Genomic DNA, 72,089 nt, shown 5'->3' with positions numbered 1-72,089 from the left:
CAATGCTACCGTGCTGCCCCTTCTGACTGTGAGTCAGTGGTCACTATCAGTTAGTAATCTGTTGGAGATCTATCCAGTATTTTGAAGAGATCACATTCCAGTCTCCATTTGCCGGGGCTGCCTGGCTTGGAGGGCGAACCTTTCACCTTCCGCCCTGGAAGAAAGAACGTCTCTAAAAGTCTCACTTCAGATCCCTGGTGGGAGATTAGAAATTGATTACATCTGACATTTGAGTGCAGTCAAAAGTGTAATAAGACCGGCAGAAAATGAAAGGGCGAAATGCACGGCAGGGGACAATCTTCTGACCTTGGGGTTCAGGCATGCTGGGATGGACCCAGAGAGAGCTGGGTAAACATGGAGATACTTACCAGTGACTGGGGTGGGGGATGGGGGATGGGGGGGGGGGGGGGGGGTCAGTAACCAGGGGATCACAGATTGAAGGGGAGGGGAGGGCAGGGAAGAGGAGGTTCTTTCTCTAGATAATTCGGGGCATAAATAGATCCCCCGAACCTGCCCCGCTATTCAATATAATCATTGATTATGTCTGCAACAACCCTCCAAAATAGCACCCTACCTAGAATGGCCTATCCCCATAACCCCATGACCCCACCCATAACCTCATGACCCCACCCATAACCCCATGACCCCACTCAACATCTTTAAACACAGTGGGGCAATTTAGACTGGTCAATCTACCTCACAAGCACGTCTTTCGGGACTTGTGGGAGGAAACCGGAGCACCCGGAGGAAACCCACGCAGACACGGGGAGAACGTGCAAACTCCACACAGTCACCAGAGGCCGGAATTGAACCTGGGTCCCTGGCGCTGTGAGGCAGCCGTGCTAACCACTGTGCCGTCCTAATTCCCTTCGAGTTTAAAGCAAGGTGTGGGCTTTGGGGTGGTTGAAGCTGATTCAGTAGTTACCTTTTCAAAAAGGAATTGCATAAATGCTTGAGATGGAATAGATAATTCAGGGCTATGAGGAAAGAGCAGAGGAGTCGGATTAACTGGATTGCACTTTCAAGGAGATAGCACAGGGCTGATGGACTGAATGGGCTGATTGCTGCAGGATTTGACGATTGTGTATTGTGACCAATCGTAGATTGTTTGATGGCTGAAGTAAAGACAGAGGAGAAATGATCCAACCATTGTCACCAGTTAGATTGGAATGCTTCTAACTATTTTTGTTGGGTTTTTTTCCGATTAAGGGGCAATTTAGCGTGGCCAATCTACCCAGCCTGCACATCTTTGAGTTGTGGGGGATGAGACCCACGCAGACACGGGGAGAATGTGCAAACTCCACATGGGCAGTGACCCGGGGGCGGGATCGAACCCGGGTCCTCGGCGCCGTGAGGTAACAGTGCTAACCCACTGTGCTGCCCTGGGATGCATCAAACTATCGATACCTTTGGTGGTGGTTCGGGTCTGGCGTACACTGCCTGAGAGTATGGGGTGGGCATTCGAAGAGGAAGGAAGTGCAGGGTTACTGGGAGAAGGCAGGGGAATGGTGTGAGGTAAACGCTCATCGGGAGAGCTGACAGAGACTCGACGGGCTGAATGGCCTCTTTCAGTTGCAGTTCTGCGATTCTGTAATCTCTTGCATGTGGTATCCTCGCTAAAAACGGAGGGATATGGAATTTGAATTTACAGCACAGAAAGAGGCCATTCTGCCCTACCAGTTCGTGCCAGTCTTCATGTTGCCCAAGAATGCCCACCTGTTCTCTACTTCTTCGAACCCCATCAGTGTGCACTCCCCGACTGGGGATACCTTCTGGGCCTATCAGCTTCTAGTATCCAAACAAGATGACTAAGCGTTCAAAAAATTATGTAAATGAGGGGATATTCGCCCTCTGTGTAATCAACATCGTTCGGAAGCTCCCAAACTCAGGGAAAAAGAAAATCGCAATGTGCTCTTGTCTGCATTTTCTGAATATCATTATCTTCCAATTGTAATTAATCTCTGCCTTGGCTCTTCAAGACTAATTATTACTCCTGCACTCTTCACGTTAATGAGTCCAGTTTGGCTTCGAATGCTTTGGAGAGCTGCACTGATTGAGGCTGAGTACACGTTCCAGTTAACCTGGAGGCTCCTTGTCAAACCTTCGATGAGAGATGTGACCAGGCAGTGATGTAAATCACACAGAGAGAGAGAGAGAGAGAGAGATTAATAGCTACCTGGGACCAAGTCAAAGGATCTGCCACCTCATTAAGGGTCTCAGAAAGTTGGGGAACATCGGCGGGTGGGGGGGGAGGGGAGGGGGGGTGGGGGTGGGGGTGGCGGGGAAAGTGGGGGGGGGGGGTGGGCCTACAATCCCTCAAGCCTGTTCTGTCATTCAGGGAAATCATGGATGATCAGCGAGCTAGCTCCACAAAAATCCATCAATCTCAATTTATAGATTACCAGTAGATCAAGCATTGGTTGCTGTTTGCGGAAGAGAATCCCAAATGCCAGCCACCTTCTCGCCTGAGGGATTTCATTTTTGTAAGATCTGGCTCAAATGTTCAGGCTATGGCCCCAGGCCAAGACGCCCCAACCAGTGCAAATAATTTCTACCCACCCCATTTTTCTTGTCTTCTACATTCCAGTCAGTACAACACATGTTTATTTGATCTTTTATTGCCCGACATTTATTGTCCATCCCTAATTGCCCTTGAGCTGAGTGTCTCGCTCGGCCATTTCAGAGAGGGGCAGTTAAGAGTCAACCACATCGTTGTGGGTCAGGAGTCACATGTAGGCCAGACCCGGGTAAGGGCGGCAGATTTCCTTCCCTAAAAGGACATTGGTGAACCCGATAGGGTTTTTACAACAATTGACAACAGCTTCATGGTCACCATTACTGAGACGAGCTCTTAATTCCAGGTTTTATTAATTGAATCTAAATTTCATCAGCTAGCATCGTGGGATTTGAACCCGCGTCCCGCAGAGCATTAACCTGGCCCTCTGGATTACCAGTCCAGCGACAATGCCACTACGCCACCATCTCCCTCCCATCATTCCTGGTACCGTGTACTCACTCCAATGCTAGCACATCCTGCCCACGGTGCGGTGCCTAGAACCCCCCACAGCACTCTGATTGCGGTCTAACTAAGGCTTTGCATGGCTGAAGCATGTCTTCCAACTTGTTAGTATTCTAGTCTGCCAGATATAAAGGCCAGCATTCCATACGGACATATGAAATAGGAGCAGGAGTGGGCCATTTGGCCCTTCGAGCCTGCTCCGCCATTCAATTTTGTGTTTCGAATTTGTTATGGGCTAGGGTTTAGAGAACCCCAAAGTGTACCATGGAGTTCACCTGACCCACAACTTTTAATAGATTGTGGTATGGGAGCACACGGCCCACTCTACAGGTGCGGTACAGCAGAAATGGAAAAGTAATTTTTAAAGCAAAACAATGTTTATTCTATGAACTCAAGTTAAACTTTTTGAAACATACAGTGGACATCTTAGCAACCATCAATTCAAATACAACCCCCAAAAATACAACACTAAGCAATCGTTAATAACTCCCCAAACAACATCCAGAAGACAGAAGAAACACCTTTTAACGGAAGCACATCAGGTTTACATTCACTACTGAAAACATTTATAATTCTGAATTCAACAAATGATCAAGAGATAGTCTTTAATGGCCAGAGAGATCAACATTACACCCGCTCTGTCTGGCTTCAGCTCCAACACTGAAAACGAAACTAAAATACACTAAAATGCAGCAAACAGCCTAAAATGAAAGTAAAAAGCTGACAAACAGCCCAACTGCACTCCCTCTCTGACATCACTGATAAACACCCATTTCTTAAAGGTACATTTCTTAGACACCCATTTCTTAAAGGTACTCTCATGACAAATTCCACATTCTCCACTATCCTCGATAACCCCCGATTCCCTTGCCTGAAATCTATCTACGTCCACCTTAAAAGTATTCAATGACCCCTGCCTCCACAGCCTTTCATTTGCCTCTCTGACTATTTTCTGCAGCTGTTCATGGCATCTTCTCGTGATCTGCGTGGCACGACCATCAAATCCCTTTGAACCTTTCTTGTTTTCAGCTTTTCCCCATTCAGAAACTACCTTGTTCTATCTCTTTCAGGTCACTTTTTAGTTCTTTTGTATTGCAGAATAGCAGAATCTGTGATATAAACAAGATCTTTGGATAGTTTATATGTAGAACTACAGCCACCTGACAGGGAGAAGCTTTGAGTTAATTGAAATAAAAAAAAAAATTAGAGCACCCAATTACTTTTTTTTTCTAATTAAGGGGCAATTTAGCGTGGCCAATCCACCTACCATGCACATCTTTTGGGTTGTGGGGGTGAAACCCACGCAAACATGGGGAGATTGTGCGAACTCCACACGGGCATTGACCTCGGGCTGGGATTCGAACCCGGGTCCTCAGTGCCGTAGGCAGCAATGCTAACCACTGTGCCACCGTGCTGCCCTAGCTAGTTGAAAATTTGATGTTAATTGATGACAAGTGAGTTACAGGATGTTCCCTATTCGAGAGACTTGGGCCAGGGGTTTATGGGATGTATAGCAATCACGTATGCTGGAAGCTACATGCATTGATACACAATATCCTGCTCTTTTCAGGCAGAAAGGACATGTACACACATTGCGCCTGTTTCAGCTGAACATAATAGGCAACGGCCATTCTCTAGTTCCGGCAAAGCCTTGGCCAATCACAGTCAACCTGCCTGGTTTGAATTTCAACAAGGCTTGGCAGTTTACTGTCAGTCATCAGTTAACTGGTGCATCCTCCATGGCCATGCCTCTGCTAACCAGAGTCCATTTGCCAACCAATCAGCACTCTCTTCTTTTGAAGTATAAATTGTTGTGTCCTTTACATGCTTCTGAATGTCCTGATGAGTGCTAGACAAGAAGCTTTGTCATGCCTGCTCTTTCAGCGATACTCGGATGTCAGATACCTGGGAGGAGTTAGTTACATGTTGAAATCTAATCAAGGCGTTCGAGTAGATTATGTAAAGAAGATATCCAGAGTTACAGGCTGAGATCTATTGGAATTATCTGGGACCGCACATTATCAAGGTGCTCGGGTGGTCGTGTGTACAACAAATACCTCGGATGAGTTACAGTCTGGAGTCTTGCGCTGTAATGTTCTGTAGTGTAGATGGGCTTTAGAGGGGTTTCACAGGTCGGCGCAACATCAAGGGCCGAAGGGCCTGTACTGTGCTGTAATGTTCCATGACTGTTGGGAATATGTAACAAAATCTGGGAATGCTCATTTAGCGCAAGGCAAGTTAACAAATTGGCACAAGCCGTTTTGAATGTAGAATAACAGATCGCCAGGAGTGAGTTACAGGCTGGAGCCTAATTGAAGGGTTTGGCAGTTTATATATAGAATAACAGATACCTGGGGATGTGTTACTGGCTGGAACCTAATTGAGAGACTCAGTTTGCTTATAAATAGATTAATGGATACCTGGGTGTGAATCACAGGCTTGAATCTAATCAAGGAGCTGATTTATATCCGGAATGATATAGCTGAGAGTGAGAATGCTGCAGAAATCTGAATGAAAGGCATAAGTAGAATGCTAGATACTAGGGGATCGCATTGTCATTGTGGTAGGACCACGGGTGAGAAATAATGAGGTCAGAGTTGACGTGGATAAATTAGTTAGCCTCAGGACAAAAACAGTGAGTGGTGGCAAATGGGTAGTTTCAGACTGGACGATGTTAGGCGGTGATGTTTCCCAAGGATTTGCTCTCAAATCTTTTTCTATAGAATCATAGAATTTACAGTGCAAAAGGAGCCCATTCGGCCCATCGAGTCTGCACCGGCTCTTGGAAAGAGCACCTCACTTAAGCCCACACCTCCACCCTATCCCCGTCAACCAGTAACCCCACCTAACCTAAGGGCAATTTATCATGGCCAATCCACCCAACCTGCACATCTTTGGACTGTGGGAGGAAACCGGAGCACCCGGAGGAAACCCATGCAGACACGGGGAGAACGTGCAGACTCCGCACAAACAGTGACCCAAGCCGGGAATTGAACCTGGATCCCTGGAGCTGTGAAACTGTGCTAACCACTGTGCTATGGTGCTGATATTTTTCTCATCCCCATTCTCCTACCATCTCCCCATAACCCCTGATCCCCTTATCAATCCAGAACCTATCTATCTCTGTCTTAAAGACACTCAGTGATTTGGACTTCACAGCCAAATGGCTCTTTTTGATATATATATATATTGTTGCAATCTCCTGGGCTAGTGTGTGGTCAATTTTAGCCCCATTTGATCTGGAGTCACAACACAATTGAAATGAATAAATAATTCTTTAGAAAAAACACCGGAGGTCTTTGCCCCTTGGCTGCCCAATAATTACACTCGAAAGGGAAAGTGCTGGAAACTCTCAGCAAGTCTGGCAGCATCTGTAGGGAGAGAAAAGAGCTAACGTTTCGAGTCCTGACGACTCTTTGTCACGCACACTTTACTGAGTAACAGATACTAAACTAATAATACTGAATCTGTAGTACAGTCCTCAATATTCTCTCTAACTATTAAACTACACTGTAACTTGACCGCATGCTATATCTCTACAATGAATTCTCGCTCTGCTCTTATCAGCTTCGCATCATTTTCTCCCAGAATTCCTAGAGATGCTGCCTTATATACAATAACTTAGTAACGCCATCTAGTGTTTGATTTACACATCGTTTCTGAGGTTAACCCTTTTCTACTCTTGTACTCTACATATCATTACAACGCCTTAACAAATGCCGTTTGCCTTTTGAAAAGAATTTAGCGTACCCAATTCATTTTTTCCAATTAAGGGGCAATTTAACGTGGCCAATCCACCTACCCTGCACATCTTTGGGTTGTGGGGGCGAAATCCACACAGACACGGGGAGAATGTGCAAACTCCACACGGACAGTGACCCAGAGCCGGGGTCGAACCTGGGACCTCAGTGCCGTGAGGCAGCAGGGCTAACCCACTGCGCCACCGTGCTGTCCCCGTTTGCCTTTTTAACGCTACATCTACTTGTTCTCCTCCGGGAAGGTGGTGAAGATGAACACTGAGTTCAAAAAGAAATCGGGTGGTCACTTGAGGGAAATAAACCTACAGGGGGCTACGGCGATAGATATGGGTTGGGTGGGGTGCAGGAGGGGCTGATTGAGTTGCTCAACAGAGAGCTAGCATGGATTCAAGGGGCCAAAGAGCCTTCTTCTATCCCATCATGCCCTTTATGAGAATATTGGGATGGTGCTCTGTGCTGCATTCATTCAATTTGTTTATAGTGTGGCCATTTGCTTGTGTCAATCTGTTGACCGGTCCTCCATTCTCATGAACATTCCCAGGTTTTGTTACAGTTTTCCAACAGTCGGAAGGCTGTGTGATGTGTTGCATCTCCAAGGTCACGTAGAGGAATGGATGCTGCAGACAATCGCGTTTGATGTTGGTGGGGGTGCAGGTGGCAGATTCCATCCTGTGACGCCGGCCGGCCAGGAAGTTTCCTCACCCTCGGCCGATCGCTGCGAGATGGGCGTCTGGAGTGAATTAGCAAAAGCCCAGGCCGGTGATGGGACACGTGAGCGGTGCTTCTGCCAAGTAGCGTCGGGCGTTGCCAGCCCCAGGGTATATATTAGCGCCAAGTCTGTGGGTCTTATTTTTGGTGACCGAGAAGTGGTCCTTCACGGCTAAGAGTCTGCGACCCGTTATACATTCAACAAACCAGCTTGCGGAAAGGATTCAAAGCTGCCTATTACACAATGGAAGGGAATGACAGAGTGTTGTTCGAATCCTCAGCCGTTCCCCTTGCCAACCTGCATTCAAATCCAGTCCACGTTTTGTTTAATGATTACATATGACACCTAGATACATAGAAGATACATAGAACTAACAGTGCAGAAGGAGGCCATTCGGCCCATCGAGTCTGCACCGGCTCTTGGAAAGAGCACCCTACCCAAGGTCAACACCTCCACCCTATCCCCATAACCCAATAACCCCACCCAACACTAAGGGCAATTTTGGACACTAAGGGCAATTTATCACGGCCAATCCACCTAACCTGCACATCTTTGGACTGTGGGAGGAAACCGGAGCACCCGGAGGAAACCCACGCACACACGGGGAGGATGTGCAGACTCCGCACAGACAGTGACCCAAGCCGGGATCAAACCTGGGACCCGGGGCTGTGATGCGATTGTGCTATCCACAATGCTACCCCCTGGTTAGCTCTTAGATGAAACAGATTGACAGGATCCAGGATCTCTCCCCCTCTCCCTTCCTCCCACCCGCTCCGCTGTTCTGAAGGTTGCTGAGGAGGATATTTTGTACTTTCTCTGATCTGTTCAGGTAGATTGTAGTTTCTGATCTTACACCTGGCTGCTCCATCGCTTCCTCTAACTTTATTCTGCCTCTTAAATGTCAACCCCCCGAGGCAGCAACGGTGCTTTTCAAACCTAGTTTCTTGGTGGAGACGAGCCTTTATCCCACTGGTAGCCACCCAGCCACTATTATCAGAAAGCACAGGGTTCAACCCTTCGATTTCCTTCAAATTCGTTTTCAAATCCCTGCCCTGGTATCCATTGTTCCCTGCCTCCTGCGATCTCCTCTACCCCACAACCCTTTGCGATCTCTGCCTTCCCCCCGATTCTGGCCTCCTGAGCATCTTTGGGTTTCATTGTTTAACCATTGCCAGTGGCGCCTTCAGCTGCCTAAGTGCTAAGTCAGAGGTGAGTGCGCCCCCATGAGACATTTTATTGACCGTTGCCCACGCGCCGGGCCGCCACATTCTGCTCATTTCCCGCCCGCGAGGTTTTTTTTCCTGCCGGTATGACCGAAGTGATTCGCACGTCAAGCGAGGGCGAGTGAGGTGAGGAGCGAGCTGATCGCTCACAGCATTGACTGCGAGAGCCGTGGGCTCTCTCTGCGTCACAGACTCGTAGAGTCAAAGAGTCTTACAGCGCAGAAAGAGGCCCTTCGCCCATCGTGTATGTGCTGGCCATCGTGTCTGGGCAGCAGGGTGGCACAGTGGTTAGCACTGCTGCCTCACAGTGCCAAGGACCCGGGTTTAATTCCAGCCTCGGGGGCGGGGGGGGGGGGGGGGGGTGGGACACACGACGACGACTGTGTGGCATCTGCTTGTTCTCCCCGTGTCTGCGTGGGTTTCTTCCGGGCGGCCCCGGGTTGGGCGCTCCTTCAGGGGTCGGCGCAGACTCGATAGGCTGAATAGCCTTCTGCACTGTCGGGATTCTATGACCGAGCACCTATCTATTCTAATCCCATTTTCCAGCAGTTGGTCCGTAGCCTTGTGCGCTACGGCACTGCAAATGCTCATCCAAATGCTTCTGAAGTGTTGTGAAGGTTCCCGCCTCCACGACCCTTTCAGGCCGCGAGTTCCAGACTCCCACCACCTTCTGGATGAAAACGTTTTTCCTCGAATCCCCCCTAAACCTTACGTTAAATCTATGCCCCCTGGTTATTGACCCCTCAAATAATGGGAAAAGATTCTTCCCAACTACCCCATCTATGTCCTTCATAATTCTATACACCTCGATCAGATTCCCCCTCAGCCTTCTCTGCCCTAAGATAAACAACTCCAGCCTAACCTGCCTCTTTGTTCTTTCTTGGGAAATAGGCAACATGTTTAGATAAAGGATCTGGATCGGCTCGGGCTGGGAGGGCCGAAGGGCCTGTTACTGTTCTGTAATTTTCTTTGTTCTTTGTTCTTTGTTTTTTTGTTTTTTGTTCTTTGTTTTTTTTTAGCTTTGTTTTTGTTCTTTGTTCTTTTAGCTTTGTTCTTTGTTCTTGTTCTTGTTCTTTCTTTTCACAGCTGAACCGCTCCAGCCCAGGCAACATCCTGGTGAATCTCCTCTGCACCCTCTCTCGTGCAAGCACTTCCTTTCCTATAATGTGGCGATCAGAACTGCACACAGTACTCTAGCTGTGGTCTAGCGAGGGTTTTATACAGCTCCATCATAACCTCCCTGTCCTTAGATTCTATGCCCCGGCCAATAAAGGCAAGTATCCCCTATGCATTTTTAACCACCTTATCTACTGTTCTGTTGAACTTAGGGATCTATGGACATTCATCCCAAGGTCCCTCTGGTCCTCTGTACTCCCTCGTGTCCAACCATTCCCGTACCAGCCTCCCCGGACAGGCGGCGGAATGTGGCGACTAGGGGCTTTTCACAGTAACTTCATTGAAGCCTACTCGTGACAATAAGCGATTTTCATTTCATTTTTTCATTTCATTGTGCATTCACTTGTCTTGTTCGTCCTCCCAAACTTCACACTCTTCAGGATTAAATCCCATTTGCCACTGTTCTACCCATCTGACCAGCCCATCTATATCGCCCTGTAATCTAAGGCTTCCCTCCTTACTGTTTACTACACCACCAATTTTCGTGTCATCTGTGAACTTGCCGATCATACTGCCCACATTCACATCTAGATCATTAATGTGCACGACAAACATGAGGGGGCCCAGCACCCATCCCTGCGGAACCCCACTGGACACATGCTTCCGGTCACCGAAACAACCTTCGACCATCGCCTTCTGCTTCCTGTCACCCGTCCTGAAGCCAATTTTAAGTTCAGTTTGCCAAATTGCTCTGGGTCCCATGGGCTCGTACCATCTTGACCAGTCTCCCACGCGGGACCTTCTCAGAAGCCTTACTGAAGTCCACGTAGACTGCATCAACTCCACTGCCCTCATCTACACACCTAGTCACCTCGAAACATTCAATTAAATTTGTTAGACATGATCTCCCCTTAACAAAGCCATGCTGACTATCCTTAATTAATCATTGCCTCTCCAAATGGAGGTTAATTCTGTCCCTCAGATTTTTTTCCAATAATTCGCCTACCACTGATGTTAGACTCACTGGTTTATAATTACTTGATTTGCCTCCACTTCCCTTCTTGAATAATGGCGCCACAGGGAGACAGTGGCGTAGTGGTATTGTCGCTGGGCTAGTAGTCCCGAGTCATGCTCTGGGGACCTGGGTTCGAATCCCGCCACTGCAGATGGTGAAATTTGAATCTAATAAAAATCTGGAATTAAAAATCTAAAAGAAATCATTGTCGATTGTTGTAAAAACCCATCTGGTTCGCTAATGTCCTTTAGGGAAGGAAATCTGCCGTCCTTACCCGGTCTGGCCTACACGTGACTCCAGAACCACAGGAAATGTGGCGGACTCTTAAGTGCCCCCTCGGATGGGCAATAAATGCTGGCTCAGCCAGCGATGCCCACTTTCCAAGAACAAATAAATAAGAAATTAGCTGTCCTCCAGTCCTCTGGCGCCTCTCCTCCAAGAGAATTTGAAAATTAGCATCAGAGCCCCCTCACAGCAGCTCAGAGTACATCTCATCTGGGCCTGGGGACTTATCCACTATTAAGTGGATTAAGCCCACTAAAACAGCTAACGTCCCTCCCTCTCAATGCTGTTCAATCATATCACAGTTCCCCTGCCTGCCTCTCTATATCTCCATCATCCTTCTCCACAGTGAACACCGACGCAAAATACTCATTTAATTCCACAATTATGTCTTCTGGCTCCACGCACAGGCCCCGAATGGACCCTACTCTTTCCCTGGTTATCCTCCTGCTCTTAACATACTTACAAAACACCTTGGGATTTTCCTTTATTTTTCCCACCTGTGTTTTTCCATGTCACCTCGTCGCTCTCCTCATTTCTATTTTAAGGACTCCCCCCCCTCCCCCGTGCTTTCTACACTCCCCTCGGGCATCCTACAGTCGGTCTGCGGCGGAGAGTTTTAATCTCATTCCGAAAGGCGGCTCATCCTTTTGCTCAGCCGACGAAGGCGTTGCCGTGGGCTCTCCCCTCTGTTGCTAAGCTGATGCTGCGGGTGCCGTGGTGAGGCCATCCCCGTTGCCGTGCTCACGTGAGCCACAGGCCATTCCTGTTGCCATGCCGATGATCATGCCAATCCTTGTTGCTAAGCAGATGTTGTCGCCGTAGATCATTCCCTGCTGCTGAACAGGTGTTGCCATTGGCCGTCTCACGTTGACAGGAGCTGTTGCGCGATGTTGAGCTGATGGGGCCGCGACAGGTTCTGGAGTGTTTGGCACCACAGGATCTCAAATTATTGTTTGGCCTTGAGTTGAATTTTCTCCCTGCGTTCATCCTGAATCTGTCTTCCCCCAGCCGCAGAATATTACTTTTTTTAATGACGAGGCGGGCGGTAGATAGATTTTTTTTTTTTTTTTTTTTAGAACAGTACAGCACAGAACAGGCCCTTCGGCCCTCGATGTTGTGCCGAACAATGATCACCCTATTTAAACCCACGTAACCCGTATCCCAACAATCCCCCCATTAACCTTACACTACGGGCAATTTAGCATGGCCAATCCACCTAACCCGCACATCTTTGAACTGTGGGAGGAAACCGGAGCACCCGGAGGAAACCCACGCACACACGGGGAGGACATGCAGACTCCACACAGACAGTGACCCAGCCAGGAATCGAACCTGGGACCCTGGAGCTGTGAAGCATTGATGCTAACCACCATGCTACCGTGAGGCCCCCTGCAGGGTCTGCGTAACGCAGCATCTCGCTCCCAGCACAATCCTAGCAGCGAGGGCTGACCACGCCAGGCCCTGCTCTTAAGATATAGGAGCAGAATTAGGCCATTTGGCCCATCGAGTCTGCACCGCCATTCGATCATGGACTCATCCTGGACTTAACTCTCCCGTCCTGCCCGTTCTCCATAACCCTTCAACCCATTACCCATTAAAAATCTGTCTAACTCCTCCTTAAATTTACTCAATGTCCCAGCATCCATTGCACTCCGGAGTAGCGAATTCCACAGATTCACGACCCTTTGAGAAAAATAGTTTCTCCTCATCTCTGTTTTAAATTTGCCGCCTCTGATCCGAAGACTAAGACCTCTCGTTCTAGAATGCCCCACAAGAGGAAGCATCCGCTCCACGTCTACCTTATCCATACCTTTTATCATCTTGTATACCTCAATTAGATCTTCTAAACTTGAGAGCGTAGAGGCCTAAACTGTTCACTCTCTCTTCCTACGACAAACGCCTCATCTCTGGAATCAATCTAGTGAACCTCCTCTGAACTGCCTCCAATGCCACCACATATTTCTAAGGGGACCAAAACTGTGCACAATACTCCAGGTGCGGTCTCAGCGATGCCTTGTATCGTTGTAACAACACTTCTTATACTAGGGGCTGGTTTAGCATACTGGGCTAAATCGCTGGCTTTGAAAGCAGACCAAAGCAGGCCAGCAGTACGGTTCAATTCCCGTACCAGCCTCCCCGAACAGGCGCCGGAATGTGGCGACTAGGGGCTTTTCACAGTAACTTCATTTGAAGCCTACTTGTGACAATAAGCGATTTTCTAGGGGCTGTTTAGCAGAGGGGCTAAATCGCTGGCTTTGAAAGCAGACCAAGGCAGGCCAGCAGCACGGTTCAATTCCCGTACCAGCCTCCCCGAACAGGCGCCTGAATGTGGCGACTAGGGGCTTTTCACAGTAACTTCATTTGAAGCCTATTTGTGACAATAAGTGATTTTCATTTCATACTCTATTTCTTTAGTTAGAATTGCCAACATTCCATTCGCTTTCTTTCGTTTTCTGCGACTCATAAACAAAGACCTCCAGATCCCTCTGTTTTGAGCCTGCTTTTCTGTTTGCTCATTACCAGCCCCAGGTAGTTGCCGTCCATCCCGTACCTGGGAAGCTTGTACTCCACGAGTCAGATGGGGAGGCCAATGATGATTTTCCCGTGGGGGTTATGACATTTTTCTTTCCCCCCCCCCCCCCTCCTCTCAGCTGCCCCTTGCCAAGCTCTCTGGCTACCCAAACACCCGGCCTGTTGAATGCTCTTCTGGATGCTCTCCCCACCCGCCACCCACAACTCCTCCGGGGTATTATCTTGTGTTCTGACCCATTTAAAGAGCTACATTTCCATTCCCTGGGCGGGGTTCTCCCCCACCCGGCGGGGCGGGGGGGGGGTTCCGGCAGGACGGAGTGGCGTGAACCACTCTGGCGTCGGGCCACCCCAAAGGTGCGGAATCCTCCGCAGCTTTAGGGACCAAGCCCTCATTTGTACGGGCTAGGCCGGCGCCGGAGTGGTTTGCGCCCCGCCAGCCGGCGGGAAAGGCCTTTGGCGCCACGCCAGCCGGTGCCGAAGGGACTCCGCCGGCCGGCGGTAGCCCGCGCATGCGCGGGAGCGTCAGCGGCTGCTGACGTCATCCCCGAGCATGCGCAGGGGGGTCACCTCCACGTCGGCCATCGCGGAGGATGACACGGCCGACGCGGAGGGGAAAAAGTGCCCCCGCGTCATAGGCCCGCCCGCGGATTCATGCTGTCCACGGCGATTCTCCGACCTGGCGGGGGGTCGGAGAATCCCATCCCCTGTTCCTCAAAAGGTACCTCGCGTCCAGCTCCTTAACCTCAGTTCTTGATGCTTTGACTCTTGTTACTGTCGTGGCCTCCTTTGGCCCTGTTCAACCAATTAATTGTGTCCCTATGTTGACATTGGCCAGTTCCTCTTTCCTGTTGTCTTCACTTAAGAACGGGGAGTCATTCCTTTAGCCACCGCCATTCTCATGGCCAACATCTCTTCACCATTCGTCCTTTTCCTTCATTTCCCTCAAATTTTCCTCCATCTATCCCAAAATCCATTCTGTTTTTGCTCATTCCACCCATTTTTAATTGTCCAATCAGGGAAGCTTTCTGCGGTGGCATGGTGGCACTGTGGTTAGCACTGCTGCTTCAGAGCACCAGGCACCCTGGTTCGAATCCGGTCTTGGGTGACTGTGTGGAGTTCCCACGTTCTCCCCGTATCTACGTGGGTTTCCTTTTCGGGTGCTCCGGTTTCCTCCCACAGCCCAAAGATATGCAGGTTAGGCGGATTGGCCATGATAAATTGCCCCTCAGTGTCCAAAAGGTTGGGTGGGGTTACCGTTATAGGCTGGCGACCTAGGTAAGTTGTTCTTTCAGAAGGTTGGTGAATACTCAATGGGCCGAATGGCCTCCTTCTGCACTGTGGGGATTCTATGATTCTATAATCCCAACACAACAAGTACTGCTCACACGCAAGTTATTTTAAGAATAGATGTGCAGTGTAGGTAGATAGGCCGCTCTAAATTGACCCTTAATTGGAAAGAAATAATTGGGTACTCTAAATTTATTTAAAGAACGTTTGACCGAAAGTGTGCAGAGTTCTACCCAGGGTCCTGACAAATACTCATCTTTCAACAACTGTAAACTTGCATGCGTGTAAATTGACCGCTGTACTGCCTACATTTGCAACCGTGACTACACTTCAAGATGACCTCGTTGGCTGTAAAGCGCTTTGGGATGCACTGGGGTTGGGAATGATGCCGGAGAAAATGCAAAGCATTCTTCCCCCTGTTGAAAATAAATATTGTCATTTCCTCTGTCTTTTTTCTTGATCGGTATCAAAATTGATTTGAGTACACCGTGTAAAAGAAGCTTAATCGAAGACTGTGCTTCTGATCTTTTAACGTGTGAGCGATGTCGCTTTCTCGACAAAGCTCCAGCTAAGTTCTTACAGAGTCTCCAACAGCCACAGATGAAGTGCTCAGACTCGGCGAGATTCAATTAAACCCAGGAGGTCTCCCCCAGGGATTAACGCGCAGAAACAGATGGCAGCAAGCTGCATGCGAAGCAGGAGCAGAGCTGAACTCCTCAAACTGGCGCAGTTCTCAAACATAAAAATTAATTCTCGGGAAGAGGGCGGTGCTGGCTGTTGTGTTCTGCTTCTTCATGTAGCATAAGCTGCTTCCTTGATGTATACTCTGGCAAAGGAAGGTTCAGACTTGGAGATAGGTTTAACACATTTATTGAACAGTTAACAATTCTCCCACTTGAGTTCGACTCTCCTGATAATCTTACTATAGTAACTCGATCTAACTAACCAGTCTGCTCTAAGCCACGTGGTGGGTGTGATGCTTCCTGATCTGCCCCTGTCTCTCTGAGTGTCGCCTATGGAAAGAGGAAGAGCATGTGTGCCCTGTCCTTTTATATGGGTCGCCCCCTTGCGGTACGGTCACCTCTGGGTGTGTCTTGACTGCCCATTGGTTGTGTCCTATCTTACTGACCTATTGGTTGAATGTCTGTGTGCCGTGATGTCTCTGGTGCTCCCCCTAGTGTTTACCTAGTCCTAGTGTATCTACATTAACCCCTTGTGTAGCTACAGTGATGCATGTCACCACTCTGGCATACCCCGGCATTTATTGCCCATCCATATTGAGGAAGGGATGGCGAGCCTCTTTCTTGAACCGCCGCAGTCGGTGCAGTTGAAGGTGGTGCCGTAGCCCAATGAGGTAGGGAATGCCGAGCCCACAACCGAGGTTTTTGACCCAAGGAGGATGAGGAAATGGCCGATACATGTCCAGGTTGGATCGGAGGGTGTTCTGAATCGAGGGCTGGCAGTCCAGAGCAGCACTGAGGCGGTGCAACCCTGGCGGAGGTGCTGTCTTTCCGATGAGATGTTGCAGCGAGGCTGCATCGGTCTGCCCAGGTAGCTGTAAGCGATCGCAAGGCATCGTTACAGGAGGCAGTCCGCCAGTAACCCAGAGACCCATGGATCCAGGTTCAAATCCTGCAGAAATTTGAGTTCAATAGAAATCTGGAAATAAAAGCCTAATGGTGACCTGGTCATCTGCTTTACTTTGGAGAAGGAAATCTGCGGTCCTTACCCAGCCTGGCCTACATCTGACTCCAGACCCACAGCGTGGTGGTCTCTTAACGGCCCTCTGGCCATATTCAAGGGCAATAAATACTGGTCCAGCCAACGAATTAAAAGATGACATAGAGAGACTAAAATTATGGGCAGGATTCTCCGTTTGAGAGACTGTGCTCTCCCCTCGGAGACGAATCGCCCACTTTGCGCTCATGCGAATCACCCACTGATTTGCGCTTATGCGAATCGCCCACTGATTTGCGCTCACGCGAATCACCCACTGATTTGCGCTCACGCGAATCGCCCACTGATTTGCGCTCACGCGAATCGCCCACTGATTTGCGCTCACGCGAATCGCCCACTGATTTGCGCTCACGCGAATCGCCCACTGATTTGCGCTCACGCTGCAGGTTTATGCCTGCCGGGGATTGCGAGCGACCGAGGCAGCGGAATGGGACTGGCACCACCTTTTCTCGCCCGACACCGGATTCTCCGCCATTTTGGGAATACGGCCACTGGCGGCAGGCGGCAGAGAAGCCAGCCCCGTATCTCTCAATCAACATCACTAGGAAAAAAAAAACAGATCTGTGTTCATTAATATGTGGCTGTCAATGGGATCTTGCTGTGCGCAGATTAGCTGCTGCGTTCCCTACGTTACACCGACGACTACACTTCAGAAGTATGTCATTGGCTTTGTGAGTTATATCAATTAAGGTCTTATGCCCTCTGCGTTTCATCACCTGAATTCAAATCTTACGTACCCCAAGATGAACCAAAGTCAGATTTGTACTCATTCGCCATTGAGCTCAGAGGGAGGCCATTCATCCCATGTGTGCCCATGCTAGCTCCTTGAAAGAGCAAACCAATTAGATTCCCCCTCCCTGACAAATTTGCAATTCCCCAATTCCCTTTTGGAAGTTCTTGTTTAATTTAATGCAACCACCCCATCCCAGTTGGCAACCGCTCGTTGCTTGAAGATAAATTCTATCCTCGTCGCCCCTCTAGTTTTGTTGACGCTTTCTTTGCATCCGTTTCCCCTGGTTACCGACTCTGCCGCCATTTTTGAGGGGTGAAACCATGGAGGAGCGGGTCGGGGGGGGGTGGTGGGAGAAGGAGGTGGAATTTTAAAACAAATTTGTAAATGTACCAGCCTCCCCGGACAGGCGCCGGAATGTGGCGACTAGGGGCTTTTCACAGTAACTTCATTTGAAGCCTACTCGTGACAATAAGCGATTTTCATTCTTTTTTCGTTTCACAAGACCATAAGACGTAGGAGAAGGAGCCGGCCATTCGGCCCAACGTGTCTGCTCCACCATTCAATGAGATCGTGACTGATCTGACGTGATAATCCTCAACCTTATCCCGCCTTATCTCCGCAACCCTCGATTCCCTTTTACCGTACCGATGTGTGCGTGCGACTTTCCTTCGCCTCCTCCCTGCTCAGGTGAATAGTCCAACGCTGTCCTGTCTCTGCACCTAACTGAATTAAGGCCCTCATCGCTCGGACCTTCCGAGGAAATCACCTCTGCTCCACCTCTAAGGAATTGTCTTTCCAAAAGCATTGGACCAGAATAGTGTTTTTTTTTTTTGCAAAGGTTTAGCAAAACCTTCTTGCCTGTGTGTACAACAGTCCAGGATTCCAGATGCTTTTAAAAAAATATACAGTCTTTTGAAGTCCATTGGGAAAATCAGACGGAAAGTCACCTTGGCACGCGGGCTAAGAAGTGCTGTAACTCACTCGTGAACCTCAGCAGAATGAAGACCTGAAATTTTTTTTTTTTTACAGATGCCTCGTTTAAAAAAAAAACTATTCTGTAATTAATTAGGGATAGAGGGATCAGGTGAACTGCTGCGTGCGAGGTGCTCGTTCAGAGGAGATTTCACATCCTGACAATCCACCATACACAATTAGAAAACCATTAACCGAGAGTTGTACAAAGAATTTATGGAAATGATATGTAAATTGTCTGACAGAGAGAGTTATATACGATCAAGGCTCCCTGCTTCAGCCCGAATTCTTTCTGCATTGCACTGACGCACACGACTGTGGCTTCAGGGACATGTTTCAAACCAGCTGATCACTCCAGACATGTCAGTAAAATTCACGTCAACTCCGTATTTATCCGTTCTGTCTTCCTGAAAATGAAAAAAAAAATGGAAAGTGAAATGAAAATCGCTTATTGTCACGAGTAGGCTTCAAATGAAGTTACTGTGAAAAGCCCCTCGTCGCCACATTCCGGCACCTGTCCGGGAGGCTGGTACGGGAATTGAATCGCGCTGCTGGCCTGCCTTGGTCTGCTTTAAAGGCCAGCTATTTAGCCCTGTGCTAAACCAGCCCTTATTCGTACTCTTCCCCCGTTTATTGTCCGTTTCCCATTTCCCCATCTCTCGAAACATGTTTACGTTAGCGGACGGCATTCTCCGACCGTTGGAATTCTTTTTTCCTGCTGGCAGTGCAGACCCACCCCCGGGTTTCCCGGGGACGTGGGGGTGGTTACAGTGGGAAATCCCACTGGAAGGTAGAATCCCGGCGCCAGCGAAGGGGGCGCGGCCGAGTGACCACGCGGCTGGCGGAGCGGAGAGTCCCGCCCACTTCTTCCGATGTCCGCTGGCGCTCCCGGTAGAAGGGACACGGGATCACAGAGTCTCCAGACCGAAGCTCCCAGGACGGAAACTCCCAACGCGTCAGCCGGGGAATGTGGTGGGAGCTCGATTTGGCAGGAGGCCAGAAATCGGTTTCCCGAAGGCCGGATGAAGCGTAGGGATTTCGTCCTCGGGGGATTTAGAGGCGGGTCAAGCTTCCCAGCGGACAACGTCAGGAAACCATTTCGCACGCCCGCCATGACGCTCATTAAAAGGCCTGCCCCACTCGGATTAAGTTGCGCCCCCCCCCCCCCATCCCCCATTCCCGCTGAGAAATTAGTGTTCATTTGTGCTACTGCGTGGAAATGGCCGAGTTTCACTTCTTCCATGTTTAACGGTGCATCGTTGCAGCGTTGTCCACTTTGGGGAGCGTCTGCGAACGGCAGCCCGTGATTTGAGACGGCAAATTACGTTGAGGGTGACCAAGGCCGGATTGGTGGGAGGGAGGGTGGAGCAGCGGCCGGATAAAGGTGGGCGGGTCAACGCAGGCTGTCTGGGTGCACTTTAAATTAGGGGCCAGGACCCCCATGAGGTAACGGCGACTTCCTGCCAACCCCCCCTTCCCCCGCCCCATCCCACCGCCAGAATCGAGATGCTCCTCGCGGACGCATATTTAATAAGCTCACCAACGTGAGACCGCGTGCGATCCTCCAACCCCCCCCCCTCCCACCAGCACCCCCCTTCCTCCCGCCCCCCCCCCCCTACCAGCCTATCCCCCCCAGTGGGAATCATCCTCACCTCCGCACCCGCCATAGAACTTTCAGAGCAGTAGATTCCACCCCCACACCCCCCATCCCAGGGCCAGCGCTGAGGGGGTGCTGGACTGTCAAAAGAGACGCTAAACCGAGGCTCCATCTACCTTCCTCAGCAGAATGGAAAAGATCCGTTGGTCACTATCCAGAAGGTGGGCCAGTGGGATGAGTTGCGGTGGGTGGGTTTGGGGGGGGGGGGAGAGCGGGCGCGGTTTCCCCTGTATTCTGGCCAATATTTAACCCTCAAGCAACATCACTTAAAAGCGGAGCGGATTATCCGGCCTTAGTCACGTTGCTGTCTGTGGGATCCTGCTGTGCGCAGATTGGTTGCAACGGTTTCGAAAAACAAAAACAAAACGGTGACCGAACTTCAAAATGACTCCGCCTGGCCGCAGAGCATTTCCAGACGTCCTGGAAACTTTATAACTTTCGAGTCATTATTTTGGCTGACACAGTGCAGGAAGAGTCTGTGTTTTCCTTTCTCTGTGCACAGTTCTCGTTGGGCCCTGTCCCCCATCGCCGCGACCCCTTTTGTCCGACTCCGGCTTATCGTTTTTCTTTGCCTCTCGGCCTCACTCTGTATTTTCTGAACATTCCCTCGCCTCGTCGGACAAAGGACTCGCTCTCTCCGAGTGCTGTCACTTTGATCCAATTACATTCTCAGCACATTTATCGTCGAGGTTGAACAGTTTGTCAGTGAAATTCTTTCTCCGCGCAGCACCATGTTTTCATTCTCTGCCGCGGTTGGCATGACAACACTCGTGGGCCATTGACACACTGGGCCTTGACTGAAACCAATATTCCGTCGCAGTTCCTTTCCATCCGCAATGTTGTGCTGTCTGCATGTGAGGCGGGAGATGCACAAAGGCACCGGGGAGTCCGTGACCTTGACTGGGTGGATGGGACAAGGAGGGGTTAGGGGATCAAGATCCATCTGAGGGCACACGGTTCAAACATCATAGAATCATAGAATTTACAGTGCAGAAGGAGGCCACTCGGCCCATTGAGTCTGCACCAGCCCCTGGAGAGAGCACCCAAGTCCACACCTCCACCCTATCCCCGTAACCCGGTAACCCCACCCAACCTCTTTGGGCACCGAGGGCAATTTTAGCACGGCCAAGCCACCTGACCTGCACGTCTTTGGGGACTTGTGGGAGGAAACCGGAGCACCCGGAGGGAACCCACGCAGACACGGGGGGAGAACGTGCGAGACTCCGAACAGACAGTGACCCAAGCCGGGAATCGAACCCGGGGCCCTGGAGCTGTGAAGCAACGGTGGTAACCACTGCGCTACCGTGCCGCCCATCGGCACGTTCTCTCCTTTCCACTACTGCATCCTCACCACTGTGCAATTGCTGGGGGGGGGGGGGGGGGGAGGGGGGGGGGGGGGGGGGAGGGGGGGGGGGGGTCAGTTCTTTGGACATTGACCATTCCTTCACCTTGGCCAACTGTGTTTAAATGGTATTCCTGGAGGTTGCGTCACATGGTGTGCCGCCCCCTCACGCTCCAGCCATTCAAGTTCATCCTTGCGGCGCTGCGGCTTTCCTGCGGCCAATCAGAAAGCAAAGAGCTCCATGACCCAATTGGATGATGCTAGACAACCAGCCGATCACCCTTTCCTCCCTCGCCCCCTTTTCAATATTTTTGTAGATCTGGTGGAGAGAGATGTTCGGAGAAAATGCCGAAATACGCAATTCTTTTCTGACGTCCCGTTGGTTTCTCTCCAGCGTTGCACACACACACAGCAGTGTCCTGGGAGATTGATCTTCAATCCCTGGCCAATCTTGGCGAGTTGACATCCCTATAATCTTCTGCTCTTTATCAGGCCGATTCCTGGGATGAAGGGGCTGTCGTGGAGATTCTAGTTGTTTACAGCACAGAAAGAGGCCATTCGACCAATCGTGTCCACCCTGGCCAACAAAGATCTAACTACACCAATCGCATTTTCCAACCCTTGGCCCAGAGCCCCTGGAGGTTACGACTGCGCAAGTGAGTATCTAACTACTTCCTCAATGTTACAATAGTTTCTGACTTGAACACCCTTTGAGCCGGTGATTTCTGGACTCCCACCAGCCTTAGGTGAATTGGACATTCTGAATTCTCCCTCTGTGTACCCGAACAGGCGCCGGAGTGTGGGCTACTGCAGCCCATATGCTGTAGGTACACCCACCGTGCTGTTAGGGAGGCAGTTGCAGGATTTTGACCCAGCGGCAGTGATGGAAGGAACTGGTGAAGTATTTCCAACTCAGGATGGTGGGCGACTTGGAGAGGAACTTGGCTGCCGTCGTCCTTCCAGGTGGTAGTGGTTGTGGGTTCGGAAGGTGCTGGCAAAGGAGCCTAGGTGAGCTGTTGTAGTGTATCTTGTAAAAGAACACAGAACAAAGAAAAGTACAGCACAGGAACAGGCCCTTCGGCCCTCCAAGCTTGCGCCGACCATGCTGCCCGTCTAAACTAAAATCTTCTACACTTCCGGGGTCCGTATCCCTCTATTCCCATCCTATTCATGTATTTGTCAAGATGCCCCTTAAATGTCACTATTGTCCCTGCTTCCACCATCTCTTCCGGCAGCGAGTTCCAGGTACCCACTACCCTCTGTGTAAAAAACTTGCCTCGTACATCTTCTCTAAACCTTGCTCCTCGCACCTTCAACCTATGCCCCCTAATAATTGACCCTTCTACCCTGGGAAAAAACTTCTGACTATCCACTCTGTCTATGCCCCTCATAATTTTGTAGACCTCTATCAGGTCGCCCCTCAACCTCCGTCGTTCCAGTGAGAACAAACCGAGTTTATTCAACCGCTCCTCATAGCTAATGCCCTCCATACCAGGCAACATCCTGGTAAATCTCTTCTGCACCCTCTTTAAAGCCTCCACATCCTTCTAGTAATGTGGTGACCAGAATTGAACACCGTACAAGTGGCCTAACTAAGGTTCTATACAGCTGTAACATGACTTGCCAATTCTTATACTCAATGCCCCGGCCAATGAAGGCAAGCATGCCGTGTGCCTCGACTATCTTCTCCACCTGTGTTGCCCCTTTCAGTGACCTGTGGACCTAGATCTCTCTGACTGTCAATACTCTTTATGGTTCTACCATTCACTGTATAAAATATGTACATGGTATGCACAGCTGCCACTGTGCGTCAGTGCTGGAAATTAATGTTCAAGGTGGTGGATGGGATGTCGATCGTACAGGCCACTTTATCCTTGATGGTGTTGAGAGTCTTGAGTGTTGTTGGAGTTGCACTCATCCAGCCAAGGGGAGAGTATTCCATTGCACTCCTGACTTGTGCCTTGTAGATGGCGGACATGCTTTGGGGAGTCAGGAGGTGAGTTCAAAAAAAATTGAGGGGAATGATCCATTATTGAGGGGAGGGGGGAATGAACAATTGTTGGGACACAATCTCAGACTGAAGGGACGATCCTTTAAAACAGAGATGAGGAGGAATTTCTTCAGCCAGAGGGTGGTGAATCTGTGGAACTCTTTGCCGCAGAAGGCTGCGGAGGCCAAATCACTGAGTGTCTTTAAGACAGAGATGGATAGGTTCTGGATCAATAAGGGGATCAGGGATTATGGGGAGAAGGCAGGAGAATGGGGATGAGAAAAATATCAGCCATGATCGAATGGCGGAGCAGACTCGATGGGCCGAGTGGCCTAATTCTGCTCCTATGTCTTAAGGTCTTGTGGTCTTACGGGGTTGACCCATTATTGAATTGGGTGAAATGACTTATTCCTGTGTCAGCCCCAGGGAAATGATTTGAGATAAGACAACGCACAGACAAGAAGAACAGATTTTGACAGTTCAGTTTTTTTAAAGATTTAAAATGAAAGATGACTACAAGCCAATCAGAAAGGTGCCTTTGACGTTACAATCTCGTGAAGGTCAGAGCTCTGAAGCAGTGAGAATCTTTGAGAATAAATAGTTGACAGTCCACACTGAGATGAGGTTATGTTTCTTTCTGCATTGAGTCAGGCGTCTCTGGATGGTAAGTGGGACGTGACGAGGCTGGGACCAGGGACGCTGTTATCAGAGTTTCTCCTTCCTGTACCTGCTGCTAAATGGGGTTGCCAACCGGCCAGCGTTGCTCTGGAGTCTCCGGAATAACCTCGCAGACACGGCATTCAGCCAGCGTGGGGATACAAATCACAGGGGCGCTCAAAATGATGCTTCAGCTTGCTGATCATCAACATATTGGAGGTTGGGAGGGATTAAAGGCTGTTTGACCGGGTGGGGCGGTCAGAGGTGGGAGGCCATGTGATGAAACCTCCAGGAAAATGCCCAATTGGAGTTGGCAACCCCGTCGCAGTAGGTTGCTGAATCTTAACAGCCTCCCAGTTGGCACTGTGGGTAGATGAGGTATACGAGACTGGGGCAGAAAGATGGGGAGCAGAGAGGGCTAGTGCTGTGTGCAGATGAGGAAATAGGAAGGTGAACCCTTGGGCGGGATTCTCCCCTACCCGGCGTGGCAGGGGGTCCCGGCGCCGAGGAGTGGCATGAACCACTCCAGTGTCGGGCCGACCCAAAGTGCGGAATCCTCCGCACCTTCAGGGACTAGGCCGGCCTTGGAGTGGGGTTTGTGCTGTGCCAGCTGGCGGGGAAGGGGCTTGGCGCATGCACAGGGGTGCCTGTGGGTGCTGCCGTCATCCCAGTACATGCATAGGGGTGTTCGTTTCCGCATGGGCAATGGCGGACCGCTACAGCCGCCGGTGCGGAGGAATAGAGTGCCCCCACGGCACAGGCCCGCCCGTGGATCGGTGGGCCCCCATCGCGGGCCAGGCCACCGTGGGGGCATCTCCCGGGACCAGATCCCCCGTGCCCCCCCCCCTCATCCCCCTGAGGACCCCGGAGGCCGCACGCGCAGCCAGGTCCCGCCGGCAAATACCTGGTGTAACATACGCCGGCGGGACTGGCCGAAATCGGGCGGCCACTCGGGCCCATCGTGGGCTGGAGAATCGCCGGGGAGGGGGGGGTGCGCTGCCAGCGGCTGCCGATCGGCACGCCCCGATTCCCGCCCATGACAAATCTCCGGCGCCGGAGAATCTGGCAGCCGACGGGGGTGGGATTCACGCTGCCGCCCCCCCCCCCCCCCTCCCCCCCCGGGCGATTCTCCGACCCGGCGGGGGGTCGGAGAATCTCGCCTGTCTGAGTGAGTCGGAGATATGGTAGTGTTCCAGTTACGCTTTTGAAGGCATTCCAAAAAGCCCAGAAAAGATTCACAAAAATGGTCCTATGAACTAGGAACTTCATTTCCTAAATTCAAGAGGTTGGGACAGTTTCCCTTGGAGAAGAGAGGGTTGAGTGGGGATTTGAAAGAGGCGTTTAAAACCACGAGGGCATCCAGACAGAGTGATTCGGGGGAATTATTCCCATTGATTCCAAGGATGAAAGGTTTGACGTGTGAGGAGAAATGTACGGGCAGCACGGTAGCATTGTGGATAGCACAATCGCTTCACAGCTCCAGGATCCCAGGTTCGAATCCGGCTTGGGTCACTGTCTGTGCGGAGTCTGCACATCCTCCCCGTGTGTGCGTGGGTTTCCTCCGGGTGCTCCGGTTTCCTCCCACAGTCCAAAGATGTGCAGGTTAGGTGGATTGGCCGTGCTAAATTGCCCTTAGTGTCCAAAATTGCCCTTAGTGTTGGGTGGGGTTGCTGGGTTATGGGGATAGGGTGGAGGTGTTGACCTTGGGTACGATGCTCTTTCCAAGAGCCGGTGCAGACTCGATGGGCCGAATGGCCTCCTTCTGCACTAGAAATTCTATGATAATCTATGATATTCCTGTTTCAGCACTAACTCAATCCCTACTGTGTGGCTGCCTCACTTCCAGCCATACATTACAGAACCCATTTTATCCCGATTCATACCAACTCCTGGGCCTGTCTAATCTAACCCTGCCTAGCTCAACAAAATCTTCGCCCTACATGACTGGGGCCTGCCCCTGTCCACCGCACTGTGGGGCAGCGAGTTCTACAAATTCACGCAGACACGGGGAGGATGTGCAGACTCCGCACAGACAGTGACCCAAGTCGGGAATCGAACCTGGGACCCTGGAGCTGTGAAGCAATTGTGCTAACCACAATGCTACCGTGCTGCCCAAATAGTGTGTGGTGGGTTTACACAATCAGGAATATGGGTGATTGGCTTATGTTGGGATGACGTTCGGGTCATTGGGACAGGGAGTGAGTTTTTGAGGGGCAGGAGCAAGGTGGTTGGGGTATTTAGAGAAGTAACAGAAGCCCTGGAATCCGAAGGGGTTCATGCTCATTAGATGAATTACAATTAAAACAATTAATTCTTGGGACGTGACGTCATTGTCTAGGCCGGCATTTATTACCCATCCCTAATTCCCCCTTGAGAGACTGGTGGCGAGCCGCCTCCTTGAGCCGCTCCAGCTAACGTGGTGTAGGCACACCCACCGCGCTGTTAGGGAGGGAGTTCAAGGATTTTGAGCCAAGGACAGTGCAGGAACGGTGATATATTTCCAAGTCAGGGTAACGTGTGGCTTGGGTGGGGGAGGGGGAGGGTGGTGGGGGGTGGGGGGGGGGGGGGGGGGGGGGGGGGGGGGTGGTGGGGGGGGGGAACTTGCAGGCGGTGGTGTTCCCATGTGCCTGCCACCCTTACGTTGCTATAGAGGTCGCAGGTTTGGAAGGTGTTGCTGCAGTGCATCCTGTACCAAGAAAAATCTGGGTAGTTAATCGGATAATGTCTCAGGAAAACCAGACTAATTGGATCAGTAAATTAGCTATCCTATAAGTCCGCTGCTAAAAGCAAATTATTCACTCTACTCACTCCCTTTATGCCAAAGCCCTCTCTCCATATCCTCGATAAATCAACTGTACTCCCTGGACAGTATACCAGAGCACAGTCCGGAACCACCTTCCTCTAACTACACTCACCCTATTCCACTCTCACATAACTCTTGGCCTAATGTAACGTGCTGTCATTTAGCAGAACAGAATTTCTGAAAAAAGAGACATGCTGTCAAAGCTTTTCACCGTGCACTCATCAGGCCGGTATATCAAATTTCAAAGAGAACAACAATTGATGCCACATGAGATGAGAGGGAGCTGATTGGTTGGACAATGGACTCTGATCTGAATCGATTGGTCGCTGATCTCTTTTTTACAGCAGTATACAACTCAGTTCACTCAGTTCCTGACTCTACCTAACTCTGTCCGCTCCACCATCTCAGCAGTGTCAAGCTGCTCCCGTGGTCAGCTTGGCCTCTTGCTTGACTGAAGTTCCCACAAAGGGCCAAGGGCTGGGCCGCGGACGCTGGGAGGGGGGGGGGGGGGGGGGAGCGGTTCATCTCACTGAAGCGTTAACTCTATGTCTGTCTCTGCAGAAGCTGAGGAGTTCTGCCATTTTTCTGTTTTCATTCTGCAAATAGCGATGTAGGGCGCAGAAAAACTCGTACAGGCACAATGGCCAAAGCAAGCGTCCCGCCATGGCGCACAGCACCGAGGTGAAATGGCGCAACTCAATCCTTCTGAGCACAAAAAGGAAGCAGGCCCTCACCACCCATGCCTCTCGGGGGATACGCTCACTGGTTTGCATCTTCAATAACGTCCTTACCAGTATGAATAACCATTAAATTGCATAAACAGTCATTAAAGGGATTATAGAATTTGTTTTACGAGCCTCTCCGTTGACTACACCAGGCTGTTTTACTGTGAAGACAGGGATCAAAGGCAACGATAAAGGGCCTGTTCAAGGCTGCTATTGATTTCTTCAAGCTGGTACATGTGGGTTCCCTGCAGAAAACAGAAGGAATATCTGATGTGGGTTTGTGGGAGGCTAGATGGGGTGTCTCAGAGGCGGCGTTTACTGTAGGCTAATCATCTCAAACAAACTGTGGCAAGCAGGTCTGCTGCACGCCTCACCCCCAGCCACCCCCCCCCCCCCCACCCCCACCCACCTCCCCCAGGCAATTGCGTATGCTCGACTGGCACCTCGGAGGCTGAGGTTAACCCCCCGAGGAGCAACTTGCATTTACCCTCACAGCCCGAGGATCTATTTTAAAGTGTACTTATTGTTCCAATGTGGGAAAAACTGCAGCCAACTGTGCACAGCAAGCTCCCACAGGTGCGGCACGGTAGCATAGTGGTTAGCACGGTTGCTTCAAAGCGCCATGGTCCCAGGTTCGATTCCTGGCTTGGGTCACTGTCTGTGGGGAGTCTGCACCTTCTCCCCGTGTCTGCGTGGGTTTCCTCCGGGCGCTCCGGTTTCCTCCCACTAAGTCCCGAAAGACGTGCTGTTAGGTGAATTGGACATTCTGAATTCTCCCTCTGTGTACCCAAACAGGCGCCGGAGTGTGGCGATGAGGGGATTTTCACAGTAACTTCATTACAGTGTTAATGTAAGCCTACTTGCAGCAATAATAAAGATTATTATTATACATCAGATAATATGCTTTAGAAAAGGTTATGTTATTTGTGGGATGAATATTAGCCGGGCCACAGGGTATAATTTATTCATTCACGGGATGTGGTGCGACCTGGCTGGGCCAGCATTTATTGTCCATCCCTAATCGCTCTTGGGATGACTATAAAAAAAGTCATATTTTAGATTTTAGTTGCAATGTTATTAAAACCTGGGTTGAGATGCATACAGGCAGTATGTCTGATAGAATGGTGATTAAGGTGTTGCAAAAGTGAGATAATCATTGGTTTGAAGGCGAGGTGTTCAGCTTGAGAACCATTTACTTGTTTACAGATAGCTAGCTGATGGATTATTGTTTAGGTTTGAAGGACCCCTTGTTCGGCACCCCGACAAAATTGGAGGCTCTTTGCAGGGTTTAGAAGTGTAATTCCTTGTTTGGCTTGGGATTATTGGATTGAAAGGAGCTTTCAATTTCAAATTTGTGAGGAGCTGCAGTCTTCAGATGTTGATACTCTGTCAGTTCAATAGGGAGTGACTTGTAAAATGGTTCTTTCAGAGGCTAAGGGCGGGATTTACCGACCACCCCGCCGCGTGTATCTTGGCGGTGAGGCGGCCCGTCAGCGGGATCTACCGGTCCCTCCACTGTCAGCAGGCTTCCGTTTAAGTTTGAAGGACCCTTGAGGTGTAGATAATTTATAAGTGGTATTGTGTTTGATCCTGACTGAACAAGTTGCGGGACATCTTGTAAGAAGAGACAAAAAAATGCCTTATGCTTTGGGTACAGATTATGTAGGAATGCCAGATGCCAGGGCCTGGATTCTCCCCGACCCGGCGGGGTGGGACTAGAGGAAAGTCAATGCAGTAACAAAATCAAATTCATATCTTATTCCTTGTGTGCAAGACGGTATTGAAAAGGTGGAAAGCAAATTTAATTACCAAATTGCCTCACTAAAAAGATGCATTTATCGGAAAGGGTGAAGGAAGTTTTGTCGTTCATTACGCAAATGGTCTACGCCAGTTTAAATTCATGGCAATTTGAATGACGAATGCACCAGCAATATTCTAAAGAATGACCAATAAGGTAATTTCTTGACTAAAGGATTCTGCAATACGCATAGACTATCTGGTGGTGTTTAGTCAAATGCCGAGGGAGCATTTGGAGCATTTAAAGGAATTGTTCGATCGACTACAAGAGGCTGGCTTGGTGGCAAACATGTCTCAAAGTGAGTTTGCAAAAGCCCAAGTCACATTAGCAGGCCATCCTGTTTGACACGGTCAGATGGCCCCACGGAACGTGAAAATAAAAGTTATTGTGGAGTTCCCTATATCGCCAACGAGAAGGGGGGTTGTGAGATTCTGGGCACCTGCGGTTGCTCCAGAAAATTCAAGCCAAATTGTAACAGTGTGATTGCTCCACCAACTGAATTTTCAAAAAAAGAGCAGAAAATCTTATTGGGTATCAGAATGTCTGTAGACATTTGACCGTCTGAAAAATGTGTTGACAACAGCACCAATTTTGGAAACACCAAATTATGACACGCAATTTAAGGCTGCTGATGTGAATGATGTGGCCGTTGGTGCTCTCTTGTTACAAGATGACAAAGGTCCAGAAAGACCTGTTGGTTATTTTTCCAGAAAACTAAATGTTCATTGAAGTAATTATTCTGCCATCGAGAAGGAAACGCTGAGTTTGGCATCGGCATGGCAACTTTTTTGACATTTATGTTGCAGACAATTCATCAGAGACAATTGGTTATACAGACCATAATCCACCATCGTTTCTGGAGGAGTGTAAAGATCAAAATGCAAGATTGTTTAGATGCAGTTTATTGCTAAAACCATTTAAGTTGAAAATGATACATGTCGCAGGAAGAGAAAAACATAATAGCAGGTGCTTTATCACAACACTGAATGTGAGAAGAATGAAACATTTAATGTTGGGAAGGAAAGACTGAAATGGACTATCTTGATGTTTAAATGTGCATGCTTGTGTATGATGAGGTATGCATCTTATACTGTAATGGCAGTGTTTAATAATGAGTAGCATTTAAAGGTTTTGCAAACTGAAACCATCTTTTCATTTTGCTGGCTCATTTCTTTAAGGGAATGTAAGAAATTGTCATATTTAATATTTTTGCAGCAATGTAATTAAAATCTGGCTTAAGATGCATACAGACAGCATGACTGCTACACCTGTGATTAAGGTGTCATAAAAGTGAGTTAATCATTGGTTTGCTCATAGATCTTGAGAATCATTTACTTATTTACAGATAGCTAGCTAATGAAATATTAGGTTGAAGGACTCCTGGGGTGTAGATAATTTATGAGGGGTATTGTGTTTGGTCCTGGCTAAATAAATCGAGGGACATCTGGTAAGAAGAGAGAAAAAGATGCATTATCCTTTGGATGCAGATGATATTAATGAGAGGAGCCAGGTCTGTCTGAAGAATCAGTAGTTCATCAAATGTTACAGCACAGAATGAGGCCATGAGGCCCATCCTATCCATGTCAGCCTGAGGACACCCTTTCTAATCTTTCCTTCCAGCACCCAGTCCAGAGCCCTGTACCTTACAGCACTTAAGGTGCAGCCCCAGGTACTTCTTAAAAGAGCTTAGGGTCTCTGCTTCCACCACCAAGTTGGACAGTGAATTCGACTCCCACTACCCTCTGCAGAAAAATTATCTACCTTATGTCCCCTCTACACCTTCTGCCACTTATCTTGAATCTGTGACCCCGGTTCTAAAATCCTCCACCAAGGGAAACACTTTTATCCTGTCCGCTCTATCGCTTCTCCTCATAATTCTGTCCACCTCAATTAAGTCACCCCTCAGCCTTCTTTGTTCCAAAAAAAATAGCTCCAACCTCTCCAATCTCTCCTCTAGGCTACACTTTTCTAACCCTGGCAACTTTCTTGTAAACCTGCTCTGCACACTCTCCAGAGCAATTACGTCCTTCCTGTAACGTGGTGACCAGAATTGCACACAATACCTCAGTTGTGGCCTCACCTGTGTTTTGTACAATTAATTTGAACCTTGAACTCTAATCCGAACAGAGGCATTTTGGTTTGGTCTTGAAAGGTTCTCCCTCCGAAGAGTCTGCACAGAGAAAAGCAAGTAAAACCCTGGTTGTTACCTTTAATCACGAGAGGTATTTAATATATATTGGTTTCTTAATTGGAATATAGTGGCAGATTTAGGAAGCAAGTTAAGGTTTTCTTCTTTTGCTTAAGAACTTTGTAACTGTTAACTGTAAAGCTATTTATTTTCTGCTGATGTGGTTAATTCTCTGATTAAATTAAAGTTTGCTTTAAAATAAAATATACCTATTTGTCCGTGTTATCACTCCTGTGGTGCAGTAACGTTTTCTCACAGCTGTACAAATTGGATTCTCATTCGGAACCCTAACACTCTTGGAACTGAATGTTTTGCACGGGCCATTTCAGAACAAGATTAAGAATCGACCGCATTGCTGTGGGTCTGGAGTCACATGTAGGCCAGACCAGGTAAGAATGGCAGATTTCCTTCGCGACAGGATGTATAAGGCTCTCTTTAGACCCCATTTGGAGTATTGTGAGAAGTTTTGGGCCTTGTGTCTAAGGAAGGATGTGCTGGCCTTGGAAAGGACCCAGAGGAGGTTCACAGGAATGATCCCTGGAATGAAGAGCTTGTCGTATGAGGAACGGTTGAGGACTCTGGGTCTGCACTCGTTGGAGTTTCAAAGGATGAGGGGGGAATCTTATTGAAACTTACAAGATACTACGAGCCTGGCTAGAGTGGACATGGAGAGGATGTTTCCACTTGTAGGGAAAACTAGAACAAGAGAGCGCAATGTCAGACCAAAGGGACGATCCTTTAAAACAGAGATGAGGAGGAATTTCTTCAGCCAGAGGGTGGTGAATAGTGGAACTCTTTGCCGCAGAAGGCTGTGGAGGCCAAATCACTGAGTGTCTTTAAGTCCGAGATAGATAGGGTCTTGATTAATAAGGGGATCAGGGGTTCTGGGGAGAAGGCAGGAGAATGGGGATGAGAAAATATCAGCCATGATTGAATGGCGGAGCAGACTCGATGGGCCAAGTGGCCTAATTCTGCTTCTATGTCTTATGGTCCTGGATCAGAATCCTGGAACTCCCTCCCTACCGGCACTGTGGATGGACGTACACCGCACTGACCACAGAGGTTCATGTGGTCACCACCACCTTCTCAAGGATTATTAAGGATGGGCAATGAATGCTGACCTCGCCAGCGATGCCCCCGTCTCGTTAATGAGTGGAAAGAGTAAGCCATTGGTTTTATCGTGCTTTAGGACATGCCAAGATCAGAGAAGGACGCCGCATCAATGCGAGATCTTGCTATCGTTCATGGTTGAGCGGCTTTGAGAAAAGAAAACTGGTGAAGATTGGATGGGGGGGGGGGGGGAAAGAAACAATTAAAAATATAACGACGCATGTTAAACCGAAGGGATGAACAAGAACAATGGCTGTTCCTCGGGGACACAGAGGGTTAATGATGATCTATCAGTGAATAGGTGGTATTTTGTACCCTTATCTTGCTTGTTGAACGTTCTCTTCCGCCCAGAGATTATATTCTTCAGCATGGAGCCATGGAGCAGGTTTTATTTGTCGGTAACCCGTGTTTTCAAGGTTAGGACAAAGAAAAATGATGGAACCTCCCAGGGCATTGTTGGTACGGAAGCAAAATGGAAGGGGCTGTATGTGCGGGGAAGAAGAAGGTGGAAAAATCTATCTTTCTGAGGTAAAAATGGAAACTATAATTTTCCTCCTCAAACACGGTGAAGGTATGTGTATTTGCAGCCAGTTCTGCTCCCTTTATAGCAACTGGTACTGCTGATATTGTTGCCATGGCAACCAGAGGCCCCAGGTGGCTGTGTTCTCTATGACCGAGAATTCATCTTAGTTTCTGAGCCTTGGTCGAGTTGTGGAAAATATTAACCCCTTCTAGCCCCACCGCAGGGAGGGAGTCCACCGCAGGAGGGGGTCAGCCTCCTGTGAGGTTGCGTGCGGGATCGGTCGAGAGGGGCAGAGCGGTCTCGGCACGGCGGGTCGAGCCCCGGGCCCAGGGAAGGGTCCCCACGCTCAGGGGGATGAGCCGCGGGGCCAGCCCGTTGTCGGTGGCGATGGTGGGAGGGCTAGAATGGCTGCTCAACAGGGGGAGGGCCTCAAAGGTTCCCTGATGGTGGCGGCGGAGTGGGGTAGGACGGGGAGGAAGGGCGGGCGGGGGATGGTCAAACGTTCCTGCTGACTCATGGGAATCCCCGGCTCGTGACCCACCAAAATGGAGAAGGTTCATTCGGGAAGGCATTCGGGAAGATCAAGTCGGTGCATTGTAAGGGGCGCACAGACTTATAAACAACCCAGCTATCCAACCCCTCAAGCACCAGCTGCGGGAGGCTTTGCAGATCACGTGTGGGACTGCAGGCCATCTTAGGGCCCTTTGAATGGTACCGGAAAAAAGCCTCTTCGGGGAGCCCCTTGGGATCAAGGAGAGAATGAGAGAGAGAGAAAGAGAGAGAGAGAGGACTTGTGTTTTCTTTCAACACACATGAGGAAGGCAACAGGAAAGCACCCTGTGTATTCTTTTCCCTTGTCATATTGCTCTTTCCTGATTGAAGTTGAAAATGGGAGGCAGCTCAAGAGGAAGAAAACTAGGGTGCAAAACATAGAGAAATGACCCGCCCTTGGGTGGACCATCATTTGTCCGCTCCATGAGGTATTGCGGAAAATGAATCATTGTTGGACTAGAATACGATCGCTATCTTCAAATCACATATTCTCTCCTTTGTCTGTCCTTTTGATCTTGTATTATGTTGTTTCACAAGGATCAATAAAGCAGCGTGAGTAAAATATCGAGCAGAAGCAGGTGTATTGATTAGGCCACAGATCAGCTCTGATCTCATTGAATGGCGGAATAGGCTCAAAGGGCTGAATGGCCTCCTCCTGCTCCTACGTTTGCACACTTCAAGTCACATATTTAAGTCCCGATCAAGAGACTTGAGCTCCAAATCTAGACTGGCGCTCGGCACAGTGCTGAAGGCTGTGCCGCACTGCCGATGGTGACGTCTGTTAAACTGAGGCCACCCTGAGGTGGATGTGAAAGATCCCACGGCGCTACTCGAAGACCACCGAGGGAATTCTCCCCAGTGCCCCGGCCAATATTTATCCTTCGACTAACATCACCAACAAACGATTGCTTGGTCGTTAGCACATTACTATTTGTGGGTGATCGCGGTGAGCAAATTGGGAGATGGCGGTGTGGGGAATGTGTAACCAGTATAATTCACACTGTGCATCACTGTGTCCCTGTGGGCTCCATCTGTGAGCCGCTGCGCGGCTCTGCCCACAGGGGGAGATGTACAGGGCTCCGCCCTTGGCTCCGCCCCCTTCAGGAAGTATAAGTGCTGCGGTCCTGCGAGTCCGCCCTCAGTTCAGCACAGTTGCAGGCAGGCTCAGTTGTAAGCCGATTAAAGCCACAGTTTACTCCAACTCGTGTCTCTGAGTGTCGCATCAGGCAGAACGGTGGCAATGTCATTGGAATGGTAATCCAGAGGCCCAGGCTGACACTGGAGGGACATGGGTTCAAATGCCACCGTGGCAAGGGGCGGAATGTGAATTTGTTTAATGAAGCCGCAATATAAAACAAGTGTCAGTGTTGGGTGACCATCAAACTGCCACCAATGGCTGTAAAAACCCATTTGGTTCACGCATAAATCTGCCATCCTTACCTGGCCTGGCCTGGCCTGCAAGTGAGTCCAGACGCAGAGCAATGTGGTTGAACCTCTCTCCGAAAAGGCCTCGCAAGCCACTTAGTTTAAGGGCATGGCCAACAAATGCTGGCCATGCCTGTGACAACCACATCCCCGAGAATGAACAAAGCAAAAAAAAAAAAAACAACGCTGGCACGGTCCTTAAATTACAACAGTGACAACACTTCAAAAGTACCTCATTGACTTCATTGGGACATCGCGAGCTCAGGAAAAGGCGCTATGTAAACGCAAGCCTTTCTCTTTGTAATCAGCCCTTACTTTTTGGCCAATACTTCAATGTTGTATTATCACTTGGAAGCTACGGTTGCTTGGAAAACAAAGGCAGTAGAACTGTTTGGAGCACAGGGATTTCTCTCCTCTTGTTTAGCACAGGGATAAATCGCTGGCTTTGAAAGCAGACCAAGGCAGGCCAGCAGCACGGTTCGATTCCAGTAACAGCCTCCCCGAACAGGAGCCGGAATGTGGCGACTAGGGGCTTTTCACAGTAACTTCATTTGGTGCCGACTGGTGACAATAGGCGATTTTCACTTTCAAAGGCTGAGGAGTTGGGAGATGCAAAATCGAGGCTCTACAGCGCCACATCTGGTGGGGCAGAGCAATTACAGCGTGACGTGTTTACATAGGCAGTTCCCATTGTAAATGTGACGCTGGGATTCATAACGACGAATGTGGACTGTGTGAAAAACGTGACAGCGTTTCGGACTAAATGGGACAATTTAACAGATGGTGCAAGGGTCGAGATCGCTGCAGGAGTACATTCCTCTTGCACCCTTCTCCATAGCCCCTGCATCTTCTTCCCACTCAAGTATTGATCCAATTACCTTTTGAAATTTGCCATGGACATCGCTTCCACTGCCCTGAAAGGCAGCGCCTCCAGGTCACAACCACCCGCTGAGCTGAGCAATTTCTCATCCTTGCTTGGTCCTTTTGCCAGCTATGTTAAATCCACATCTCCTGCTTGCCAACGCAACTACAGTTTCTCCTTACTCACTCAGTCAGAATCTTTCAGAACAGTAAAGTTATTCTTTTGTTTCAGGTGAGCGGGCAAACATGACTGAATGACCCGTGTTAAGATGGGTCATATATGTTTTATAGCACGCAGCGAACAGGACCATGAATGTGTTAAACCCGAGTCAGAAATGCCTGCGAATGCCAAGCACTTTGCAATTAAAATCTCTTTTGCTGACGTGGTAATTTAGCAACCAAAGTCTATTTTTATGTCAGGCCGGTCTTTAATTAATTGTTATTTTAATTAAGCCATTATTTTTTGCGTCCTCTCCCGTGTTCTTTACATGCGTGACATTTTGCTTCTTATTGTAGTTGTCTCCGCTAATTACTAATTAGATTGTGGCCAGCACTCACCAACACCATAGAAAACATCAGGCAATTATTAATGATTGGTGGGTGGGGGAGAGGGGCCAGATGTGGAAAGAATAGAGCGCATATTTTAATTACCTTCCCCACTGCTATTCTGGGAAAGGGCAAGTTGAATTCTGAAAACTTTTGACCTTGAGTGGAACAGGCATGTACCACACCCTGTTTACGCTAGGAATGCTTGGGGAACTGATGTACTGGTCAGGTAGTGTTAAATAATGGAAATACCAGGGCATACAAGATACTGGTTTTGTTTTTTTGAGGGCCAGGACATCAGGCGCTGGGGGAATATTAGGCCAGAGTACAAGGGAGTCGGGGAACCAATGTACTGGTTTAGTTTCCGGGGGGATATTGGTCCAGGACACGAGGGGTTGGAGGAACCAAAGTCCTGGTTTGTTTTTTGAGGGGTAATGTTGGGCCAGGACACTGAGTGTTGGGGGAATATTGGGCCAGGACGGAAAGGGGTTGGGGAACCAATGTGCTGGTTTGGTTTTCCTGGGGAAATGTTGGGCCTAGGCACTGGGTTTTGGGGGAGCAAGGACAGGCTGGTAACTTTGGAGAAAGGGAATTTCTTTGTGAAGGGAGTGTGACACTGTCCGCATGCCCTCTTGTAGGAGAGGTTTCAAGACCTGTGTATTGAGTCAGCTTCCACGTGGGGTTATTCCCTGCAGCTCAGCTCAGTACAGAGAGGAACAAACACGACAACCTGGACAAAGATGGCTTATTCAATCAAGCTTGTTACATGTACACGGAGAACAGACTGATATCGGCCAAGACCTGTTCTGCCTAACAAAGACCCGAACAGAGTAATTATATAACGTTCGAAAATCAATAGCCCACCCCAGTTGAACGCGATCCAATCCCTGAAGCTGCTTCATTTAAACTTATCCAATAGAATTGCAAGCAGTGTTTAAACTTCACCCAACAGAGTTGCAAGCAGCACATGATTAATCCTCATCCTGACAGCTGTGTACAATCCCAGCAGCCTGTGCTGACTGTTTGTGAGAAACAGAACAACAGAACCAGCACCCTGAATTGTTTCACAAAGACAAGGGCCGGGATTCTCCCCTACCCGGCGAGGCAGGGGGTCCTGGCGGGACGGAGTGGTGTGAACCACACAGGCGTCGGGCCTCCCCAAAGGTGCGGAATTCACCGCACCTTTAGGTGCTAGGCCCATGCTGGAGTGGCTCCCGCTCCGCCAGATGGCGCGAACACAGACCCGCCGGCCGATCGGTGGGCCCCGATCGCGGGCCAGGCCACCGTGGGGGCACCCCCCAGTGCCAGATCGCCCCGCGCTCCCCCCAGGACCCCGGCGCCTGCCCGTTCCGTCAATCCCGCCAGCACCAGACGTGCGGGCCGGAGAATCGCCGCGGGGGGCCCGCCGACCAGCACGGCGCGATTCCCGCCCCCGCTGATTCCCGGGTGCCGGAGAATTCGGGCCACGGCGGGGGCGGGATTCCGCCCAAGGTGTCAGAAGTAATGTCCTTTTGGTCAAGTTCGCTATCCTAAATCCCATTTGATTACTTATTACTGCTATGTCCTAAAAATACATGTCAAATGGTTAATACGGTAAGAAGTCTTACAACACCAGGTTAAAGTCCAACAGGTTTGTTTCAAACACGAGTGTTTGAAACAAACCTGTTGGACTTTAACCTGGTGTTGTAAGACTTCTTACCGTGCTCACCCCAGTCCAACGCCGGCATCTCCACAAAATGGTTAATAATGATTACTCAGTCCTATAATTCATCTCAATCCTTAATAAAACAACTTCTGTAAAACTACTCTAGTGGCATGCTAACGATTCAGTTTTAAGAGGTATCACTGCTGAAACCACCCCCCCCCCCCACCCCTTCACCTCTCTCCCTCCACAGCCGCCACACCAGCCTGATGACCGCTGAGACCACACGTGGCCTGCGCCGTTGGGAACTTGGCCCATCGGAGGCGGGGCGTCGCGGGTGGGCCCGATGATGATATTCAAACGGGGTTGCGACTGCGCACGGCGCGCGTCTCGATGACGCTGATATGGAGGGGGCAGGGCATCGTGACCTGCGGCAATCCTACCGCGATTTCGGTGTCGGGCAACAGAGAATCCCACCCACGGTTCTTTATGAATGGACAGTGATTGGGCTGGATCTTGCGATTCTCAGTGGGGTGTGAGAGGCGGTGCAGAAACGGAATAGTGCGCTCACTCCACCTCCTGTCATCTCAGGCCATTGAATCCAACAGTAATTCTTGGGATTCTCAGCGCAGGATTCTCCGTTGCCCGACACCGAAATCGCGGCAGGATTTTTTAAAATAATAAACATTTTATTGAGGTATTTTTGGTATTATAACAAATAAACAATGTACATGAAACTATATACATAGTGCAAAAGCCGTCTCCCTTCCTTGCAGGTCCCACCTTTATTAGCCCCCTACTCTAAGCTAAACTAATCCCCCCCCACCCCTTCTCCTGACGATTAATTTTCCACGAAGAAATCGACGAACGGTTGCCACCTCCGGGTGATCCCTAACAGTGACCCTCTCAAGGCAAATTTGATTTTCTCCAAACAGAGAAAGCTAGCCATGTCCGATAGCCAGGCCTCCGACTTCGGGGGCTTTGAGTCCCTCCAAGCTAATAGTATCCGTCTCCGGGCTGCCAGGGAAGCAAAGGCCAGAACGTCTGCCCCTTTCTCCTCCTGGATTCCCGGGTCTTCCGACACCCTGAAAATCGCCACCTCTGGACTCGGTGCCACCGAGGACATCTACAAACCCCTGCCAAAATCCCCTAAGCTTCGGACATGCCCAGAACATGTGGACATGGTTCGCTGGTCCTCCCGCACTTTTTCACACCTGTCCTCCACCCCAAAGAATCTGCTCATCCGGGCCACTGTCATGTGAGCCCGATGCACAACCTTAAACTGTATCAGGCTGAGCCTGGCAAAGTTGGGGACGCATTGATTCTACTCAACGCGTCCACCCATTGACCATCCTCTATCTCACCTCCCAGCTCCTCCTCCCACTTGCGCTTCAGCTCCTCGGTCTGCATCTCCTCTGACCCCATAAGTTCCTTGTAAATGTCCGAGACCCTCCCCTCTCCTACCCACCCTCTGGAAACTACCCTGTCCTGAATTCCCATTAGCGGTAGGAGCGGGAAGGTTGACACGTGTTTACGAAGGAAGTCCCGCACCTGCAGATACCTGAATTTGTTTCCCCTCGCCAACCCAAACTTCTCCTCCAGCGCCCTCATACTCGGAAAGCTCCCCTCTATAAACATATCCCCCATTCTCTCAATCCCTGCTCTCCACCATATCCGGAACCCCCATCCATACTTCCCGGGGCAAACCGTCGATTATACCAGACCGATGCTCCTTCTGCTCCCACATGTCTCCTCCATTGCCCCCAGACTCTCAGGGCAGCCACCACCACGGGGCTGGTGGAGTACCGTGGGGCAGAGGCGCAGTTACCAACGCCCCCAGACTGGTGCCCTTGCATGAAGCAGCCTCCATACGCTCCCATGCCGACCCCTCCCCCACCACCCACTTCCTGATCATGGCTATATTCGCCGCCCAATAATAGTTACTAAAATTTGGCAGCGCCAGCCGCCCTCTCCCCTACTCCGCTCAAGCATTACCTTCCTTACCCGTGGGGCCTTGCCCACCCAAAAGAAGCCAGTGATCACTTTGTTGACCTGTTTAAAGGGTGAGGGTGCCCTGTGCCAGGGTTAGCGCTGCTGCCTCACAGCGCCAGGGACCCAGGTTTGATTCCGACCTTGGGTGACTGTGCGGAGTCTGCACCTCCTCCCAGTGTCTGCTTCCTCCGGGCGCTCCGGTTTTCTCCCACCTTCCAAAGATGTGCAGGCTAGGTGGATTGGCCACGCTAAATTGCCCCTTAGCGTGTGGTGACAGGAATAGGGTGGGGGAGTGGACCTGGGTAGGGTGGCCTTTCGAAGGGTTGGCGAGACACGATGGGCCGAATGGCCTCTTCTGGCCATTCTGTTGGTATTCGATGTTAGGATTCTATGAAATCGGGACCTGGGCCGGGATGCCAGGCAGCAGATAGCGTTTTCCATTAACAGGAAGGCCACCACGGCTTCTAATTTAATGGCCCCTTACTCTCTCAATCTTTAATTACTGTGCAAGGCTCCAAAATGCCAAAAGAAAAAGTTAAAAACACATACAGACGCTGCTACCTTCGCCAGCAGAATCTGTAGTGATGTTTGTCGGACACGTTGGTGCAGTGGTAACAATCGTCACAGAATTAGTAGTATGGGTGATGGAACCATTAATTCACCAGTTGATGAACTCTCAGTGAACTGCAGGCTGACTCTGGACAAGGGTATTTATACAGCAGCACTAGGGGGAGGAGTCGTGGGCGGAGACAAGGGTGGAGCCCTGTACAATCTCCTGAGCATTCCCAGAGCTACTCCCCCTAGTGGTCGGATAACGCTACTGCGCTTACAAAGACATAGTGTGAATTATCATATTACATTCTCCACAATGGGGACCCAGGCTAATGCCCTGGGTTCAAATCCCACCACGGCAAGCTGGTGGAATTAAGTTCAATTTATTAAAAAAGAATCTGGAATATAAAAGCTCGTGTCAGTAATAATGGATCTGAATCGTAAAAACCCATCTGTCTCACTACTGTACTTTCGGAAACAACCCACGAGAGAACAATTCCAGTCATGGATCCAGTACCAGGCATTCACTCCCACTCCGAGTTGCGTCGCCTCATCATATCGAGGGGAGGTGGTGGCGTGGTGCTGTTGTCACTCGAATAGTAATCGAGGGTGCCAGGATAATGCTCAGGGGTCCCAGGTTCGAATCCCACCACAGCAGACGGTAGTAAAAGTCTACTGGACGACCATGAAACCATTGGCGATTGTTGTAACAAACACATTGGGTTCGCTTATGTGCCTTTAGGGAGGGAAATCTGCCGTCCTTACCCGGTCTGGCCTACATGTGACTCCAGACCCACAGAAATACAGTTGTCTCAAAGGTGATAATAATTATTGTCACAAGTAGGTTTACATTAACCCTGCAATGAAGTTACTGTGAAAATCCCCTCGTCGCCACATTCCGGCGCCTCTTCGGGTACACCGAGGGAGAATTTAGAACGTCCAATTTACCTAACCTGCACGTCTTTGGACTGTGGGAGGAAACCGGAGCACCCGGAGGAAACCCACGCAGACACTGGGGAGAACGTGCGAGACTCCGCACAGACAGTGACCCAAGCCGGGAATCGGACCTGGGACCGTGGCACTGTGAAGCAACAGTGCTAACCACCGTGTTACCCCGCCACCCTAATTATTGATGGGTAATAAATACTGGCCCAGCCAGCATTGCCCACATCCTAGAAAGAATATATTTTTAAAAATCTGTTGTAAAATAATTGTCGGCTGACGCCCGCACACAGCGGTCAGTGAGGAATTGGAGGCGAACGGGTGGTGAATTAGGTCAATAGCTTCTTAATTAGTCGTTTCAAATTGACGGGCGGCCCACCTGCGTTCTGTCATTCTGGTGCGATGAATGAAATGAAATGAATGAAAATGAAAATCGCTTATTGTCACGAGTAGGCTTCAATGAAGTTACTGTGAAAAGTCCCTAGTCGCCACATTCCGGCTCCTGTCCAGGGAGGCTGGTACGGGAATCGAACCGTGCTGCTGGCCTGCTTGGTCTGCTTTAAAAGCCAGCGATTTAGCCTTGTGAGCTAAACCAGCCCCTAATATGATGATGCCATATTGCCCACCTGATGCCACCACGTGCGGGGTGAACTGCCCATTGAGATTGATTTTAAATCTGTGACCCAATTAAATGTGACCGCTTTCACAGAAGCTATAGAATCCCTACAGTGCAGAGGGAGGCCATTTGGCCCATTGACTCTGCATCGACCCTACCCAGGCCCATTCCCTGTAACCCCACCTAACCATTGGACATTTATCACGACCAATCCACCTAACCTGGACTGTGGGAGGAAACCGGAGCCCCCGGAGGAAACCCTCGCAGACACGGGGAGAACGTGCAAACTCCGCACAGACACCCGAGGCCGGAATCGAACCCGGGTCCCTGGCGCTGTGAGGCAGCAGTGCTAACTACCGTGCCACCATGCCACCCTATGGATTCTATGACTGTATGACCTATTCATAGAATTTACAGTGCAGAAGGAGGCCATTCAGCCCATCGAGTCTGCACCGGCTCTTGGAAAGAGCACCCTACCCAAGGTTAACATCTCCAACCTATCCCCATAACCCAGCCACCCCACCCAACACTAAGGGCAATTTTGGACACTAAGGGCAATTTATCATGGCCAATCCACCTAACCTACACATCTTTGGACTGTGGCAGGAAACCGGAGCACCCGGAGGAAACCCACGCACACACGGGGAGGATGTGCAGACTCCGCACAGACAATGACCCAAGCCGGAATCGAACCTGGGACCCTGGAGCTGTGAAACGATTGTGCTATCCACAATGCTACCGTGCTGACCTCTTTAAACATGATGTGGAGATGCCGGCGTTGGACTGGGGTGAGCACAGTAAGAAGTCTTACAACACCAGGTTAAAGTCCAACAGGTTTGTTTCAAACACGAGCTTTCGGAGCACGGCTCCTTCTTCAGGCAGTTACCCGCAGATCCAACCAAGGAACACATCCGCCAACTCAGCAGACTGATCAAGACCTTAGATCCAGACCTTCAGAACACCCTACGTGCTCTCATCCCACGTAATCCCCGCATTGGAGATCTCTACTGCCTCCCGAAAATACACAAGGCCAACACACCAGGCCGTCCTATCGTTTCAGGCAATGGGACCCTGTGTGAGAACCTCTCTGGCCACATCGAGGGCATCTTGAAACCCATCGTACAAGGTACACCCAGCTTCTGTCGCGACACGACGGACTTCCTACAGAAACTCAGCACCCATGGACCAGTTGAACCAGGAACATTCCTCGTCACAATGGATGTCTCGGCACTCTACACCAGCATCCCCCATGACGACGGCATTGCTGCAACAGCCTCAGTCCTCAACACCGACAACTGCCAATCTCCAGACGCAATTCTGCAACTCATCCGTTTCATTCTAGACCACAACGTCTTCACCTTCGACAACAAATTCTTCATCCAGACGCACGGAACAGCCATGGGGACCAAATTTGCACCTCAATATGCCAACATCTTCATGCACAAGTTTGAACAGGACTTCCTCACCACACAGGACTTTCAACCGATGCTATACACCAGATACATCGATGACATTTTTTTCCTTTGGACCCACGGCGAGACATCACTGAAACGACTACACGATGACATCAATAAGTTCCATCCCACCATCAAACTCACCATGGACTATTCTCCAAATTCAGTTCCATTCTTGGACACACTCGTCTCCATCAAGGACGGTCACCTCAGCACCTCGCTTTACCGCAAGCCCACAGATAATCTCACGATGCTCCACTTCTCCAGCTTTCACCCGAAACACATTAAAGAAGCCATCCCCTATGGACAAGCCCTCCGTATACACAGGATCTGCTCAGACAAGGAGGAGCGCAACAGACACCTACAGATGCTGAAAGATGCCCTCGTACGAACGGGATATGGCGCTCGACTCATTGATCGACAGTTCCACCGCGCCACAGCAAAAAAACCGCACCGACCTCCTCAGAAGACAAACACGGGACACCACTGACAGAGTACCCTTCGTCGTCCAGTACTTTCCTGGGGCGGAGAAACTACGACATCTTCTTCGCAGCCTCCAACACATCATCAGCGAGGATGGACGTCTTGCCAAGGTCATCCCCACACCCCCACTACTGGCCTTCAAACAACCGCGCAACCTCAAACAAACCATTGTTTGCAGCAAATTACCCAGCCTTCAGAACAGCAACCACAACACCACAAAACCCTGCCAGGGTAATCTCTGCAAGACATGCCAGATCATCGACATGGACACCACCATTACACGTGGAAACACCACCCACCAGGTACGCGGCGCATACTCGTGCGACTCGACCAATGTAGTCTACCTCATACGCTGCAGGAAAGGATGTCCCGAAGCGTGGTACATTGGCGAGACCATGCAGACACTGCGACAACGAATAAACGGGCATCGTGCGACTATCAACAGGCAGGACTGTTCCCTTCCAGTTGGGGAACACTTCAGCAGTCAAGGACATTCAGCCTCTGATCTCCGGGTCAGCATTCTACAAGGAGGCCTTCAGGAGACGCGACAACGCAAAATTGCTGAGCAAAAACTTATAGCTAAGTTCCGCACGCATGAATGCGGACTCAACCGGGATCTGGGATTCATGTCGCATTACATTCGGCCCCCACCAACAAGCCTGGACTTGCAGAGGCCTACCGACTGAACTGGCTTGGGACAATTCACACCTCTTTAACCTGGAGTTACCTCTCTCTCTGCATCTTTGATGATTTGATTGCCTGCAGGTGCTCGCATTCCGGGCATCTCTGACTGTGTCTATATAAACATTTCTGGTACAAGCCTTTCCATTCACCTGAAGAAGGAGCCGTGCTCCGAAAGCTCGTGTTTGAAACAAACCTGTTGGACTTTAACCTGGTGTTGTAAGACTTCTTACTGTGCTCTTTAAACATGACAGCATCACAGCCGGGGTCATGGGCGATGAAAAGAAAGACTTGTGTTTGTCATGACCTTAGGTAATCCTAACGCACTTTACAGGTCAACGTGCTTTCCCGTTGTATCTCTTGTGGTTATGTCGGAAACACAGCGGTGAAATTGTCACAAGCAAGACCCCACAAATGGTAATGTTATAAGGATCAAATAACCTTAACTTACTGATGTTGATTGGGGATAAATATTTGCCGGGACCCCAGGGGCAACTCCCCTGCTCTTCTTTGAATTGGACTACGTTCAACTGAGAGGGGCTTGGGGTTAATGTTTAACTCGAAGGGCGGCACCTCTGACCATTCAGCACTCCCTTGGCGTTGCACTGGAGTGCCAGATAGAGAAGCTGTCTTTGTGTTTGTGATTGAGATGGTGACAAAGAAAGCCAGAAATCCATCAGTCTTGTGTCACAAAAGTTTCTGATCATTGAGGCAGATTTAAGGGAACCATGAGCAATGATACAGTTCAGAAGGGGGCCACTCGGCCCATCTTGTCCATGCCGAAAACAAGATAAACACATGAAGGAGTAAGGAATGGAAAGGTAAGTTGATCGGGAGAGATGAAAAATGTGGAGCATTAGTACCAGCATGGACTAGTTGGGCCGAATGGTTTTCTGGGCGATAAATACTTTGCGAAAAGAGAAAACAAAATGAAATGAAATGAAAATCGCTTATCGGGCGCGATTCTTCGCACCCCACGCCGGGTGGGAGAATCGCGGAAGGGCCGGGCGAATCACGACTCGCCGCCCAGGCATCCCCAGCGATTCTCCCACCCCCACAAAAATGGCGTGTCGCGTTTTTCGACAGGCCGCTCGGAGAATCACGGCGACCGGCGATTCTCCGGCCCGGATGGGCCGAGCGGCCTGCCGAACCCGACCGGTTCACGCCTGCGTCAACCACACCTGGTCGCTGCCGGCGTGAACAGCGCGCGACAGGTGAGTGTGGGGCCTGTGGGGGGTGGAGGGAGGATCGAGCAACACGGGCGTGCTCAGCAGATGTCTGGCCCGCGATCGGTGCCCACTGATCGTCGGGCCGGTGTCTGTAAACGACGCACTCTTTTCCCTCCGCCGCCCCACAAGATCAAGCCGCCATGTCTTGCGGGGCAGTGGAGGGGAAGACGGCAACCGCGCATGTGCGGATTGGAGCCGGCCAACCTGCGCATGCGCGGCTGATGTCACTTCGGCGCCGCCGGCCGCGTCATTCCCGGCGCGCCGCTTTGACGCAAGCGTCAAGGCCGGGCGCTCTGGATTCACGCGCCACCGCTCCTAGCCCCCGGGGGGGGGGTGGGTGGGGGGGTGGAGAATAGGTGGCGAGGAGCGGCCTCCGACGCTGGAGTGAAACGCTCCGGGTTTCACTCCGGCGTCGGCACTCAGTCTCCCATTGGGAGAATCGCGCCCCTTGTCACAAATAGGCTTCAAATTAAGTTACTGTGAAAAGCCCCCAGTCACCACATTCCGGCGCCTGTTCGGGGAGGCTGGTACGGGAATCGAACCGTGCTGCTGGCCTGCCGTGGTCTGCTTTAAAAGCCAGCGATTTAGCCCAATGTACTAAACCAGCCGAATTTGACATATTGGGACAGCTCGAGATTTGGGTGCAAAGGTTACGAACAAAGCTATCTGGTAGTCAACCCTCCCAGACTCCTTTGCACCTATTAATCTAAATGCCTGACACAACTAGAGGTGCCTTCCTACAGCCTCACATTACGGTCCCCCCACTATATTCTATATGGACCACCCCTATATTCTGTATGGACCACCCCTATATTCTATATGGACCACCCCTATATTCTATATGGACCACCCCTATATTCTATATGAACCACCCCTATATTCTATATGGACCACCCCTATATTCTATATGGACCACTCCTATATTCTATATGGACCACCCCTATATTCTATATGGACCACCCCTATATTCTATATGGACCACCCCTATATTCTATATGGACCACCCTTATATTCTATATGGAACGCCCCTATATTCTATATGGACCACCCCTATATTCTATATGGACCACCCCTATATTCTATATGGACCATCCTTATATTCTATATGGATCAAAGGAAATGGGTAAATGCTTCTGCAATCGATTAACACAAGTGTGGTCACAATGGCTAGTGTGTTTAAATAAGGTCGCGGTTCAACACGCCACCCCTATGGGCCCTTGGGCCTACGCTAGAGTACAGGCAAAGCCTGGGTATACACAGCCTGCAGTAGGCCGACTTCACAAAGGCAGCAAATGGGAGTTGGAGAAAGAGAGAAATCATATTCCCTTGTCACCATCTCCTCCCCCCCCTCCCCTGAACCCCCCCCCCCCCCACTCCTCCCTCCCATCCTCCCCCGCTCGCTCCGCATCTTCTAGCCTCTGCAATTATCCTGGTGCCATTGTTTATCTGCCTGTGAGGAATTGCGTTGCTCCATCCATGCATGAAATGATTTTCATCTCGTTAGTGTTTAAAATGTGAAGGGATATTACTTGCCTGACTGACACCTCATTGAAAGAGCAAGGTTGTGTCAGGAAGCTGTGCTCCCAAGCTCCCTCCCCAGGCTTCACACTAATATGTTTTAATGATGTTTCGCTCAGATATCAGAGACACCTCTTCTCCGCCCCATCCCCGGGGCCTGGCTGTGGTAACCGAGGACCACAGCTGCTTAAATTTAATCTGGCTTCCGCCAAACTGCTCGCTCGCATATTGCAACCTCCCTTGCCTCTGCCCTGCCAGTGTTTCAGGCGTCGCGCCCTCGAATCCCTCCCTGCCTCTGCCTTCCAGCCCCGCAACCCGCAGAGAATTCCTCCAATTCTGACCCCCTCCATTTCCTTCATTCCGCCGTGGCGGGGAGGGCGGGGTATGGGGGAGGGGGGCGGGGCGGGGGGGGGGGGGGGTAACGTACCAATTCAGCCGCCTGAGCTCTGACCTCTGGAATTCCCCCTCCCTCCACGTCTCGCCTCCTTCACGTCGTTGCTCAAAGCCTAAACCCTGGGCCCAGCTTCTGGCCACCTCCTCTTCCACGCGGCTCGAAGCCGTATTACCGTGCGGCCACGCCGCCGTCAGGCGCCTTGGGGATGGTGGACTACCTTTACGGGCGCTTTCGAAGCGCAGGTTGTTGTTGTCATTGATTTGTCCATCACAGCTTCCTTCTCCCAGAATTCCCTTTCGCAAGCAGGGGGCCGGGAGAAGCGGGGGTGGGGGGGGTTGGTGAAGGGAGGTTGGGGGGGGGGGGGGGGGTTCCAGAGCAATTTACAGCCGATTGTAGCGCACTTCGATGTGTCATCATTGATGCAGGAGAGAGGCGATGGTAACCTATTGGTGCATCGCAGGTTCCCCGCTATCGAGACGGTGAGAGCGGTCAAACAATCTGCGTTTTTAGTGGTTGTTGCTGAGGGAAAAAGTATTAGGCGGATGTTGACGGCCTTGTGGCTGGGTGGGGGGAGGGGGGGGGGGTGGGGCGGGGGGGGGGGGGCGGGGGGGGTGGGGCGGGGGGGGTTGCGGAAAATGCGGCAAGCCGTTCAAGACCCCATTGATTCTGGCTGGTACGGAAAGTCCCGCCGGTGGACGTGGATGGAAAATTCTGCCCACCCTGCGGGATTCGGGGGAGAACGGCCACGTTCTCCTTCAAAATGGTGACCAAACTGGAATCTCGTATGTCAACCTGGCACGGTTTAACGTCCACGGATAAAGACGGCACGACAGACTGTGCTGTGCCCCCTCTCTTCCTAAACAAATATTTTCTTTCAACTGTTTTCATTTTGTACGTGATAACAAAAACAAAGCAATCAGAATAGAAGCCCCCCAATCCCACCTACCCTCAGACCCTTACCCCACCCCTCCAAAGACACGACCAGAACCTATGAACGGTCTGTCAGGCCGGACCCCCCTGTATGGTGCTCACACTTGTCCCCCACCCCTGCAAAGAACAGACTCATCATAGAATCATAGAATTTACAGTGCAGAAGGAGGCCATTCGGCCCATCGAGTCCACACTGGCCCTTGGAAAGAGCACCCTACTTAAGCCCACACCTCCACCCTATCCCCGTAACCCAGTAACCCCACCTCACCTTTTTGGACACTAAGGGGCAATTTAGCGCGGCCAATCCACCTAACCTGCACATCTTTGGACTGTGGGAGGAAACCGGAGCACCCGGAGGAAACCCACACAGACACGGGGAGAACGTGCAGACTCCGCACAGACAGTGACCCAGCGGGGAATCGAACCTGGGGCCCTGGAGCTGTGAAGCAACTGCACTACCCACTGAGCTACCGTGCTGCCTTGGGCCTCGTCAGGTGAGCCCTACACACCACTTTAACTGGTATTCTCCCTCTCACTTTCTATGAGAGCATGCTGCTGAAGTGTCTGCGTTGACCTCGTGCTCAAATCCTCTTGAGCACCGAAATGACAGAATGGCCCTTGCTTCTTACGGTATGGCGTCTTCCTCAAACCCATTCTTTCCCAGGTGTTCACCACCTTCCGTCCGCCATTCCCCCTATAACCTACAACTTTTTAACTCACTCAGTGCATATCACCTCATGTTAATTCCTGGTTTACCCTACCTTCGCTCCTTGTTGATTTACCCCAATGCGCCCTTTAATGTGACATTTATCGTGACGTTATTGCCTGGCAGGTTCGCACGTACAAAATAATGGAAACTTGTTTCCTACTTCAGGAAGACTGTGCCCATCTAATATTCAAGAGCATACTTGTAACCGTTTGTAATCTCTCTGTAACTCCCGGCAGCTTATGTAAATAAAGAAATTATAGAGGGTATGGAAATTGAATTTTCTATTCAGCGCTGTCTCCCACTCACTCCAGAATGACATGAAATTATTTTATATAGAATTTTATAGCACAGTGGGATGCCAACCAACCCCTTGAACGCGCTCTGCAGTCGAATGAGATCTTGTATCCGGCCTACGTTCGAATGCTTTGGCTCAGGTTTCCTTGGGTAGACAAGGCACCTGGAGGTCGGGCGATGCCGTGGGGTTAGCTGCCCCCTTGCCTCTGAGACAGAATCTCCGGGTCCGAACCCCGCCTCGATCTGATTCCGGTCTCGGGTGACTGGCTGTGTGGGGGGGGGGGGGGCTCTGCACGCTCTCCCCGTGTCCGCATGGGGTTTCCTCCGGGTGCTCCGGTTTCCTCCCACAGTCCCAAGACGTGCCGGTTAGGTGGATTGGCACCTACACCTACATTTAGGTTGTAGCTTTCTTCCTCAGCCATAAAGAGGTACTGGGCACGATTTAATAGCTCTTCCCGCCCAACTTGATGACGTGACGAAGCCTCTCGTGAGTTTTCCCAGCACTCAAAATGCCTCGTGAGATTTAACAGAACCACTCAAGACGTCACGATCTGGATCTCGCCCTCGCCGAGCGTGATCCAGGTACACACACCCCCCCGGGGGCCCAGGAACTAACGGTCTCACCTGATGGACCTTGTCATGACGCTGTTTAGTACTGGTCCACGTTTGGTGTGACTACACCTGGGGTGGTCTCAAGGGCCATTGGAGACCCCCGGGTTGTCGGGCTTTGGGCAGGGTGATACCCTGGCACCTCCGCTAGCCCTGGCCAACTTGGACCTGCCAGCCTGGCACCTTGGCACTGACGCCCACCCACCCTGGCAGTGCCACCCTGGGTCGGAAGATCCGAGCGGCATGACAAAATGGCGTCCCGATCCGCGAATACTCTTTCGGCACTGTGGCGACTAGGGGCTTTTCACAGTAACGTCATTTGAAGCCTACTTGAGACAATAAGAGATTTTCGTTTCATTTCGTTGTCAGTGCAGGAAATGATTGTAAGCGTGGCCTTGGCGGGCGTTCCTCACCGAGGCCACTAAAAAACGGCCAAGTGCCGTTAAATAGCGGTATCGTTCTCGGCAGGCACCGAGGAAAACACCGCTAAACGCGGCCAAAACGAGACTCTGTTTCTGTCCCGTTAAGTCGCGCCCCGTGTCAAAAACTGAACGCACTGATGTGGATGTGGTCGAAATAATTGCTTTATATAAAACCTGAGTAACTTTATATTTCTGCCCTCGTAGCCAAGATCTCAGTAGCCTTTTTGATCTTTCATCTTTTAGGGATCTTTGATTAGAAACGCCTCCAAAATCTCTTTGGTCTTTGACTTCAGTGAATCCCTACGGAGCAGAAGGAGGCCATTCGTCCCATCGAGTCTGCACCGACCCTCTGGAAGAGCGCTTTTTTTGGTATTTGCGTTTCCACGGCGCCTTTCACTACCTCAGAATACCTCAGAGTGTTTCGCAGCCAGTGAGGTAAGTTTGAAGGTGGGGAAAACGGGCTCGCCAGTGTGCGCACAGCAAGATCCCGTGACCAGACATGTGAATGGTTTATAAGAACATCCAAAATAAGAGCAGGTGTCGGCCATTCAGCCCCTCGAGCCGCTCTGCCACTCAACGAGATCATGGCTGCTCTACATCACCACTGCCCTATCCCCATGTCCCTTGATGTTTTTAATATGTCGCAATCTATCGATCTCAGTCTTGAACTAACACAATGACTGTCCTTCACAGCCCTCGGGGTAGAGAATTCCAGAGATTCACCACCCTCTGAGCGACGAAAGGTCTCCTCATCTCAGTCCTAAATGGCACTTTATTCTGAGACTCTGCCCCCTGGTTTTTGACCCCTCCCATCCCCATCCTTCCTGTTGCTACCCAGTCGGGCCCTGTAAGAATTTCGCAAATCTGAAAGAGATCACCTCTCGTTCTTTTGAACGCCAGAGAATAAAGGCCCAATCTTTCCTCGTGGGACAATCCCTCCACCCCAAGAATTAAGTTAGTGACCCTTCATTGCGCTTAACAATCTCGTACTCCAATTTGTACTCGAGGGCCTGGAGGAGTGGGATTCGAACTCCTCAACCTTTCTGTCTGAGTTGAGTAGGCCGCTCGCTGAGCCCTCGTTACTCCACCCTCTAGAAGGGGCAGTAAGAAGTCTTGCAACACCAGGTTAAAGTCTTTTGAATCACTGGCTTTCGGAGCGCAGCTCCTTCCTCAGGTGAGTGATTCGAAACAAACCTGTTGGACTTTAACCTGGTGCTGTAGGCCCAACGCCGGCATCTCCACATCACCTCTGGAAGGGAGACAGTGACAGGAGGGCGGCTGAACGTGAATCAAAAGTCTTTTGCGCGGCCGAAGACTCTTCTCTCTCCGCAGCAGATCGCTAAGAAGGCTGGCCGTGCCGATCCAAGGATACGGGGAATACATTTTAATTGATTTGAGGCGTGAGGCTGAACGAAAGATTGCAATTGAGCTGTGTCAACAGAAATTCAAAATGATACATATGTCAGGCCAGCCTTCCGCAGAGCCTTTGTGAAGGTCGGTACGCTGGCAAATTTCTACACCGATCACATGCAAGAATGAAAGTGTGCATTTATACAGAAAGAAACAAAGAAAAGAAGAAGGAAAGACTTGAATTTATTTACTTGAAGTTGCGGCAAGCAGCCATTTCAAAGCACTTTGCAGTCAGTGAAGTACTTCTGAAGTGCTTCTCCTGGTTAATCGAAACAAAACAAAATCAACAAACTCAGAGATCAATTAAAATGCGGCTCCTTAAAGGGATACTGCGTAAAAGTAAACAGAATCTCAAAGGAAACTTAGAGTAGCGAAACAAAATGTGATTGGAGGAGTTGATGACACACCCCTAGTCCCCACGTGGTGCCCACTGGGCACGGGTGGCATTGCTGGGCATCTGAGGAATCCAATTTCCCTCCTTTTCCAGGGACACACGGCAGCGAGCACAGCCGGGGAAGAGGGGCAGACAGTTGGGATGGACGACCCCTTTGATCGCCCGCTGCCTGGACCTACTAATGGTCAGCTTGGCTAAGCCCAGGATCTGGCCCACGAGGAGGTTCTCCTTCTGCACCGGGCAAGTGATAATGACCAGATCATTTGATTGTGTAAGAAACACCCGCTAAACGTGCCCAAAGCGGGACTCTGTTCCTGTCCCATTAAATCGCGGCCATTATCAGGGCCCATAGCCTTTGCAGTATCCAGTGCCTTCAGCTGTTTCCCGATATCATGCGGAGTTAATCTAATTGGCGGTTCTCCAGAGGAGGCCAAGATGGATCATCCACCCGTCACTTCTGGCTGAAGGCTGTTGCGAATGCTTCAACCATGTCTTTTGCACTGATGTGCTGGGCTCCGCCGTCATTGTAGATGGGGATATTTGGAGTCTCCCTCTTCCAGTGAGTTGTTCACCATTATTCATGACTGGATATGGTAGGACTGAAGCGCTTAGATTGGATCCGTAGATTGTTGAATTGCTTAGCTCTGTCTATTACCTGCTGCTTGTGCTGTTTGGCTCGCAAGTCGTCCTGTTGTGGCTTCACCAGGTTGACTCCTCAGCCTGCTTGGTGAGTAGTGGTGCTACCCAACCACCCTTGGTGTTGGACTTTGAAGGCCCGTCGCCCGGAGCACATTCTGTGCCCTTGCCACCCTCAGTGCTTCCTCCAAGTGGTGTTCAACATGGGGATATATTGAGCCATCGGCTGAGGGTGGACGATAAGTGGTACTCAGCGGCAGGTCTCCTTGTCCATGTCTGATCTGATGATGTGGGACATCAGAGTCAATGTTGAGGACTCCCAGGACAACTCCCTCCCGACTGTATACCACTGTTCAACCACCTCAGCTGGGTCTGTCCTGTCGGTGGGATAGGACATACCCCGGGTTGATGATGGTGGCGCCTGGGACCCTGTCTGCAAGGAATGATTCAGTGAGTATGACTACGTCAGGCTGTTGCTTGACTGGTCTGTGGGACAGTTCTCCCAATTCTGGCACAGGCCACCAGTTGTTTGTAAGGAGGACGTTGCAGGGTGGACAGGGCTGAGTGTGCCTTTGTTGTTTCTGGTGCCTCAGTGGATGCTGGGTAGCCCGTCCTCTTTCATTGAGGGATGAATGTTGGCCAGGACACTGGGAGAACATCCCTGCACTTTTTTTGTGTAATGCCATGGATTCATTTACATTCTGTTCAGAGGGGAGATAGTGACACACTTAATGCCTCATCATAAAGATGATCAGTATTAGATCATGTTCCCAAGTTCCGAGATAGGTTTATATTTGGCGGAAGTAGAGACATTTTGTCGAAGCATTATGTCTTGGAGTCATCAGGACAGATGCAAGAATTGCAAATTTCAAAGGAAAGTCACTGCACGAGAAAAGAGATGCTGATTGGTTGACAAGTAGACCCTGATTGGTTGAGGCATTACACCGGAGAATGCACCAGGTAACAGTTACTCCCAAGCTGTTGCTCAAACTCAAAAAAGGCAAGTCAACTCTTATTCGTCGAGGAGCTGCCATGAGGAATGCACCAGGGAACAGTTGTCCCCCAAGGTTTTATTGAACTGAAAAAAGTGCAGTGCCTGTTTGCAGAAAAAAAGAGAGGGCTCTGCGCATGAATATACGTAACTCATAGCAAACACAAGTGAGCCAGATTGACGCGTCTGACTGACTGGTCATCTTAAATTGGCCAAAAGTGTAATTCTTAACATACTTAGGATTGTTCAGTAGGTGCTGTCCAATTGAAGAACCACATCCAATGTTGGCCTATGGGCTTATACTCCTGGTGTACTGACCCAGGGGTGAGAGTGCTGTCTGTTGAACAAGGTATATGTTAGAGTATTGGAGAATTTTTAATTCCTGAGTATACTGGCCAGTAACAGCAGCACGGTAGCATTGTGGATATCACAATCGCTTCACAGCTCCAGCGTTCCAGGTTCGATTCCGGCTTGGGTCACTGTCTGTGCGGAGTCTGCATATCCTCCCCGTGTGTGCGTGGGTTTCCTCCGGGTGCTCCGGTTTCCTCCCACAGTCACAAAGATGTGCAGGTTAGGGGGAGTGGCCGTGATAAATTGCCCTTAGTGTCCAAAATTGCCCTTAGTGTTGGGTGGGGTTACTGGGTTATGGGGATGGGGTGGAGGTGTTGACCTTGGGTAGAGTGCTCTTTCCAAGAGCCGGTGCAGACTCGATGGGCCGAATGGCCTCCTTCTGCACTGTAAATTCTATGATAATCTATGATAATTAGGGTCTTGATTCAGGGATTCGATAAGGATAAAGTAAATGCAATAAAACCTAAACATAAATACGCGCAACCACGTCTCATGATCCAGGGAGACTGAAACATGGCACCGTTCTGAATTCAGTACCTTAAGCTGGCCCAACCCTTTTGAATTCATCACAAGAGACCTGTGCATTGCACATTTCTCTGAGCTCAACTGCATAATAGTGTTTGCGTTTTAACATTGCCTGTGAACATAGCAGCAGTGTCTGAAAAGGCTGTCAGGTTAAACAGTAGTTTGACACAGGCAAGAAACTGCAAGCTGGTTCCTGAAGGATCTCTCTCTCAAAGCAGTTTACCCAAGACATCTCTTTACAGCAAGTATTCCTGGGTCTGCTAACTGCACTTAAAAGTGGATTTTGACCTGAGATGGGGTTTTGCCTGAGTGGAGATAAAAGATAGCAGTTAGGGTTTAGTGTTTCATTGTCATTGTTAAACATCGTTTAACTGGTATTTGTAAGCTATTTTCTGGACGATGTTACATTTAATAATACTGTGTTACTAATAAAGTGTGTTTTAATACACCATATCCCTATTTATGCGCGGAAGAGTCTGTGGGTTTGGAAGGTATGTTATTTTAATCACTCTGCTATCGATTGCTGTGCTTTCAGCTGTCAAGGCCCTAAGCTCTGCTGAGGCCTTAACCTTTTCCTCTGTGAACTTTCTCTACTCACCTGTCTACTGCCGGAACCTTCAGTCAGTGTCCTAACATGTGTTAACATGGCTTTCTGTTACTTTGCGTCTGATAACACTCTTGTGGAAAATGTTGGGAGGAGGTCTTGTGTCATAGCGGTTAGCACCCCTGCCCCTCAACCGGAAGCTCCGGGTTCAAGCCCCACCCCAGGACTTGATGGATAAGGAAGGTGCATCCATAACGTAGTCAACCTGCAAATCCTTCCACACACGCCAATGGCTGTCGGTAAGAGCGGGAGAGACTCCTGGTCAGCCGCGCTTGATGTGGAGTGGGGCCCCTCATGCTATAAGTCCCTGGCGATCTGTTCTGGGAATTACTCGCTATAGAAATAGACAAAAGTCTGCCTTAGTGCCCCACTAGGTGCGGGAAAAGAATTGGAATAATTGCATAATTGGAATAATTGCAGTCCAAAGACGCGCAGGTTAGGTGGATTGGCCATGATAAATTGCCCTTAGTGACCAAAAAGGTTCGGAGGGGTAAGGGTGGAAGTGAGGGCTTAAATGGGTCGGTGCAGACTTGATGGGCCGGATGGCCTCCTTCTGCACTGTATGTTCTATGTTCTACGTTCTAAGGTTAAATCTCACGGGATCAGGGGAGGTAGCCAATTGGATACAAAATTAGCTTGACGACAGGGTGGTTGTAGAGGGTTGTTTTTCAAATTGGAGGCCTGTGACTAGCGGTGTGCCTCAGGGATCGGTACTGGGTCCACTTGCAAGGAACTATGAACCTGTCGGCCTTGATTGCTTTATTCTATTTTATATTGTTATTTGTTATTTATATTAATGATCTGGATGAGAATTTAAGAGGCATGGTTAGTAAGTTTGCAGATGACACCCAAGATTGATGGCATAGTGGATAGTGAAGATGTTTTTTAAAATAAAGTTAGGGTACCCAATTGATTTTTTTTCCAATTAAGGGGCAATTTAGCGTGGCCAATCCACCTACCCTGCACATCTTTGGGTTGTGGGGGCAAAACCCACGCAAACACGGGGAGAATGTGCAAACTCCACACGGACAGTGACCCAGAGCCGGGATCGAACCTGGGACCTCGGCGCTGTGAGGCAGCAGTGCTAACCACTGCGCCACCGTGCTGCCCAGTGAAGGAGGTTATCTAGGATTGCAACGGGATCTTGATCAATTGGGCCAGTGGGCTGATGAACGATAGATGGAGTTCAATTTAGATAAATATGAGGTGATGCATTTTATAGATTGAAACGGGGCAGGACCCAGTTAATGGTAGGGTTTTATGGAACAAAGAAATCGAGGACTACAGGTTCATGGTTCCTTGAAAGTGGAGTCACAGATGGGCAGGGTGGTGAAGAAGGCATTCAGCATGTTTGGTTTCATTGGCCAGATCATTGAATACAGGAATTGGGACGTCTTGCTGAAGTTGTACAAAGTTGGTCAAACTTGGAATACTGTGAAACAATTCTGGTCACCCTATTATGGAAAATATATTATTAAACTAGAAAGAGTGCGGAAAAGATTCACTAGGATGCTGCCGGGACATGCTGGTTTGAGCTATAAGGAGTGGCTAGATAGATTGGGACTTTTTTCCCTGCAGCGTAGGAGGCTTTGGGATGATCTTATAGAGGTCTATAAAATAATGAGGAGCATCGATCAGGTAAATAGTCAACATCTATTCCCAAAGGTAGGGTAGTCTAAAACTAGAGGGCATAGGTTTAAGGTCAGAGGGGAGACACAAAGAGAGGAGACATTTTTGCATACAGGGTTAGTGAGTGGAACGGGCTGCCAGAGGCAGTCGTAGAGGCGGGTGCAATTTTGTCTTTTAAAAAGCATTTAGACACTTAAATGGGTAAGATGGGTAGAGAGGGATATGGGCCAAATGCGGGCAAGTGGGACTAGCATTGTGGTAAAAACTGGGTGGCATGGACAAGTTGGGCCGAACGGCCTGTTTCCATGCTGTAAACATCTAGGACTCTATGGAATGGAAATATGTTGACGCTATAATTGCATCAAAACGAAGCGGCTAATTTAATGATTTCTCTCCGGGTTACCGCGCCAGGGAGTGCCGGGGAGTGTTAACCATGAGCTCCTGGAGACGCCAGGCCAATCCTGGAGGGTTGGCAACCCGGCACCTTGCTGATGGAATGCGCCAGTGGGAATGGCGTAACTTGCGGGTAAAGGCGGGAAAATGCTGGGAATACTCAGCAAGTCGGGCGGCATCTGAGGAGGAGGAAACAAGTTAGCATTTCAGGCCGATGACCTGTTACTAAAGCCATTCCTCCACTGAATAGGTCATTCCGCTTCTTCCTCCGCTGATGCTGCCCAAATTGCAGAGTATTTCCAGCACTTTCTGATTTTATTTAAGATTTCCAGCATCTGCGGCTCGTTTGTGTATTCATGCTCTTGTGTATTAACAGCCCAGGGATTGCATATCGCTGCAAAGAGGGACAGGTCGCTGAAGCTTTTCATTTGGCACTCATCAGGACAAACACTGGAACGCCAAATTTCAAAACAATCGCAACAATTTATACCGCGGGGGAAATAGGGCGCTGATTGCTTGGCAAGTCAACTCTGATTGGCCGAGGCATCGCCAACGGGGAACGTGAACGCACTCACAAAGCCCGTGTTTGCTACACCCCCTCCAAAAGATCCATTGTTCAATGCGATTCCACAAACGGGCAGCACTTACTGAACAATCCTGAGTGCGCCAATAGCTACACGAACAACCAATTTAAGATAATCAAACTCATAATGTGGCTCGGTTACACTTGCCGGAAGTGACATACATCCATGCACAGGGAGCCATTCTCTGCAAACTAAAAGGATATGTCCAAGCTTTGCTTCTTTTTTGGATTATCCAGTGGCCTGGGGAGCCTATAGTTCCCTCTTGCCTTCTCCATGGCAACACCTCAGACAAGTAATAATATAATAATAATCTTTATTGTCACAAGTAGGCTTATATTAACATTGCAATGAAGTTGCAATGAAAAGCCCCTAGTCGCCACACTCCGGCGCCTGTTCGGGTACACAGAAGGAGAATTCAGAATGTCCAATTCACCTAACATGCACGTCTTTCGGGACTTGTGGGAGGAAACCGGAGCACCCGGAGGAAACCCACGCAGACACGGGGAGAACGTGCAGACAGTGACCGGGAATCGAACCTGAGACCCTGGCGCTGTGAAGCAACAGTGCTAAGCACGGAGCCGCCGTGCCACCCAAGTGGAGGTGACTTGCCGACCAATCAGTGCCCTTTTCTCCTGCAAGTATAGATTTGGCGTTCCTGTGTTTGCTCTGATGAGTGCAGTTTGAAAAGCTTCGACAGCATGTCTCCCTCTCCTGCTCTTGTGCGCCTCGGCTTTTAATTTCTTCCCTGCCTCTCCCGTGAGGGCTGCAGTCCCCCGACTGAAGGGTTAATGGACGGTTCAGACAGGGAGTACTTGGAATTCTCAGCTGTACATGCCTACGTTCAAGGCAAATGCTGCTCAATGATAGATCATTAAGGTCTCTGCAATGGTGTCAGCCTTTCATCCCAAGGGCTATTGATCTGTGCGGCTGTCGTTCAAAGGAACACAGATTTCTGCCCCAGGTGGCGACGTTCATTGCCTAGGCTTTGATAGGATTTGTTGCCGCGCCATTACTTCAGGGCCAGCGGGATGAGGCCATCCTACGGTTAAAGGAAAGGTGATGATGGTAGTGGAGTGCCGGCATTTTGAAGTCTGATCTTAGCAGGGTGAATTCCTTTGATATTTATCCCCTCAATACTTAAGTGCTCTGTCCTCAGTTACATCAACCCCGATTGTAGACGCTCCTGTGGACGTGAGCTGGCACCTGGAGCTAAATCGAGGATGAGGCCAATGGCAGCTCCTCTGAGCCAGGTCCTCACGTCCGACTCCAGACGTTAGCGTCCATTATCTCGACCAGACACGCCCAGTGCGTACTGAGGGAGCGCTGCGTTGTTGGCAGTGCCGTCTTCCATCAAGACATAAGGACTAGGAGTGGCGGTCGGCCATTCCGCTCCATGACACCCCCCGCCCCCCCCACCCACCTTTTGATAATCTGACCGCGGCCTCGACTCAACTTTCCTGCCCCCCCCCCCCCCCCCCCCCCCCCCCCCCCCCGGCAACCGCCGACTCCCTCGTGCACCAACAAATCCCTCCACCTCAGCCTCGAATCTATCCGATGGCCCAGCCTCCACCCCTCGCTCTCTGGAAGAGATGCCCAAAGGTTAACCACTCTCTGAGGGGGGAAAGAATTCGTCCTTATCCGCGTCTGAAATGGGAGTCACCCTCGGGTGGGATTCCACGTCCCGCCGCGCCCGTTTTCTGGTGAGGCCCCCCCCCACCCCCCGGCCGGCAGTGGGTTCCTCCGTCCCGTCAACCGGCCAATGGGCACCCCCGCTGCGTCTCCGCGGGCCTCAGTGCGCCGACGGAGAATTCAGCACCCCCCCCCACTGGTGTCTCCCTCGGTGTGGGGGGGGGGGAGGAGGGTGGGGGGAGGAGGGTGGGGGGGGGGGCGGATGGGCGGGGCTAACACGCGGCATCCACCCCGCCAATTCCTCTCGCGATCTTGCAACGTTCGAGAAGATCGACTCTCGATTTCTGAACTGCGATTAAGCTCAAGGCCAGATGTTAAGCTGAGGTCAGCTCTCGGGAGAACGTGAAAGATGGAAGAGAGTGAGTGTGGAAACAGTGACGGGGTCAAAAGAAATTTCCCTTCCCCCTCGCTTGATAGTCAACTTTTAGTTTCCCTTCCTGTGGCCTGGACCACAAGAGGTCAATCGAACTCACTTTGACCATTTCTGGCCCACGTCTACGTTAGTTGGTGGTGGGCGTGTCACAGAGGTCAGCGCTGCTGCCCCATAGGCACCAGGTACCCGGGTTTGATTCCGGCCTCGGATGGTTGTCTGTGCGGAGTCTGCACGTTCTGCGTGGGTTTCCTCCGGGTGCTCCGGTTTCCTCCCACAAGTCCAAAAATGCGCAGGTCAGGTGGTGTTACGGGGATAGGGCAGGGGGGAGCGGGCCTACTCTTTCAGAGGGCCGGAGCAGACTGGATGGGCCGAATGGCCTCCTTCTGCACTCTGGGAATTCTATGAAAGCTGTGAGTTGCGTTTGCCTGGAGCAGGGGAGGTTCTGAGCAGAGATTTATGAGTGCCAGATGCAAATCCAAATTGCCAATTGCCAAGGCTGGAAAATCCCGACTGGAAGTGTCAGTCCCGAATGTCAAGGGAGGGGTCCACCTGGAAATCGGAAATGAGGGAAAGCATTTAGCTCCTTCTCATTAAATTGACTGTTTCATTACAAGGATTTCATTCCCAGTTTGAGTACCTGCTTGCAATCTATCCCACTCTCACACTGGGTATGAAGAGAGAATCTCCATTGACGTTTTGATCATTCTCAGTTAATGAAGCTATTAGACATCCACTTCATACCAGACACAGGAACTATTCAATTCCCTCGGGAAGAGCCGATCTGATTGGCAACTAGTCTGTGCAGTAGAAGGTTTCTTTTACATTCTGTAGCTGCACCGCATTAGGGTTTAAAAAAAATGAAAAGACTGCGGGCGGGATTCTCCCTTGCCCGATGCCGATAGCGTAATCGCCGTTCGGGGGCCAGTCCCTTCCCACGCCAGAATCGGGGGGGGGGGGGGGGGGGGGTGGGGGGGGGGGACCGGTCTGACGCTGATTTTCTATCTCCGCCCCTTCCAAAATGGCGTCATCGCGCCGTGCGCCGTTGGGCTGGCCTTAGAGCATCACCTGAAAGCCCCCCCGGATGGGCCGAGTTCTTGACCACGCGGTTGACGTGTAGTCTCAGCGGTCGGGAGCCCAGCGTCGCGGCTGTGGGCTGTGTCCATCACCGCCACACTGGGCCGGGATCCATGCCGCTGGCCCGGGGGGGGGGGGGGGGGGGGGGACTTCCGCGAGGACTGGGGGAGGTGGCCGGGGGGGGGGGGGGGGGGGGGGGGGGGGCGTTATCTAGCAGGTCGGGTCCGCGCACGGCCGGAACCATGTGTTACGGCGCAAGCGCCGCAGGTCGTCGCTGTGAGCGGCCAAGGACCCGGCCATTATCGTCATGGGAACCAGGAGTTTCACTTAGCCTCCAGATCGGTGAATCCAGCCCTGCATATTTCCCGAAACTGGCTTGTTGTTCTCAGGGATTAGCTGCGCGCTGTGTTAAGACCTGATTTGGAAGGGACCAGACTGTCCTTTCCTCCCCCCCCCCCCCCCCCCCCCCCCCCCCCCACCCCAACTCCTCGGAATGGGACGGGATCTTCTGGCTGTCCAGGCAGTCTTCCAGTCCCACCCAAGGGGTCCTACGAAATGTAGACAGGCGAACCAGCGCCAGTTCAGTGTCTGTGCTCAACTGTTTCCGAGCTGGTCAGGCAGGCGTTGCTGTGTTTAAACATGTAAGGGGTTTGGTTTTTATCGTACCAAAATCCCACCGAGGTAAAGACGTTTAAACGAAAGGGCGCTCCCACCAGCCGGGGAATTGTGGTGGGCGGGGCACTAAATTTGGCCTGACGGGAAAAGTCAGCTTCCCGCCGGTGGGGAATCAGTTTGGAATTTTGTGCTGCCGAGTTTGATGGCGGGTTGAAGGTCGGTCACGTTTGCATTCATTAAAAGGCCAGGGTCACCTTCGCCCTCCATCTCAGGGCCCCGCCAGCGGGTTACTCAAACATTCCGTTTCCCAATTGTACATAAGTGACGTGCACCTGGTGAGCTTTACCTCATTGACAACTTTCAGATGTGTCGACGTTGGTTACGCCTACCCTTGAGAGCATCATTGTGCGACTCTGGGTGCTTATATCACAAGGTGTGCCAAGGCTGGAGAGGGGAGGCATACTTACCGGGAGGTGGCGGGTTAGGGGGGGCGGTGGCGTAGCGGCATTGTCACTGGACTGGTAATCCAGAGACCCCGAGTAATGCTCCGGGGACCTGGGTTCAAATCCGGCCACTGCAGATCGTGAGATTTGAATTCAATCTGGAATTAAAAGTCTAATGATGACCATGAAACCATTGTCGATTTGTTCACTAATGAAGGAAAGGAAATCTGTTGTTCTTACCTGGTCTGGCCTACGTGTGACTCCCTTAAATGCTCTCAGGAGTGGGCAATAAATGCTGGCACAGCTGCGACGCCCAGGTCACATGAAAGTAAAAAAATCACATACGCACACCATACATACACACACTCGCACACACTTGTGCACACACACATACGAATGCACACACATGCATATACCTGCATACACACACTCCCATGTGCACACATACATACACACCACACTCACACATGCGCACTCACACATGCGTGCAGACACACGCGCGCACACACAGACACGCACAGACGCACGCACACACACACATGCACAGACACACACACATGCAGACACTCACACACAGACACACAGTCGCATGCACACACAGACACCCAAGCACAGACACACACACGAACAGACACATGAACTGACACATGCATATCTTGCAGATACCCCTAAACAGAGAATGCTATCTCGCGATACCCGCCCTCCCAATAGGGATATACTGGCTAATATCTAATCGCTCCACTGACAGATGCCTGAACACTATCTGCAATCTCTCTGTCCTTGCTTTGGGAGAATCAGCTGAGTATTGACTCTGGTTCCTGTGCTCTCTGTTCGTGATGTGACTGAACACGGACGGCAATCTCTTCAGCCATCTCTCAGGGTGATAATCTCTCTTCCAAGTGGTGCCACTTTCTCTGTTTTGGTCATGGGGGTGAGGCGGAGATTTTCAACAGGAATTGACTGATGTGCTGACAGCGAGACACTGGTGCAACTCCAGTGCATGTCTTTAAAAAGCCGTCGCGGTGTTTTTTTGCCGCGTCGTGTGAAGTTCTGGGGCCGGATTCTCTGCAGCCCCGCACCAATATCGCGTTCGGCGCAGGGGGTGGAGAATGGCCGCTGAACAGATTCGGGAATCACTCGCCCGCGATCTACGGGGCGCAGCTAGGAGGCCATTGACAGAGGTCCCCCCCCCCCCCCCCCACCCCCCCCATGATTCTCCGGGCAAAACTGGCCGAGTTCCCGACGGCGTGGTTCTAACCACGTAACGGCCGTTGGAAACCTCAGGTCTGCGGCCGCCCTGGTGGGGAGCTGGGGGGGATCGATCACCGGGGGGGGCGGGGGGCGGGGGGGGGGGGGTAGAGGGGGCCTCGTGGACGGTCAGGGGAGCGATCGGGCGGTAGGGATCCGCGGGCGCCGCAATCCCGGGGGGGGGGGCTACATTTTTGATGCCACTCCGCGGTCCGAGACCGCCATGTCCCACGGGAAAGTCCAGAGTGAAACGCCAGCGTTTTGACGCTGGCGTGGGGGCATAGCCCCATTACTGGGGAATCCAGCCCCTGGTGTTTGCTAACTTTCTCCATGAAATTTCCCGATGGGTTTGGCTCGTTTACTCGCCTCAGTTCACTGCCGCTGACTTCCTTATGAAGGGATTTATTCCGTATCTAACCCCGTGCTGTATCTATCCTGGGAGCAGGCCATTCGGCCCTTCGAGCATGCTCCGCCATTCATTCTGATCACGTTTGATCATCCAACTCAATATCCAGATCCAGCCTTCCTCCTATATCCTGTGCCCCCCCCCCCCCCCCCCCCCCCCCCCCGAGCAAGATCTAACTGCTTCTTGACAACAAACAATGGTTTGGTCTCAACTACTTTTGGTTGTAGCAGATTCCACAGGCGCACCATCCACTGGGCGAAGAGATTTCTCCTCATGTCAGCTGTTAATAGTTTACCCCATAACCTTAGACTGTGACCTCTGGTCTTCCCCTCTATCCGGAACATCCTTCCCGCACCGACCCTGTCCAGTCCTCTACAAATTTTATAGGTTTCTATGAGATTCCGGCCTCATTCTCCTAAACCCCAGCGAATATAATCCTGACCGACTCAATCGCTCCTCATATGTCAGTAATAATAATCGCTTATTGTCACGAGTAGGCTTCAAATGAAGTTACTGTGAAAAGCCCCTCGTCGCCACATTCCGGCGCCTGTTCGGGGAGGCCGGTACTGGAATCGAACCCCTGCTGCTGGCTTTGTTTTGCATTGCAAGACAGCTATTTGGCCCACTGTGCTAAACTAGTCCTGCTATCCCAGGAGTCAGTCTGGTAAACTTTAGCTACACTCCTTCTAGAGCAAGAACATCCTTCCTCAAATTAAGAACCAAAACTGCGCACAATATCCCAGGTGTGGTGTCTCCAAGGCCCTGTATTATTGCAGAAATACATCCCTGTTCCTGTACTCAGATCCTCTCGCTATGAAGGCCAACATACCAGTTGTCTTCTTTGCCGCCTACTGCACCTGCATACTTACAAAAGGGATTATTATTTAAATGATAAAATATTAAAGCATGCTGCTGTGCAGAGAGACCTGGGTGTGCTAGTGCATGAGTCGCAAAAAGTTGGTTTACAGGTGCAACAGGTGATTAAGAAGGCGAATGGTCCTTCATTGCTCGAGGGATGGAGTTTAAGACTAGGGAGGTTATGCTGCAATTGTATAAGGTGTTAGTGAGGCCACATCTGGAGTATTGTGTTCAGTTTTGGTCCCCTTACCTGAGAAAGGACGTACTGGCGCTGGAGGGTGTGCAGAGGAGATTCACTAGGTTAATCCCAGAGCTGAAGGGGTTGGATTACGAGGAGAGGGTTGAGTAGACTTGGGGACTGTACTCGTTGGAATTTAGAAGTATGGGGGGGAGGGGGGGGGGGAATCTTATAGAAACATATAAAATTATGAAGGGAATAGATAGGATAGATGCGGGCAGGTTGTTTCCACTGGCGGGTGAAAGAAGAACTAGGGGGCGTAGCCTCAAAATAAGGGGAAGTAGATTTAGGACTGAGTTTAGGAGGAACTTCTTCACCCAAAGGGTTGTGAATCTACGGAATTCCATGCCCAGTGAAGTAGTTGAGGCTCCTTCATCAAATGTTTTGAAGATAAAGATAGATAGTTTTTTTTTGAGGAATAAGGGATTAAGGGTTATGGTGTTCGGGCCGGAAAGTGGAGGTGAGTCCACAAAAGATCAGCCATGATCTCATTGAATGGCGGAGCAGGCTCGAGGGGCCAGATGGCCTACTCCTGCTCCTAGTTCATATGTCCATATTACCTTCTGGTGTACGAGGACACCCAAGTCTGGGGCACTTTCCCCTCCCTTAATCAATAACCATTCAGATAATAATCTGCCTTCCTGTTTTTGCGACCAAAGTGGATAACCCCACATTCATCCAAATATTCCCACTCACTCAACTTGCCCAAATCACACAGCTCACCCTCACACCCAACTCGGTGCCATCTGCAAATTTGGAGATATTATTTAGTTCCGTCATAGAATCAAAGAATTTACAGTGCAGAAGGAGGCCATTCAGCCCATCGAGTCTGCACCAGCCCTTGGAAGGCGCACCCTACATAAGCCCACACCTCCACCCTATCTCAGTTTTATCCCCCTCATCTCTGTTTTAAAGGATCGTCCCTTTTAGTCTGATATGGTGCCCTCTGGTTCTAGTTTTTCCTACAAGTGGAAACATCCCCTCCACGTCCACTCCATCCAGGCCTCGCAGTATCCTGTGAGTTTCAATAAGACCCCCCCCCCCCCCCATCCTAGAATTCTGGATTCAAGCTCCTGAGAAATAATTCAAACCACATTATGACAGCTGGGGGAATTTATGTCCAGTTCGTTATTAAAGGATAAATTGCTCATTTCATTAATAACAATCAGAAAACTACTGGATGGCGTAAAAATCCAGCTCCCCCCCCCCCCCCCTCTCCCCTCTGGAGGCGGAAATCTACCATCCTTGCTCGGTCTGGCTTGTTTATGACTATAGGTCCATACCTATGTAGCTGACTGTCAATGGCATTCCAGAATTGTCGCATAGGCCACTCACTTGTATCGAACCCCTCCAGAGATGGAGCCGTGGGCGTATCCACAGCATGCGGACTGCAGCGGTTCAAGACCTTCCCCTGGGCAATGAGGGACGGGCAATAAACGCCGGGCCTTCCATTGCCACTCATGTTGCATGAATTGATGATCGTCCACTGCTGCCTCACGGACCCGGGTTCGATCCCAACCTCGGGTCACTGTCTGAGCGGAGTTTGCACTGGCTCCCCGTGTCTGCGCGGGTCTGCCCCCCCCCCCCCAACCCCCCCCCCCCCACCCCCCCACCCCCCCACCCCCCCACCCCCTCACACACACAACCCAAAAACATGTGCAGGCTAGGTGGATTGGCCACGCTAAATTGCCCCTTCGTTGGAGAAAAAGATGATCGGGCACTCTGAATTTCTAACAAAAAATAAATTGATGATCATCAGCAATAGATGTAGGAATAACTATCCCCACACTTCAGTAACCCTCTGGTTAATAGCTCCATGCGAGCTGTGATTTCTTTTTCGGCTGGCATGCTCGAGGAGTTGTGTTCATACTTCATCATAACACTGACAGAGATAAAGGCCTACTCTGTGACACCAAAGATAATGGAACAAAGCACGAATGAGTCAGTCACGGTTTAATATTAAACACAAGAGTCCTCTGCACTAAAATAGATAAATTGCCCCATCAGATCCCGCATGACTAATATCTCCATGTTGAGGTGAGCAGTACATGTCGAGGGCTCGCCAGGTAAAAGGTGAACAATCATTTAGGTCTATTATTGGAAGGCTAGTTCCCCCCCCCCCCCCCCCCCCCCCCCCCCCGACTCATTCCTGGGACCTGAATGTTGCTGGTGAGGCCAGCATTTATTGTCAGCCTATATTTGCCCACGCTTCCTATTTTTAGCTCATCTAATAAGAATAAAAGAAAGGTTTTGCATTTACCTAGCGCCTTTCACGCCTGCCGGACTCACAAACAGCCAATGACGTACCGATATGGAGTGTCGTCGCTGTTTTCATGCAGGAGCGGCTTGTTTGTGCACAGTAAGATCCCACAAGCAGCACTGTGGTATTGACCAGGTCATTTGTTTTTACCGCCGCGATTGTGGGGGATAAATGTTGGCCGGGGCATCGCAATCGGGATTATTCTCCCGCCTCCCCTTCGAAATGGCGCTGCCAGATCTTTCAAATCCACCCAGGCAGACAGATGGAGCCCAAGGATGGCATCTCTGACTGTGCAGCATTCTCTCGGTACTAATTGGAGTTTCTGCCTCGTTATTTGTCCTCATGTCCCGGAGGGGGTCTGGAACACAAAACCTTGCGACTCAGCGAGCAGGAGTGCCCCCCCCCCCCCCCCCCCCCCGCCTGCTATTGGCTGGCAGCAGGATCATCCAGCCCCGCCTCTGGCAATGGAATTTTCCAATGATCACAGCCGTCGCCACCGGGGAACCCACGGCAGGACGCCGCTGTCGGTGGGACTTGGATAATCCCGCCCAGACGTGGGAGCGCCAATTGCGCCAACAAAGAAAAATCCCCGAGCCCTTTCGTGACCCCAGGGCAGACATGTTTTGTTGTGTTTCCGTGTTCCAACCAACACGCACACCCCCCCCCAGTACTGCACTGGGCATATCAGCCGGGAATTCACCCTCACGTTCCTCGAGTGGGACTTGAACCCACAACTCCATAAGTCAGAGATAAGAACATTTTAACATTCAGCCACAACTGCTACATTCGCCAACAGCATTTAAAAAGAAATGTGAACTTCCAATTAATAGCAGAAAATGATGACGTGACAAGATTTCATGATTTGAGGTCTTTTACTGTAATAAATGACTAAAAGCACCATGAACTGAACACTGTTTTCATTTTGTGGTCAACTTATACTTGAAACTATACAAAGGAGTGTTTCCCTTATTACATACCACATTATCCATGGAATTACATTCCTTACAGCAAGAGGTCTACAGTAGCTCCGAGCTTCCAATATGTTCATATTGGACTGACTGCCTCCAACTGCTTTCCTTCGTTTTCAGTATTTCTTAAGTCAGCTACCAGGAGTACAGCCTGTTCCAGTAACTCTTAACCTCTGGTCATGAAAGATGAGTCTCCTGTCATCCTTAGATGGCTGTTGGATGTGTCTCTTTCACCTCCTGCATCCGACTGTGGTAGTTCACAAAGCAAAGCGGCCTCTTCTCTCTGCTGGTCACACCAAACTGTGTTTTCCCGTGATATCTGTTGAGTTGGCGGGAAGCCTGTAACCTGATCTCAAAATGGCCTCCCTTGCACTCTTCCCCGTGGCAACGTGAAACACATTAGCCTTTGTCATGGGAGTGTCCCTTTAATAAATGTGTATCTTATCAAATGGCTTCAGTGATGTCATTGTGTGGGTGGAGCTGGGCTGTGGCGCTGGGATTTACTTTTGTTTTGAGCTGGGAGCTGGGCTGTGGCTTTGAGTTTTACTTTCGTTTACACTGTTGGAAGCTGGATTCAGACAATTGAGGTTTCTCTTGTCTCTCTCTCTCTGCATGTTAAAAGGTGTCCAGGTCACATGATAATTTAAAAGTGATAACTGTTTTCTGGATAGAATTCAAACCTACTGTTTTAGTAAAAGGGTTTTTCTGGTTTATTGAATGTTGTTATCAAATTGAAACAGTTGAAAGGGAAGTTTTATATATAGAGAACTGTAGCTGTGTGGGGTATTTATGTTTGTAGTTGATAAGAATGCTTATAGTGTATCGAAATGTTAACTGAATTCGTAGAATAAACTTTGTTTTTGATTAAAAGTGCTTAAGGCTTCTGTTGAATAACACCTGAAAAGTAGGCCCGAGTGCTCCTCATAACCAAAATCTATAAACAGTGTAGGTCAGGTGAAGTCCATGATTTAGAACATAGAACATAGAACAGTACAGCACAGAACAGGCCCTTCGGCCCTCGATGTTGTGCCGAGCAATGTTCACCCTACTCAAACCCACGTATCCACCGTATACCTGTAACCCAACAACCCCCCCTTAACCTTACTTTTTAGGACACTACGGGCAATTTAGCATGGCCAATCCACCTAACCCGCACATCTTTGGACTGTGGGAGGAAACTGGAGCACCCGGAGGAAACCCACGCACACACGGGGAGGACGTGGAGACTCCGCACAGACAGTGACCCAGCCGGGAATCGAACCTGGGACCCTGGAGCTGTGAAGCATTTATGCTAACCACCGTGCTACCGTGCTGCCCCATTTACTTTGGAGTTTTCGAAACCCTGGCCCATAACACCGTGCATCCAAGTAGTAATGTTATTACTTATCCAATGTTAAAAATGGGTCCTGGGCGTCACTGGGCAAGGCCAGCAGGTATTGTCCGTCCCTATTAGCACCCTTGGAAAGGTAGCACTGAACTGCCTGCTGGTAACCTCTGCAGGTCTCTGCATTGTAGGTACACCTGTGGCGCAGTTGGCGCGGGAATTCAACCTTAGCGTCAATGAAAGAATGGCCAGTGTATATCCAAGTGAGGTTGGTGTTTGGCATGCAGGTGACTGTGGCCCCACACCTTTGCTGCCCTTGTCCTTCTAGATGGTGCAGGGCGCTGGTTGGGAAGGTTCGACAGTCATTTCTAACACTCCGCACTCGCTCACGAACAACGTAAAATTAAAGGCAGCTCGGTTAATGCAAGCCCAAGGTGAGACGGGAGGGGGGGGGGGGTGTCAATGCCGAGCCTTTGAAGCAAAAGCGTGATTCACTCTTTTAAAATAAAATCCTTGTCTTGTGAAGCAGCTTTAAGCTGAAGTGCGAACACCCAGAATGCTTCACTGCCTTGGCCTGGCCTTTGATGAAGAGGGAGAACGTTTTTTTATTCAGGAATAGTCGGAATGATCAAAGTTGTCATTCTGAAGGTCACAAAAGCAACTACCACAGCTGAGGACCAAGAGCCCATGATCAAAAACATAAATAAACGTGCCCCCGCTGTGTGTGCGGAGAAGAAATAAATGGCGGGGTAAAGATTGAGGGTGATTTGAACACAAGCAGCCACAGCGCATCACTAATTGTCACCTTTATACACCTTCACCCCCAATCCCCCAGGTTACAGAGAGTCCAGAAAACAAAGGAAGACTCTATTCATATTCTTCCCGTGGCTGGGAAAAAGCAGAAATAGACGTGAATGGTTGATGCTGAGTGAAAAATAGGGAATGTGGGAATATTTCCATTTTCGGGCCTAAGCGGAGTGTTCCTTACACCCTGCCAGCTTCTGCACCATATCGGGCCCCTCAAGGGCCCAAGGAAAGGGGCTCAATGCCTTACAAATTATCCTGATCTGCACTTCCTCCCTAACCTCATCTGACACTATCTCCGCTGCCTCCTCCAGCCCTCGCTCCCTCCATCCCTGCAGGTTTAATTCCTTACATTTTGTCTTTTGGTCCCTTGTATGTCTCCTTCTCTACCTCCTTCCCTCCCTCCCTCTCTCCATCCCTCCCTCTTTCTCAATGTGCATCCCATCACAGGCGCATTGGCCTGAGTGCCAATATCTGGAAATCTCCGCTGGAAGTCTCCCCTTCTCCTTCTGCCCTTGCCACCCTCCTTGAGGTGCATATTTGCAAACCAAGCTGTGACTCCTCAGACACTGAAGTAGTCTGTGACCAAACGCAGCAAGACCTGGACAATATCCAGGCTTGGGCTGATAAGTGGCAAATAACATTTACGCCACACAAGTGCCAGGCAATTACCGTGCTGGGCGGAACGGTAGCACAGTGGTTAGCACTGTTGCTTCACAGCGGCAGGGTCCCAGGTTTGATTCCCGGCTTGGGTCACTGTCTGTGCGGAGTCTGCACGTTCTCCCCGTGTCTGCGTGGGTTTCCTCCGGGTGCTCCGGTTCCCTCCCACAAGTCTCGAAAGACATGTTTGTAGGGTGAACTGGACATCCTGAATTCTCCCTCCGTGTACCTGAACAGGTGCCGGGATGTGGCGACTAGGGGATTTTCACAGTAACTTCACTGCAGTGTTAATGTAAGCCTACTTGTGACAATGCAGATTTTTTAAAAAGTCAGGAGTGCGATGAAATACTCTCCACATGCCTGGATGAGTGCAACTCCAAAAAAAAACACTCAAGAAACTCGACACAATCCAGGACAAAGCAGCCCCACTTGATTGCTCCCCCTTCCACAAACATTCACTATCTCCACCACCAACGCACAGTAGCAGCCATGTGTAACATCCACAAGATGCACTCCAGGAACTCCCCAAGGCTCCTTCAACAGCATCTTCAAAACCTGCGAACTCTACCATCTAGAAGGGCA

At 50.4% G+C, this 72,089-nt stretch overlaps 1 long non-coding RNA gene across 1 annotated transcript; it reads right to left on the bottom strand.

Annotated features, from left to right (window-relative positions):
• Positions 1 to 18,598: 18,598 nt before the first annotated feature.
• Positions 18,599 to 48,344, bottom strand: LOC119956339. The gene is made up of 3 exons (XR_005458633.1): positions 48,284 to 48,344; positions 31,439 to 31,528; positions 18,599 to 18,793 (listed from the first exon to the last, which is right to left on the bottom strand). It is a non-coding gene; the product is annotated as an uncharacterized LOC119956339 (long non-coding RNA).
• Positions 48,345 to 72,089: the final 23,745 nt, after the last annotated feature.

This window comes from Scyliorhinus canicula, chromosome 23 (genome assembly GCF_902713615.1).
Source record: "Scyliorhinus canicula chromosome 23, sScyCan1.1, whole genome shotgun sequence".
Lineage (NCBI taxonomy): Eukaryota > Metazoa > Chordata > Chondrichthyes > Carcharhiniformes > Scyliorhinidae > Scyliorhinus > Scyliorhinus canicula.
This window is presented reverse-complemented; position numbering and strand designations above follow the sequence as displayed.